General features: G+C 48.8%; 1 protein-coding gene across 1 annotated transcript; it reads right to left on the bottom strand.

Annotated features, from left to right (window-relative positions):
• Positions 1-53,681: 53,681 nt before the first annotated feature.
• Crabp1 (cellular retinoic acid binding protein 1) lies at positions 53,682-61,864 on the bottom strand. The gene is made up of 4 exons (XM_052729029.1): positions 61,665-61,864; positions 60,986-61,164; positions 58,368-58,481; positions 53,682-53,965 (listed from the first exon to the last, which is right to left on the bottom strand). Exons 1-4 carry the CDS (start codon positions 61,732-61,734, stop codon positions 53,915-53,917), a joined length of 414 nt encoding a protein of 137 aa, XP_052584989.1. The 5' UTR covers positions 61,735-61,864; the 3' UTR covers positions 53,682-53,914.
• Between the last annotated feature and the right edge of the window lie 9,347 nt (positions 61,865-71,211).

Below are 71,211 nucleotides of genomic sequence, written 5' to 3'. Positions count from 1 at the left end.
TGAGATTGTTATTGTAAGTTCATGGCCTTCTTAAAAGCTTGTCAGTGTTTTCAAAAACCCAATTCATTTACAGACTGGTTTGACACTCATGTTAAGAAGAGTTAAAATTTAATCAGATGAGGCAGTTTTGTCCCCATTGTGGTCAAATAATTTAATTAAAAAGTTAAATGACTCCCAGAAACAGAACTTATTTATTCACATATTTCTTGGTTTCCTATCTTGGGTGAGTATTATGAACTATAAAGAGGGGATGGAGGCAGAGCCAGGTGGATCTCTGTGAGTTCAAGGCCAGCCTGGGCTACCAAGTGAGTTCCAGGCAAAGGCGCAAAGCTACACAGAGAAACCCTGTCTCGAAAAACCAAAAAAAAAAAAAAAAAAAAAAAAAAAAAAAAAAAAAAAGAGGGGAGGGCTAGAGGAAGAGAGGACCATTTCTGGCTGGGGTGATGTTGGAAGCATCTCATAAGGGATGGCAGAGGACCGGACAAATCAAACACGGATATGGAGGTGTCTTTTTCTCCTGTGGGGAACCCTGCTGGATTCCCTGCTCTCTGTCCTGCCTCCTGCTCTGTCCCTAACCTTTCTCTAGATGCTGGCACAGCCCCCACCCTCACCTCTCCACATCTTGCTACTTTTTGTGAGCTTCTTATTTTTTCCAAACAAACCTTTAAAAAGTGTGTTGTTATTTGTGCGACTGGTACAGGCAATGTCTGAATCATCACCCCCTATACCATATGGGGTGGGAAAGTTCCAGAAGCTGGAATAAAAGGGGGAGAACACCAGAGGTTGAAGTTGAGTCTGACCATCCTGCAGAGCTGGGAGCAGGGAGCGACGTGAGGGACATCCAGAAGTCTAAGGAGGATCTACTGAACTCAGTGTACTAGGCATTTGGAGTCCGGACAAGGAAGGAGGGAGAGAAAGGAAGGAAAGAGGGAAAGAAAGGCACAGTGAGGGAAGATGTCTCCTGTCCTGGGTCCCTGTTGCCTGGTTTGTGTTTACATGTGGTAAGATGTATGTCGGTCCCAACTGAAAGGTGCTGGGGGAGAGGCAAAATGACGTGACAGAGTCTGATGGGGCCTGCATTCTAGTTCATAGACAGTGCCTTCTAATAGTGTTCTCAAGCAATCGAAGGGCTGCTCCGTACAAGGCAGCTCCTCCAGGGCTGTTGAGACCAGGCCCCGCCCTACTCCAAGCTACTCTGGTTTTCAGGCTATGCCTTGCTCTAGGAGACTCCATTTTACGGTCAGCTTTTGGCTCCATTTTGGAGGAAAAGAATGATTGTAGTCTTGGGGTGAACCCAGAAACTGCACTATCCATGGAGCACATAGACTTATTCCTGGGAATAGAAAGGGGACCACCCTACAAATGTATTGGGGTGAGTTGAAACTATAGGGGCACATGGGTACATGAGAACCATACCAAGGGATCCAGGCCTGGCCAAGGAAAGAATGAACTCACCCACTTGGGCCTCATAAAGTGATGGACACTAACACTGTGCTGGCATGGCACCATACCAACCAATCATCGGATACCTGTCGTGTGTGATCAAGGCCCATACCGCCACCCATCCTTGGAGCTTTGATTTCCCTGTTGATGCGGCCTCTCTGACTGTTTGCCAGTCTGTCTGTTCACCCATCTGGATCTGAGCCCCTGTCTCTCGCTCTGGACCCATTTCTTGCACTCAGGCCCTGGTTCCACCCAGGATGGGCCTTTGACTCACATCTGAAACAGTTTTGCTCTCAAACCCCGACCCCAGCAGCTCTCTCCAGGCACTGGTCTCATCGGTGGGCCTTATCAACTCCTCAAGCCTCTTTGTTCATTCTGTATCATGCATCCAGATATAGTTACTGTGTGCTGTGTGGTATGACTTAGTAGCAGTAATTAAGTTTTGAATGAAAAAAAAAAACAACCCTGGAGAGATGGCTTAGTGGTTCAGAGCTCTTGCTGAGGACCTGGGTTCAGTTCCCAGCACCCACGTGGTGACTCACAACCATCTTTATCTTTAGTTTCAGGAGATCCGTTGTCCTCTTCTGGCCTCTGTGTGCACCAGGAGCCTATGTAGTGCACATACACACATGTAGGAAAACACTCATACACATAAAGTCAAAATAAACACATCTTTTGAAAATCTGGAGTAAAATAACCTGTATTTGGCTCAGCTATGTTGCTAAGATAGGAGAGATTCTATGAAAAATGGATGTCATTGACTGATAAGCCTTGTGAATTTATTCTTACCCGGGAAATTCTGACATTGTGGAAGGACACAGATGTGTTCCTCTGTTTTGGGTAGCGTGCTCCCAATGGGCCTCTTGGATACGGGCACTGAGGTGATCTGCTGTGTGGTCTGACCACTTTCCCTGCTACGTGAAATGGTGATGTGTGTCAGTAAAAAGAATTTGCCAAGGGAATAAAAAGGGCAGAATTTGTTGAAACACACCTCAGAGAGGCAATTGGTGACTTCCCAGAGAGGAGGTCACTCAGTTGAGAGGGATGGGGGCTCTCTTTGTAAGAGTTGAGGAAGTTAGTTGGTTTTAGCTCACTGACCATTTGTTCTGGCCTCACAGATGGGTCGAGAGACAAGCACCTCACTGTCGTTTTAAGTAGTAACAAGAAGAGCTGACACCAATACCCCCCAAATTATCCCATAAAATAGCCCGGAATGGAACAGTACTAAACTCATTCTACAAAGTCAATATTATCCCAACACCAAAACCAGGTAAGGAAAAAAAAAAAAGAAAGAAAGAAAAAAAAAGAAAGAAAAAAGAAAAGAAGAAGAAAATTACAGACCAATTTCCTGAAGACTAGAGATTTTTTTTTTTTTCAACAAAAGTCTTGCAAACTAAACTCAAGGTCATGTGGAAAGGACCATGCACCACGGTCAGCTTAGTTGCAACCCAGGGATGCAAAGTTGGTCCAACACAACACAAATGAATAAGTGTAAGAGAACACTGAAATAGGCTTGAGGACAAAAATCACGTGATCATAACAACAGACAGAGCAAAGATTTTTGACAAAATTCGGTATCCCTTCCTCATCAAAGCCTTGAAGAAACCAGAAATTAAGAGTTGTAGGCTTTGGCCAGAAGTGTGGTTGGATAAAAATTGCTTAGGAGCTTCTATTATGATGAGCCAGGGATGGCTGGGCTTTGCAACCATCCATTCCTCCGGAGAGGCTGTGAGGCCCTGATATATAACTACAAATAATTTTTATTACATGAATGAGGGCATGTATAGCTGTGTACCCCATGCATGCAGTGCCTACAGAGGCCAGAAGAGGGCATCAGATCCCCAAGAACTGGAGTTACTGGTGCTTGTGAACTACCAAATGGGTTCTGGGAACCAAACCTGGGTTCTCTGGAAGAACAGTCAATGTTCTTAGTCACTCAGCCATCTCTTCAGCTCCAAGTTGCAATCTAAAGTCTGTTATTTTCCTGAGAGATAGACTGTGGATGCGGGAGAGTGGATGAGGAACTAAGGTACCCAAGAGCAGAAACAGTGGCCTGCTTAGCCTCGTCCTCCATGGTCGTTCCCCTGAGAAATATTGGGTTGTCTTTTTGATGGGCCTTGAAATGTATAATGGCTACCTTGGCTGGAAGCCAGATGGCTTCTGGTAGGGCCCAAATCTCAGACTCATATTTGTTTTACTTGTTTGTTTTGAGACAGGGTCTCACTGTGTAGTTTTGGCTGTCCTGGAACTCACTATGTAGATCAAACTGTCCTTGAACTCAGAGAACCACCTGCCTCTGCCTCCTGTGTGTGTGTGCCACTATGCCTGACTCAGGGTCATGTTTAATTGGGGGTATTATCACAGTGAGGAGCCCCTCCTCACCTGCATGGATGTGGCTCACTAACGAATTCTCCACAGGTGCCTACCCTGGGGAGATTTCTATCAGGGTCCAGAACAGAAGCTGCAAGCAGCCAGGATATTGATCTGAGGGCTATCAAATGAATGTAAGCACATTGAGTTCTTTAGTCCATTCACTTTATTCTTCTCAGTCAATTCTATCTGCACAGCTTCTTTTCTGTTCTCATACTCAGCTCCTCTCAGTCCCTCCTGCTGTTCTCTCATCTCTATCTAGTTCTTTCCATCTTCTCTCCTTCTTTGCCCCCCCACACACATGCACATTTATATCCATTCATTAACAGCTTGTTAGTAAAAACTACAAAGTAAACTCTCAGGGACAAGTATTCTGATAAGAGTCACATTTGGCAAAGACTTGGTCAGCTTAATTGGTGACTGACAACAGCTGTAGTTTGTAAAAAGTTCTGGCTATCTCTTAAAGGGATAGCTACATGGGTTACAAGGGAAGAAATTAAACCAATGAGAGATTTAAGGAAAAGACAAAGAATACGTGTACTATTTTATGTGATTAATAATATCCAGACATGGTTAGTCAGTTAACAGGCTTTTTCTGTTAATCACCTGAATCTCAGGACCTATACATAATTAGTCTACTGAGCCTAAAACTTTGCATTAAAAACTGGTGTAGAAATAAATACAAAGTGTTAATTATTTTTTGAATCAGAGTTGGGAGGTGCCGGTGGAGGAAGCTTAGGGCAACATAGATGCTATTGATCTCTTGGAGGACTAAGATATACCCAGGCCAGACACCTGCACTATCACTTCTAGTTCTCTATAATTCTTCTGAAGGGTTTTGATATAACAAGGTCAGACACCTGCAATTCCGCTCTGAAAGTTCTATGAGGACACTTTGGCCAATTTTGCCTTGTCAGTGACTAAGGATGGAGAACAGGACCTCTTAAGTGTCTACAGTCCACATGGAACAATAGACTTGGTTATGAAGCATATTTTAGTATGTTTCTAACCATAAAAATTGTACAGTTAAACAAGAAACCATCTTCTAGACTATCCACAAATATGTGTGCCCATAAGATTGAGATGCAATCTTGAGATTACATGTACACATAGCATGGAAATGCACAGTAAATGGGGAGGATCATAGCTGTTATTGCACAAGAAGTTTGCAACAAGAGACAGTCAGTTCATTCAAAAGGCAGTAATTCCATAGTGCCTTGCATGATGGTTTCCTCCAACAGAACCCTTGGTTCTGATAGGTTGACCTTCTGAACTCTAGTTGTCACTGCTGTGTACTCCCATGGTCTTTTGCTACCAGCAGCTCTCAATAGGTCATAAGGAAAGCATAGGCTGGCCCTGTATAAATGGTAAGTCTATTCCTGATCCTAAACTGGAGAACCCTGGTGTCTGTCATTAGTTTGACTTTTGGAGCTGAAATGGACTTCACTGGAAGAGACCTACATCCTATGATCTCTGTAAGACTAACTATTGCATACCCCACCCCAAATGTCCTAGTGCCATAAAGTTGCTGCATCTGCAAAGAAGGTAGCCTCAGGCTGGGGACTGTGGCGGATCTAGCACTGTAGGTAAGGTCAATTGTCTCCACACAAGAATGTTGTAAGGATTCAGATCTGGTAGTAAGGGTTTCAAGTCTGAAAAGGTCTTATAGGAAGTTCTACAGTTTGTAGGGAAAAGTGTGATATTTTTGGATTCTCTTATCTGAGTTCCAGTAGAAGGCCCTGGAGTTGAGAGTCTCAAGGACTTGGTGGGACACATAAGCTGTTAAACTGTGTCCCAGGGTTCATTGGGAGGTCAAGGAGAAGAGCCACAGTTGCCAGTTCCCCAAGCAGAGGGGCTAGCCCATGCCACCCGGTCTGATGGCTTGGAAAGGTAGGCAGTTGAGGGGAGGTTCTACGGTTTGCTTTACAATCTGCAGTGCTGTTTCTGTTTGCTGATGCTGTGCAAAGTTGGGTGCTGTTTTAGGACATTTAGGGCTGTGTTATCTCAAGGGTCTTATCTAATGATGGGTCTCATTTAGGCCTCATAGTGGAGGTTAGCTATGGTTACTTATAGTTAAGTTGGGGCCCTCAGATTTCTCAAAAACCATGTCATGCTCAGGAAGGCTGCGGTGTGATAGAATTCTCATAGTTAAGATGAGATCCTTAGGTAGGCATGGCGGCTCACACCTGTAATCACAGCACCAGGAGGCTGAAGCTAGGGATCATCATGGCTTCTAGGCCAACCTGGGCTACAGAGTGAGACCCTGTCTCAACATAAAAACAAACAAACAAATAAATAAAATTCTAGAAATGCTTGTTGTGCCCAGGGTTAGGATAAGCCTCAGGAGCTGGACCATTTTATAGGGAGATTTGGACTCTTGAAAGTGAAAAATTATAACATATAACATAAGGCCAGCTTTTGAAGATTTGGAGCAGTATTTTGATTTGAAGTGGGCTTGCCTGGGCTATAGATTAATAAATCACCTATGTACAGAAAGTCTGATCTCAGGGGGAAACATAAGAGAGACTAAGTCTTTGGTTATGGCCTACCTAAAGAAGCAGAGGCTATCCTGGAAGCCCTGAGGCAAGACTGCCCAGATGAGATACTGAGACATTTGGGTGGAAGGCTCCCTCCATTTGGAGACAAATAGGAACTGGGGGTCTGGGTGTGGAATGTAAAAGGAAGAAGAATCCTTAAAGATCTAAGATGCTGAACTAGGAGGTATTGGGTGAAATTTGTTGCAAATGGGTACAGAACTTCGGGGACTACAGGGTGGATACCCTGATTTATGGCTCTCAGGTCTTTTGCCTTCTGACATAGTAACAATGACTCCACAGATACGGTTTTCCCATGGTGTATGCATACGTGTAATGACTCAATGGAATTTAATGAGAGAGAACATGTAAGCCTCAGATTCAAGGTTTACGGAAGTTGGGTGTTGTGGAATATTATTTTAACTAGGCAAAGATGTGTTCCATTTGTTTATGCTGCAGAATATTACTTTAACTGTGTAAAGGTGTGTTACTTTTGTTTCTGCTGCATTTGTTTTATGACGTAAGGATGTGTTGCATCTGTTTCACCTTGCCTGCCGAAGGCACCTGATTGCTCTAATAAAAAGCTGAACAGGAAATAGCTGGTCAGAGAAAGGACAGGCAGGGCTGGCAGGAAGAGAGAATAAATAGGAGAAATCTGGGCTTGAAAGAAGGAAGAGGAACAAGAGGAAAGGAGGAGGAGAGGACGAGGGACCTGCCTGGGGCAGGAAGCCAGGCAGAGGCCAGCCAGACATGAGAAGCAGTGGAAGTAAAATATACAGAAGAAAGAAAAGTAAAAGGCCCCGAGGCAAAAGGTGGATAAAGAGAAACAGTCCAAGTTAAAAGAGCCAGCAACTGCCTAAGCTAGGCCCAGCACTCAAAACTAATAATAAGTCTGTGGGGGGAACTTGTCCAATGCAGGTATAGCTAATAGAGATCATAGGGAGGTCTTTTGTGGGGAGTGAGGGGCATCCGTAGTCCTAGGCCTTTGCAGGATGAGGGACTCCATGTTGGGAATGCCTCAAAGGCCTCTGGAGTCTCAAAATGTCATCAATGGGCTTGGAGTGTGGGTAATATGTCCCCACCCAGGAGGGAATTGGGATGTTGAAAGACCAGAAAGGAGCGAATGAGAATATGTCTCCCTCTCATAGAGGCTGGGAGGGGACCGAAAGCCATCAGTGCCAGGGAAGAGGCTCCAAGACTGGATGGTCAAAGCAGAAGGACAATCCAGAAAGGGCAGTCTGGCCAGGAAAAGTTGCTTCCTGTTGATGATAATCTTGGTCCCAGACACACACAGGGCCACCCAAGGCGCATGCATAGAGATAGACAATGCGTGAGCCTACCTAACCCCTGTACTCCATCAGTCATCAAAACACGAGGGATGCCGGGAGGAGGTGGTAGTGTGTGCCTTTAACCCCAGTGCTCGGGAGGCAGAGCCAGGTGAGTTTGAGGCCAGCCTGATCTACAGAGCAAGTTCCAAGACAGGCTCCAAAGCTACACAGAGAAACCCTGTCTCAACTCCCCCACCCCACCCCACCTCACCCCACCCTACCCCCTCCAAGAACAAAACAAAAAAACCCACTGGGGACTTCTTTCCTCATTGGGCTCTTTGTGGCCCAGGAACAAAGTTGGTGACATCTGTCCATCCTCAGGTTTGAACTGACAAGGGGAGCCTTGGCTAGTGGGTGGTTCATTCACAAGAAGTGAGGGATGATTCTGCTTCTAGTGGCTCTTCATTTCTCAGTTTGGACCTGGTCCTGGTGGAGGCTTGTAGACTGGTGTCTTTAGGCACTCCTGACTTAAATGTCCTGCTTGGCCATAAGAGTAGCCAGAGATTTTTCATCCTGAGGCCATTGTCTTATTTAGACTGAGAAAGGAAGCCTCTAGATGGAGCTCTAGTCTTTATCAAGATAGGCAGAGGCTGGGCAACTGTGGGCCTGATGGGCGTCCTTTTTGTCTGTTTTGGCTTACATCTTGATAATTAAAAAAGCCACATCTAATAAAGTGAGGGAAGGAGTTTGGGGATCCCTGCTCTGATTTTTGATGCTTTGTCTAACACCTGGAGAGGACTGGTTTAGAAAAGGTACAGCCAGCAGAGTTTGGCGCGCTCTATCTCAGAGTCCAGACTAGTCCATTTGTGCCTGGTTTTAGTAAGGCTGGACTGAAAGAGAGCAGGGTTTTCAGAAAGTCCTTTTCTGTCTCTCGTGACCTACAGTTAACTGGTTTGATAAGAGCCTTTTGCGTTGCTTCTAGGACGCAGGTATTCGTGTAGTCTCAGTGAGTCCCTTTCTCCTTGTCTCTTCCTCCATCATTGCATCTGGCCAGACCAGACCTTGAAAGGAAACGCACAAAACTGAACTCAGTGCACATCGGTGACGGGAGGAAGTGGGGAGAGGTTTGTCCTGGAGAAGAAAAGGCCTGATGATCCGTAAGTCCCCCTGATTAAAAACGCCAGCTGAGGAGGAGGGCAGCAGGCATGCAAATGCCCAGTACAAGGGCACTGGAGCCCCACGTACTGAGAGGGAAGAAGGCTTAGTCAGGTAGGTGCAGACCACACAGAATCTGCTTCTTCCTGGGGAGGTGGGGGGTTGGGGGTGGCGGGGAGGAGAAAGCCTCACAATGTGTGTGGTTTCACTCTGGATGAGCCTTGCATTGAGAGAGGATCCCCTGAATGAAGAATAGTTCCTGACAGTGATGGACAGGTCAAGATGTCCTCTCTCTGCTGCCTTCAGGTCTCACCAAGGAGTTGCCCTGGCCAGAGATGCTCAGGTGCAAATGGAAGGTAAGGATTTTCTGGCTGGACCACAGGAAAATGCTATCAACTCTACCTTGATGGGTGACTATGGTCTGTAGTCACAGTCAGGGGCCCTCGGGTCTCACTGGAGAGCAGCCCCAGCTAGAGATATTGTTACTCATGGGTAGCTGACCACAAGCACCAGAATGAAGGGAGGGCAAGAGAGACAAGGTCACCAAAATACCATGCAAACAGGTCCCTCATAGGAGGAGAATTGGGTAGCTGAAGGACAATAGACGGATGGGTGAAAAAGTGTCTGCATATAGGGAGTAAAAGAATTGACCACAGGCACGAGAGAAAACTTATTTATTGAAACAGACTTCAGGGAAGCAGAGGGTAAGTTCCCAGAGGGATCCTGCATTTAGAAGGGAGTGGGATTTGTTTTTATAAACGTTAAGCGGGGAGCTATATGATCTGATATCCAGGCATCTCACTATCTTTCCAGGTCACACACTTTACAGAACAATTGTCTGTCTTGAGATTGTTCCTTTGGGTAGGGCACCTGGGTCGTTAGAAGTGAAGCTCTCAACGTTTGTATAAGACATCACAAATCATGGGGTCAGGCAGGCGTCAAGGAGTCATGGCCTGATCATGTGGGCATTTTGCTCCTATTTTGGGCCTTTTTGTCTCCATGTGACCTCCTGCACAGCCACACAGTGTGAATTTTAGTGCTGTGCACCACAAGTTAGCAGAGCAGACAGGAAGAGCAAGAAACAGGTAAATGGCAGAAAAGAAACTGTGGCCGCTCATCAGCCACATCCAAGACACCAAGCCCAAGGCCACGTGTGGGCTTTGTTTAATTCTCACATCACCCTCCACGGTGGGTGGTAACGTCTTCAGATGGATCAGAGAAGTGAGCTTGAGTGACAGCTCCACAGTGAGGAGCACTGTCTGCCCTTCCAGAGGACCAGGGTTTGATTCCCAGAACCTGCACAGCAGCTCACAACCATCAGTAACTCCGGTTCTAGGGGATCCGATTCCCTCCTCTGGCCTCTGCAGACACCGGGCACACACATGGTGCACAGACATACACGCAGGCGAAAACACCCATGCTCATAAAGTAAAATGAAAATGAAAGAAGCCCAAAGAGGCAAACCGGCATCTTAGATGACACAGCTTCAGGAGGCAGAGGAGGTTTAACGTTAGTTCCCTGGCCACTGAACTCTGCTCCACACTCACTCTGACCCCATCCCTGTCTCCAGCTCCACTGGCGCACACCTTGTTAGATGGTTTCTGTAAACACCACCATGTTGCCTGGCCCACACTCCCAAACCTTTCTAGGTGAGGCTGCCTCTGCTCACACCCCCTTGGAGCAGGTATGACATACATATGTGACACACACATGGCACAGGACTCCTCCCTCCTGGCCAGGACTGGGTCCTAGGTCAAGGAATCAGCAGTTCTCAGCATAGAGCCTGTGAGGCTGGATGGCGCCCTCTGGACCGCACCCTTTGATTTCATCCACGTTCAACCTTTCTGATCTTGAGTGATTCCAAGTTAGTTCTTTCGAAACAGCTTTTTTTTTTTTTTTTTTTTTTTTTTTTTAGGTATTTACTTACTTGCTGGAATTTCAAGACAGGATCTCGTGTAGTTCAGCTTGTTACTCAGTTGAGGCCGGCCTTGAAGAACTCCTCATTCTGCCTAAGTGCTGGGATTACAGACAGGTGCCAGGGCAACCCCACAGGCCCTTTTTAAGATCGGATGAAGAAAACCTCAGTGCATCCCTGTTGTTATAGGTACCTGTCAGTGTAGCTCAAGCTGGCTGGCTGGAATTCACTGTGTACCTCAGGCTGGTCTGAAACATATGGCAATCCTCCTGCCTTGGCTATCTGAGATTATAGGAGTGAGCCACCACATGCAGGGAGGTATAGTTTGTGCGATCCAGGTAGTTTTGATTCCTATCTTGCTTGGTTCTTCCTTAGTGCAGGGCAGTAACATGCTCTCTCCATCCCCATCTAGACCCCTCTTGGGGTTTAAGCTCCAAACTGTGTGAGGTTTGTGGATATTGTTCTGTTCCCTGCACGTGCTAATTCTGTGTGATGATTATCATCTCCATCTTAAACATGCGGAGTTGAGGCACAGTGAGCAGCGGCCATGTCGGCTTTATATCAGGGCTGTTTCCAGGCTGCATCACAAAATCTTCTGAGCCCCTGACTCCTGTTGTTGGAGTCAGACCATCAGGGCTCAGATCCCAGCCCAGTCATCCATCGCTGGGGGACTTTGAGAAAATCTTTCCGTGTCTCGGTGCAGTGACTGATTGGAGGTGCGGACCCTCGGTGAACTGACTCGGGTGCTGGACAGGAAATAACCAGGATTCTCTAGACTCCAGTGTTTTCTGGGTTTACCAGTGAGTGAGCGGCAGAGCAGAGGGGACGCAAACAAAGAAAGTTACATCCTTTCAGTCCTGCCGCTGGGGCAGGGTGGGAGAGGGAGAGAGGTCCGGATTCCAGGCAGCTAGACGGGGCAAGGGGCAGGCTAGCCTCACTCTGAGGCTTCCCTCGTCCCAGGAACACAACGAACGACTCGGCAGTCAGCGGTGTTCCGTATTAAGAGAATAGGACCCAGGAACTTTCTCAAAAGCCCTGAAAGACGACGACAATAAAAACCCAGATGGCCTGGAGCTAAGACAGAGAGGAAACTAGGCTTCCCCGTTAAGTCTTAGGAACTGGGGGTGCAGATTTTACAGGAAGGGGGATGATGAGGCCTAGACAGTCAAATGACTTGTTTCAAGGTCATACAAAGCTTTAAATCTTGAACACAGGTCCCTTGATCCCCTAGCGATGCCCTCCCCCGCGCCCCCTCCCCCCAGCCAGTCAATCTGCTTTACCCCATAAGCCACATGGCAGAAGGGCCCTGGAAGCCCCGATGCTACCGAAGCCACAGTAGGTGGAATTAAAGTCTTGATGTCACTAATAGGATCCATCTGCTGGGCTTCCTAATTTAATTGGGCTTTTTATTATTTGCACATTGACTACTCAGTTGCATACTTTTACCTTGCCTGTTTGGTTAAACTGACTCTGTGTTTGTGCTCCACAGTTTTGTGGACTCTGCAGACAGAGAGCTTTGCTATGAAGGGGATCAATGGCTAATTCCAAAAGTGTGTTTCGTCCTGGGAACACTTCCCCCTTCCCTCAAAGTTTATAAAATAGACCTGTCCTTTTAAGTCCCTCTCAGATGTCAGGGCACATGAACTGGATTTCCTTAGGGAAGCTGGGAGGTCTCCTGCAGCTTCTCAGGTGCGGTGCTCAAAGTTGGTCCCGGTTCTGACAGCACACTACTCCTGGGCAGGGCAGATAAACGGTGGAGACAGTTCAGTGGTACCGAGAATCGGGAAGGCAGTGGTGGGAAAAGCCCACCCGCCACTGAGCACTGTCTCAGCTGCTCTTTGTCATTCCGTGCATGTCCTAGTTGTTCCCTCTTCCTGCTGAGAAAAAGATAAGGGCTGTGACTGTGGTTCTAAACCTGTACAAAAAGGTTAAACACCATAGCTTTGGGAGTCCCCATAAATTGGCTGAGTCTCAGCTCTGCTTATCAGTGGTTGCCTTTGGGCCAATTATCTTACCTCTCTGAGTCTCCGTTGGTTATTAGCAAAGTATGAATAATCATAATATGTAAATGATATGGCTGTTGAGAGAACTAAGTGAGATAATACATGGTGACTGATGAGATCATTATGAGGGCTCAGTGAATGGCAGTGGATAGGACTGTTACTGTGGCTTGTTAAATATGATGCTGTTGATTTTAAAAGGCACCGTTATGCCATGCACCATTAAAACAAAGAGGATGCACTGCCAACTGAGTCATGAGTGTTTCTTATTGTGTAGGATTTTTACCATGTACTTAAAAACAGAGCTCTTGTAGACTTAGACATCAGTGTTTTAGAATACGTCAAATAAAATAGATATAAATTACATAACATGGAAGATGAAAACAAAATACATTTCAGAAGGGGTGCAACTTCTGTGTTAGCTAACCAGTGCTGGGACAAAAAAATATGTGTGTGTGTGCACGCGTGTGTGTGTGTGCACTGCACACGTACTCCTGAATATCACAGTGCACAGGGGACATGTAGATGGCAGAGGATGCCTTTAAGGAGCCAGTTCTCTCCTCTACCGGGTGGATTCTGGGCATTGAACTCAGGTCCTCAGGCTTGAGAGACAAGTGGCTTTTTAACCTGCTGAGCAAGCTTGCCAGCCCTCAGCAGTATATTTTGAAGTCTATCTAGAAGGACACATTTGGGTTTTGGTGTTGGAGTCTGAATATGGCTTTCATGCTTGCTGAATCCAAGTGCCACCCTCAGGGCCACACATAGCTTTCATTCATTATGATTAGAACATGTTTTTCTTTATCATTTTCCATATGGATACCTGAGTCATTTCTAGTTTTGCATAATCACTAACATCCTTCAGGGACAAACATTTGAATGTGTTTGTTTTTGCACAGTGAGCTTTTCCTAAGCTTGTCCCAAAAGGTGGAATTTCAGGATTACAGGGAATATGGAAATGCAATGTTCTGTCAACCATGGTGGCTTCTGCCTGTAATTTCAGCACTTGGGAGATTGAAGCAGGAGGATTGCCAGTTGATGACCAGCCTAGGCTACAGGGTGAGACACTGCCTCCCCCAACCCCCAAATAAAGCCCCATTTCATCTGACGCTGTCATTGTTCTCCGTCGACTCTGTATCAGTTTACCCATTTATCCCCTCACCAGTAACACACAAAAGTTAGCTGCTGGATTTTCCCACACACTTACCAGTGTTATTGTTCTTTAAAATATTTGCCTGTCTGAGGGAACCTATACACTCGGGAGTGGGCCAAGCATGTGTGAATAAACATTGTCAGTCATGTATGCCTTAGAGGGAAAGGCTTGAGTCCGTGGTCTGTGAGAACAGACTGCTCCGACCGCAGGCATCACTCCTAGGTTGAAAAGTTGATGAATTGCTCAAGAATGCCTCCCGGTGATGCACCTTGGCTGGCGAAACACAACCCACTCTTAAAACAAAGCGGTCCTCAAGTTAACTGCTGTGATGAAAACACTTCCCCGTGGACTCCAGTGTGGTCTGTGGGCCTGTGCTCAGCAGTTCCTGTCCACACGGCTCACTCGCTACGTGACCTGGAGCTCTGGGACTTCCCCAGAGTCGGCTGGAGGGCTGGTGGTGGAGGAGGTGGGTGGAGGAGGTCTGCAGTCTGGGTGGCAGTTGGTGGGACTGACTCAGGAGACAAGCTCTGCGGTCCCCACCCCCTGTGTCTAAGTCTTTCGGACTTTTCTAAGCTGACCTCTTCCCTCAGAGCCGTACACACTGCCTGCCTGCCAGAGTTACACACTTCTCAGCATTGGAAAGCACTGCAGGGGGTCAGGGGATCCCTTCACTGGGGTTTCTGGGGGCTCAGGTGGGGCAGGCGTCTGGATTCAGAAGGCGTTTGGAAACTTTTAGTCACTTGTTGCTGTCTGTGACCAGTGTTTCTTTGGGCTCAGTTCAAGAAGGGATGCAGTCCATCACGGCAGGAACGGCACTGAACCCCAGGCGTGAAAGCTGGTCACACTGAATCTGGTCTAAGAAAGCAGAAAGTAGACAGGAAGTGGGTGTCAGGCTATAAAACCCGAAGACCCATCCCTTAGTGACCCACTTCCTGCAGCCAGGCTCCATCTCCTAGAGGTGTTCTACCTTTTCAAACAGCACCCCCAGCTGGGACCACGTGTTCACACACATGCGCCTGTGGATGTCGTTTCATATTTAAGCATTGAAAACATGATAGAAACTGTCAGGTGCCACTGGTAAGTAGGAAGCAGTGTGGTTCAGTGGAGGGGTTCCAGTCTGGTTGTCCAGTGGCCTAGCCACCACCACTTAACCGGCTGAGGCGCTTCTGCAAGTCAGCATCTCTCTCCAGCCTTCAGTTTACTCATCTGTTAAACCAGAGCGTTGGGTTTGATGACCGCTTGTAAAAGAATACTCCACAAACTCTCAAGGTAACCCATGGAAAAGACCCCCCCACCGGGAAAGACTGAATATACACTGGAGATCGGGTAAGGGCAGCGTTGGAAAGTTCTGAGCTGGGCTGGGGAGTTGGCTTAGTCCATAAAGTGCCAATCATGTCAACATGAGGCCTTAGGTTTGTAGTCCCTGCCACCATTGTGAAAGCCACATGCGGCAGTCCATGCCTGTAACTCCAGTGCTGGAGGCTGAGGAGGGGAAGATAGGCCACACTCCTGGAGTGCATTAGCTAGCCAGTCTAGCTGAACCAGTGAGAGACCTTGTCTCAAAAAATAAGATGGAGAGGACCTGATGTGGACCTCTGGTATAAGCACACAAGTCACACGAGTGCATAGCCACCCCCCCCCCCCCCACACACACACGTACATACATTGAGAGGGCTGGGATGGTGGTGTAGCATGTACCAGGCCTTGGTTTCCATCCCCAGTACCATAAATGTATGTATTGTTCTGAGATACCTTACAGGAAAGAAACTCAAACACCTTTGGCATTGGAACACCTATCCCTGTTGAGTGAATAAAACCAGATTAACATTCTTGAAATCAGAGATATGTCTCACTGGTTTGAATCATGGTGGCTTGAATGATAAATGCCCCTATAGGCTCATATGTTTGAATGCTTGGTCTTCAGTTGGTGAAACTGTTTAGGAAGGACCAGAAGGTGTGGCCTCTTTGGAGGAGGTGTGTCACTGGGCTGAGCCTACTCTGCTCCATTCCCCATCTGTATAGCCCACACTCCTCTGCCTTGTGCTTGTGGATCAGATATAAGCTCTCAGCTACTTTTCTAGTACCATGCCTGCTACCATGATGATTATTGATTCACTCTCTGAAACTACAAGCCCCCATTAAATGCTTTCTTCTGTAAGTAGCCTTGGTCATGGTGTGTTATCGCAGCAGTAGAAAAGTAATGAAGACATTGATAAATCAACTGTGCTGAGTGTCTATTAAATGTTGGTACTCTATTTAACTTAGTATTATATTCACTGTTTCCAGTCCTGGTACCAATGGTGGACAGTTACTCTCCGTTTGCAAATGAAGAAACCACCCAGGATCTCACCTTGATAAATGGCGATGATGTCACTTGCCATCCGGAGTATTCTTGATGTGGGATGACATTTCCTGAACTTCGGTATTAACAAATGCACGCTTTTCTGTTTCTCTCTCACATTCCTCTGAACTTGACGGCTTCCACTAGCGTCCTACCATCCTGTTTCCTAGGGGAAATCTGAAGCCCATTCCCACTGGTGTGCCCCCCATGTCCTTACACGAGGCCAGTGAGATCACTACTGGAGAAGGAGGCACTCAGGATCAGGTATGTCTTCCAGACCAGATCCTAGAAGATTCCTGCTAAACGTGTATAGTTGGGGCCAGTGAGATGGCTTGGCAAGTAAGGCACTTGCTGCCAAGCCTGTTAACAGAAGTTCAATCCCTGGGACTCACATGGTGGAAGGAGGGAACTGTCTCCTCCAAAGCGTCCTCTGGCTAACCCCTCACCAAATAAATAAGTAAATGTAATTTCTAAAAAAAAAATGTAGAGTCTGTAGCGTGGGAGTGGAGCTCAGTGACAAAATACTTGTCTAGCGTGATTGAAACCCTGGGTTTCATAGGAAGCAGTATGCACGCACGCACGTGCACACACACACGTGCACACACACAGAATCTGGTTTATTGAATCTGGGTGAAGCCTTACTATCTTGTATCAAAAGCTTCAAATGACACTGAATACACTGGTTTAACAACCACAGTTTAAGAAACAAAGGCATGGGTGTGGGAGAGCCCGGGCTCTGTAGTAACCCAGCTTCTCAGGATATCTGGGCTCTTCAGTTTCCCCTTTCAAGCCAGCTGACTTTTGAAAAGCGATTTAACTTTTCCTAGTCTGTTTCTCCATGTGTAGACTGATAAATGCTTGAAGGGACTCTGGCCAGCTTGAACATGGTGAGCACAGCTCTGGCAGGCTTGCCCTTCTCCCCCATTCCCTCTGCCTTGCTACAAATCATTCGATTACATTCCTCAAGGTAGCCACTTCCTCTTCCTTAGGCTGACCACCAATGTCCAGTAATCAAAAGCCCCCTGTGGGTCACCTAATTAACATGCCCAGTTAGAACTAAACACCTCATCCTAACACGGGGTTTCCCCTTTCCCTTTACAAACCGCCATTTTCCTATGTCTGTCTCCTCTCTATCCAGAGGCAGTCCTTTGTCCCTCCAGGACAAACATCCCTGTCCCCTATCTCCTTTTGCACCACATCCTAGCCCATCCTAACACAGACCTCCCCTTTCTCTCCTCTTAAAAATGACACCTACAAGGTCATTTGCTGCTGTTTTCTGCCTGAGTCAGAAAGCAGCCACTTTAACGTTTCTTCCCCGCTTAATAAAGGCTGTCTGTGGAAACGTGTTTGGGTGTGGTTTGTGCCTAATCTGTAATCCGGGAGGAAGCCCCTATTTGGGGATCTCCTTCAATGCTTATTGGCATTTAATAAACAATCCAATTGTTAATATCTATGAGAGTGAGACCTACCTCATAGACTTGTGAAAGGGTTAAATGAAAAAACTTATACACAAGGTGCTTAGCCGGAGCCTCGAGTGGAGCAAGGCATCACTTTGTTTTCTCAGGGGTTCTGATGAAATGGAATAAGACATCCAGTCTGAAAGAATTGCCTATCAGGAGGGTAAAAGCCATTCTTAGTCAGTCTTTGGGCTCCCGGAGGGAAGTCCTCCTGTCATTCATCAGTGAATTCATCAGCTCTCTCTCTGGACAGAGACCCAAGTTATACTGGACAGATGTGAGGAGAGGTCACAGGTCCATAGGTCCTGTCTCCTGTCTCAGCAGTTCTGTCTTCCCAGGAGGGTCTCCGCAGGTTTGACTTGCCGGCTGCCACCGCCAGCCACTTCCTAAATCATCCGGCATTGCAGAGCGCTGGGAGCCTGCTGCATCTCGGGGCTGCAGCTGTCTCCTGTGGAATAGGAACGGTGCCTGCCAGGCTGTTTGTCTCTTTTTGCCTTTGCAGTCTGCTTTCCGCAATCCATCCAGGTTGAGCATGCTGCAGGCTTGATGAGACCGTTATTTTTCTTGATGACGTTTTCTGGGAACAGTCTGGATTCATCAGTGCTGAGGGAAGCCCTTGCCTGTGTCTGGAACTGTGTGGCCCGCTTCCTCCTATCGTCTGTATCTATTTGTTACTGGCCCTCAGGGGGCCAGTCCTACCTCCACTCAAACCAAAGAATGCCAGGGCACGAGAGGTCAGGCATAACTCTTGTCAAACTGTAAGGTCCACCGAGCCCTCCAGGGACTTGGTGAACTTCAGACAGGAGTGGGGTGAGGCCTGAGATTCTTAATACACTTCCAGGTCATCTGATAGTTAATTGGTCTTAGGTCTAAAGTGGGGCTTAATAATCTGTGTGCATGTGTGTGTGGGTGCCATGTATGCACATGTGTGTGGAAGTCACAGGACAACTTTGGATGTCACTCCTCAGGAGGCACCATCCACCTTATTTTCTTAGGATCTTTCATTGGCCTAGAGGTCTCCCTAATAGGCTAGGCTGGCTGGCAGATAAGCCCCAGGGATCCACTGATCTCTGTCTCCCCAGAACTGAAATTACAAGCATGCAACATGATTTCGCACTTTTCTTCCCTGAATGGGTACTGAGGCTAACACTCATGTTCTCGTGCTTGCATGGCATATACTTCATAGATTGAACTATCTCCCCAGCCTTGATAATTTGCCTTTCTTTTTTTCCTTTCTTTCTTTCTTTCTCTCTCTCTTTCTCTTTCTCTCTCTCTCTCTTTCTCTCTCTCTCCTTCCTTCCTTCCTTCCTTCTCTCTCTCTCTCTCTCTCTCTCTCTCTCTCTCTCTCCTTCTTTCTCCCCACCCCCCTCTTTTTTTTTTCCCCCCGAGACAGGGTTTCTGTGTAGCCCTGGCTGTCCTGGAACTCACTCTGTAGACCAGGCTGGCCTAGAACTCAGAGATCCTCCTACCTCTGCCTCCTGAGAGCTGGGACTAAAAGCGTGCGCCACCACCGCCCAGCTGATAATCTACATTTTTTTTGTGGTGTGTGTGTGTTTTGTGTGTGCATGAACATTTGTGTGTGTGAATCAATTCTGTGCTTCCCATGACATATGTGTGTGGTTTAGAGGACAGGCTTGGGTATCAGCCCTCACCTCCCACTTCAAGATCAGGGTCGGGCTGGCAAGACAGTGTAGAAGATAGAGGCACTTGCCATGCAAACTCAACAGCCTGAGTTCAATCCCCAGACCCCATAGTGGAAGGAAAGAACCAACTCCTGAACGCTGTTCTGACCTTCACATGTGTGCAGCGACACACGTGCCTGCACTCACACATCACACTCCACACACACACAAAATAATTATAATAAAACAAACAAGCAGATCTGGCCTCTTTTCCTGTGGTTCACTGCTGTGTATTCCAGGCTAGCTGGCCCACAAGCTTCCAGGGACTCTCCTATCTCCTTGTCCATTCCACCACAGGAGCACTGGGATTACTAATTTGTGCCATCACTAGGCTTGGCTTTGGGGATCCAAACTCAGGTCTCACATGTGCGTGTCAAACTCTTTACTGTTCTGCTAATCTGAATTCCTAAGAAATGCCCTGGTGGGAGCAAAGCTGTTGAGCCAGGAACCACATTGAACCAAGCTATTGTGGTTTCCCAATCTCCTATCACATTCATTTAATATTGAGTCAGTTCTAGGACTTTCCTTGTGTCCTAATGCACGGGTACAACTCAGTCCCGCTGAGGGCCTTGACTGGGTCCTTCCCAGAGCTGACAACATCCCATGTTGGCTGATGACTCCCACGCACTGTCTGAACTGGTCCGGTCCCCTAGCCTCATCCCACAAACCGGCGAGGCTATTTCCTCACCTTCCTTTGGACCTGAGCCTAACACGGTCCTTCCAGTCTTGGTCCTTATATTTTCTCCGCGGGCCCAGACTACTCAACCTCGCTGCTCTGTACCAGTTTTCTCGTCACCCTAAACTGTACCCTAGAGCCTTTCTTTTCTTTGCCTGGCTTCTCTGGGGACAACAGGCAGCAACCAGAGGTGGGGCCTGGGAAGCCATGCCCAGGGGAAGCAGGAATCACAGAGTTAATTAAATCAACATGGACACAAGGCCCCGGAACTCAGGCGCCTGCCTTCTCCTGTTCCCTCCAACCAGAGACCCATAGAGGCTGGAATGAGTTAGCCTGACCTTCTGGGTTAATGCAATTAATGGGATGGTTGTGTAATGCTTTGTTTAACGGGACTGGTTTCCAGCCTAGCCCAAGGCTGAGCAGGACTCTGGCAGCTTCCACGGGCCAGTCCTGTCTGCCCCCTTGAGCCTCACCCTGGCCAGTGTCCCCAAGAGGTCTGGATCTGTACGTTGTTTCTGATTTCCCTGGGTCTCCCTGCCTCCTCTGAGGGATCCATGGACAATTCCCCCGACTGTCCCCTGCCATCTACATGGCTGGGAAACTCTCGCAAGCTGGCATTTCCTGTATGGAAATCCATGTTTACAGACAGAGTTGGAAAGAAGAAGCTTGAAGGCTCCACCTGTGGCAATTCAGTGATGATCTGAGGGCTCAGTAGCCACACTGCTCTGACTGACAGTCTTGAAAATGTGTCAATATTCATACATGCATATAATACATTTCGATCAAATCCACCCCTATTCCCTCTTCTCCAGTCCCTCCCCCTTTCCCTCACAACTTCACGGGCTCTCTCTCAGTCCCTCTTTTCTAAAATACCTACTGAGGGGAGACAGTTGTGTAGCTTGGTCTGTTTGAGGGACCCCTGGCAGTGGGATCAGGATCTATCCCTGGTGCATGACCTGGCGTTTTGAAGCCCACTACTTATGGTGGGATGCCTTGTTCAACCTTGAGTGGGGAGAAGACAGAAAGCTCCTGGGAAATCTTTCCCCTCTCTCCTTCCCTTGCTTTCGTTCATGACCAATGGATAGGATCATATCCGTTCCCTGGATGAGCCAGGAGAAAGAAAGATAGTAAGTGATAAATGGGATGAGTAGTCATAAATGCTTTGGAGAAGAATGGGGAGGGGTGAGAAAACCATCTAAAATAAGTCGGTCAGAGAAAGGTTGACTGATCAAATGGCAACTGACGAACTGTTTGAAGCTCTGTGGATATCTATACATCCTCTGAGCACAAGGAATATCATGTGCAAAGGCCCTGGGGTGAGGGCAAGACTCTAAGGTCCAGCAAGAAGGCAGTATGGCTAGAATGAAGTAAATCTCCGTGGAAACTGCTTCCAAAGGAGATCCCACTGTGTAATCTGAAATGACAGGAACCTCTCTTACTCCTGGCATTAGGGGCTGGCAGATTGCCTGGGGTGCCCAGTGCACCCAAAGGCCATGCTGGGCTGTGACACAGTGACTTCAAGTACTCGTGGCAGCTTCTCCTTTGACACACAGACCTTGCGGTTCTCTTTGAGCTTAACAGGGTACTTACTGCAAGGAGCTGGCCCACACTGCAGTCATTGGCCTCTGGTACTAACTGCCACCAACCAGCCTTGTGCAGAGTCCTCAGTGAGGGTGCAGTTCAGCATGAAGCATCTGGCACCTTAGCTCACTCTAACAATTCCACTGCCCTGGCCTGGGGGACCACGCTTCCCTGATCCTACCAGCCCAAAGACTAATGCCTTGCAACTTGAGGGGAGGAAGGATGCAGTAGAGCCCCGAGAACAGACAGCATTGTGGCTCTGGAGTCTTGGGTGCAAGGTCCTTACTGGCTGAGGGCTGAGGGTGAGTGGGGGTGGGACTCCCAGTTCCCCAGAGGGGAAAGGTCATGGTTGGGAGGTAGGAAAGGAGAAAGAAGGGGCTATGGACTCCAGGCCAGTGGCAGGAACTTATCCAAGCCTTATCCAAATTCCTTTGGTACAACTTGATAGTGCCATTTTTGGGTCCTATGTGATCAAAAATGACTTGGGTGTGGCCCCTGTGTCCTGGGGCTCCAGAAACACAAGCCACTGGTCTGGGGAAGAGAACTATGCTGCTGCTGGGCGGAAGAAATCATCTTTACAGTATATAACACTGCTTCTTGTGTCTGTGTGTGCGCCTGTGTGTGCATGTGTCGGTGGAGGCAGTGGAGGACATCAGGTGACCTGCTCTATCACTCTCCACTTATTCCCTTGAGACAGGGTCTCTCACTGAACCCAGAACTCGCTGATTAGTCTAGGTTGGCAGCCAGCAAGCCCCAGATGTCTTTCTGTCTCTGCCCCTTGTGGTGCTGGGGTTAGAGGCATGTGCAGCCATACTCTGTTTTTTTAGGGGATTTTGCTGGGGACGTGGGTCCTTGTGTTTGCATAGCAAGTGCTCTTATCCACAGAGTCATCTCCCAGGCCCGGGGAGAAGCATGGCTGGGTAAGCAGTCACCCCAGAACCTGATTTCTTCACAACCTCCCTGGAGTTCAGCACAACCCAGGGTAGAAGGACACCACCAGACTAGCCAAGATTAAATTCCTCCCACCTTCTACAATGGGGCTCCCCAGGGAAACTGAGTCCACTCAGGATTATGGAAGAGTGTGTGGACATAGATTCTCCCAACGTGATGATTGCTCAGTACTAAAGAATTATTGTCATTGTTCTGTTTCTAGTCCCTCCCCTGAGGTCACCAAGCTGCCCGTACCTAGACAGAACAAAGACATACAGGAATGGGCTGGGGGAGGGGGGAGATGTCCTCCTCCCTCAGCCTGAGGCTGGGCACTCCCCCCTGACCCCTCCAAGGCTCCTTGGATTGGCTGCCGATCAATCACCCCACTCCTCCGTCCGCTAGGCCTGCTGGTCTAGCCTCATCTGGAAAGAATAAAGGCAGAAAAGACAAGACCATGGTCCCCCTAATGCAAACCACTTGTGCAGTCAGAGGCAAATGGATGTGATTCACAGGGATGTGGCAGGAAAGAGGCAGCTTGGGTTGGTTCTCCCCTGGGCATCCTGAACCTCCCTGGAAGCCGGTTCTCGGCTGCTCTCAGTTCCTTGCAGCTGGGCTGTGTATACGTTGAGAGGTCGGTCGGTGGTTTGTAGGAATTCCAACTGGACAAGTTTGACACCGTCTTAATTTCTTATAGGCCATGGCCCAAGATGCAATAATAGACTTGACACACCCAAGAATATTAACAGGAAACTCAATAGTTATCCTGTTGGGGTGAATCATAAGCTCCTTGAGGCTGGAGGCATCTGTTGGTTTGGCCTTTACAACCCAGCACACAGTTTTAGCTCAATTCCTTTCTGCCTCTCTTCTTGCCACATGTCACCTGATTCCATCATCTAATCCCACTGATCCTCTTTCTAACTCGATGGGCGGCCGAATACTCTCTTACCACAGGGCCTTTGCACAACCTGTTTCTGAAGCCTAGACTGTTGCCCCTCTTATCTGCCTAGTAAACCCCCATCACTTCTGAGTTTTTAGCTCACTTGTGCTACGTTCAGGGAAGTCTGCCTCCCTAAGTTCCTCTGCTGCAGATTCTCATTCCGTTCTGTTGTTGAATCTGTCGTTGTCATTTTGCATATTCTCATGTGACTCACTGACTAGTATCTGTCTTCCTGTCTACACAGTTTACTCTGTGAGGACAGGAACTATGCCACCCTATGACCAGTGGCATCTAGTAAACATGGAAGGCTTACATCAACATTTATTGAGCACCAGGTACAGACAGGCAGACAGACACACACACACACACACACACACACACACACACACAGAGTGAGCAAGTGGAAGAGAGAGAGAGGGCATCTCTTCTATTACATAAAAGTAAACTGAGACCCAGTGAGGCCAGGAGTCTGGCTCAGAGTCACGAGCTCGTGAGACTTGGATTCCAGCTCCTCCGACTCCTATCTTCGTGTTCTTCCATCTGAGCTGCAGCTGTGGCTCCTCTGCTGGTTGGAGTCCATGCTGACCTAGCGTGAGGGACAGCGTCACCGCTGCTCGCCACAGGCTTGCCGTTCCCATGCGAATTAGCAGAGCCCTTGCCTGAGAAAGGCGCCTGTGTGCCTGGGGTCAGCACCGGTAACAACTTCGCTGTTTCGCCTGGAGCCCCCAGCAGCTCCCCACCTGACAGCGAACCCTCCTTGGGGCCCGTCCCTCCCTGCTGGGCCATAAACTGAAGAGTAAGGCTTGCCTGGGCCTGCCCTCCTGACTGTGGTCATGCCCCTGCCTCTCCGTTATGTGCTTTCTAAAGCTAGCCACATGCACAGCAACTGTGCTTTGGGAAATTGCCCCCAGGCCCTGGTTCACAGACTTGCCGGGAAAATGACAGCTCTGGGTCCACATGAAAGGCATTCTTGGAAAATGCCTCTCCCGCCTCCCTACTTCCCCAGCTGGCGGAAAGTTCGCTATGAGTTGTTGCAACAATTGCAGGGCCTCGGATCAGTTTAAGAGGAGGGAGCCGGGCCTCATTTCTTGATTGCTCCAATCTGTGCAGAGCTGACTTAGTTCTCGGGCAGTTTCCCGGCTCCCATCCCCCACTGGTGGGATGACACTGCTGTGGCAGTTACTCACCAAGCTGGCTGCTGATGGATATGAATGGATGTGAGTAAGGAGATGCTGATTAACTTTAGACTGAGCACTCCCCTGCACCTGATGCCATGTTGCACTGGCGTGTTACTATCGAGGGGAGTTTCGCCTGTTCTTATTTTTTTTATGGGGGAGGGGAGATTGAGACAAAGTCTCATGAAACCCAAGCTGACCTTGGAACTACCTTGAAGATGACCATGAACTCCTGACCCTCCTGCCTCCACTTTCTAAGCGCTGGGATTTACCAGCATGTGCCAGAATGCTGGGTTTGTAGGGTCCTGGGAATCAAACCCAGGACTTCCTGCATAGGCAAGCACTCTACCAACGGAACTACATTCTCATTCATGAGATTTGCCTGTTATGAGACACCCCCACCACCCCATGACATCACCTCAGGGCCTAGAGTCCCAGTAGCTTCCTTGCTCTGTGGAAACATTGGCCTCTCCACAAGCCGCTGAGGGCTGTGGAGCACTCAACATGTGGCTGGTACCAGTGAGGAACGAATTGCATTTTCAGTCTCCCCGAATTGTAGTAACATAGTTAGATGCAGCTGATGGCTGTCACATGGAGGCTGCACTTCTAACATGATGCTCCTCGGAGTGTGGTCCACGATCAGCCAGCATCCGCCAGCAGCTTGCTCCGACCGTGCCTCAGTCCAGCCTGTGGAGTCAGACTCATTTTAACAAGATCCCAAGGCGATCCTCAGGCATGCTCACATAGGAGGAGTTCCTGGAGCACAGCCAAGAACAAAGATGTGGGGAATTTTAAAAAGAGACAGCGAAGAAAAGAGAGGCCAGTGGCCAGGGGGAAGAGCCTTCGCGGTTTCCACACAGAATTCTCTCAGGGCTCATTTAGCGCATTCAACACCGACCTTGGCTTTGACTACAGGGTTTCTCTTTCCAACCTACAGCAAAGAGAAGCAGCTAGAAGGGCAGTGAGGACTATCCACACCACCTTTCTCTCTCTCTCTCTCTCTCTCTCTCTCTCTCTCTCTCTCTCTCTCTCTCTCACACACACACACACACACACACACACACACACACACGAACTCTCAAAGGCTTCTGACCACCACTGCCATATCCACGGGCCAGGGCTCGGACATCACCATTCCAAGACCACACTAGATCTCTGCAGGAATTCTGTAAGCCATTTCAGCCTTCCAGAATCTCATTTTCAGACACATGTTAGTGTCTGGTATAATGAGACACATGCTACACCATGATGAAACACAATGTTCAGACTGAATAATAAAATGCTTTATGGACAGGCAAATTTTATGTTTCCTGGTAGGGAGATAAGTTTAGTGTGGCAAGCTCTTCCCGTGGTGGGAGATTGGCAGGCGGTGAATGAATTCACCCTAGTCAGGCCAGAGAAGAGGAGGCTGAGTTTATTTTACGCTGCAGGGGTGTAGGGGGCAGAGGCAGTAACAGAAGTACAGACCACAGGAGTGGAGGGGCCATGGCGGCTTCTGGTGAACTATTCTCTTTCTGGTTAGGGTTCCCACCATGGAAATGAGGACCATCCTGATTCATTGATGTTGGGGTCTGGGTTGACAGGGTGACAGTTCTGTGATCCTGGGTCGTGTTTAATTTTGACTGGCTATGCTTAGTCATGCTATTCCTCCACTGTGGTTTGGCTAAAAAGGAGTTGTTGGGTTTTGCCGTCTTATCAGGGATGTTTCCTGGGCCAGACTTGTATTGTGTAAATTCCCTGAAATTGGTTCACTGTTGCTGGCCTCTGTTTTATACTCACTATTGACAAAGAAAAGAACTCAGTCTGAGAAGCTGGATGAAGGTTTCTTCTTCTGGCTGTTCTCTGAGGTGGGCAGGTGTGACTTGTGGGCCCTACGGTTTGTTTATCACTCTGGCAGGGCCTCCGTGGGGTGCCAAGAGAAGAGAGCCAAATTTAGGGAAGGTGTTGGTGGGTTCATTGCCTGGTCCAGGGGCTTCAGGGAACTGGAGCTTCGGATGGAGGAGCTGAAAGATTTGAGGAAGCGTCATGCAGGAACCTAGAAGACACGAACTTGACAAACAGATTAGAAGCAGACGGATGGCAGCAAGGAGTCCCAGAAAGGGACACAGCCAAGACAGTCTAAAATACCGCCAGTCTGCCCCTCTCTCAATCTCCGTTCCCCCAAGTCTCTGGCTTAAATGAAGATGCTTTTCAGATCGCGTTGTGTCTGTCCAGATCCGTTGACACAACAGCACCGTTTCTCCTTGAGAAGCAGCCAAGCAGCAAATCTGTGGTCTGGAGGTCTGGAAGTACTATTGCTACAAAAAAAAAAATTCAACTGACCCTGCACGATGGAAAGTTCTTGGGGTGGTGCATTTAGTTTGTTTGTGAGATCTAAGGATAATCTCCCAGCAGGAAACAGAGATCCCAAGATTTCTGTTCCCATAGCTATGGTGCGGGTGAAGTCACGAGCGGCAGACAGTGGAATAGGCTCTGTGCCTTTCGTCTGGGCAGGTGTGTCAGTAGGGACATGCAGTCCTGATGAACTGTGATCTGGGGAAGGCAGGATGCCAAGGTACATGTTCCTGTCTGCTAACGGATCAGAGGCAGAGATAGGCATGGGTCACATAACAAAAATACATAGCCCTCGGGGTCAGGTAGGTGATAAAGGAAGAATGAAGTATGGAGTGTTTCCAACTATTTCCCAGAACGGTGGAGGCCATGGCTGCCCTGTAAGGGACTTTAGGGACCATACAGAGGAAGGGGGTGTAGAAAGTATTTGAGCCTAAGTGATCGGAATCGAGCAGGGTCTCAGCCTAAATCTCTACTGAACACGTTTCTGACCATTTGAAGTAGAATCGGTTAGATTTGGGAATAAGTAACCCACTGAAGAGTCAGACTGAAAATGTGAGGTAGAATAAGGACTCTTATTGGATGGATGAGAGGGACCAGCTGTGCTTACATCTAGATGAGGGTTAGAAAAAGGGCCGTTGAGAAGACAGAACAAAGCGCAGACCTGGCCTGGAGAAAGTGCCTTACCCACCAGGCAAGGCAGCGGGAGGGCTGCCGTGCAGTGGGAGCAGAAAATGTCTGGTTTGGGGAAGGAGAGAATCAAGTTAGGAGACAGGTGTAGAGCTGGCCAGCGAGTAGGTATTGACTACCAAGGGGCGTCCTAGGGTCCTCCACGGTGTGAGGTCTGTAAGGACAGTTAAGGGGATGTTTTGAGGACTGCAGTAAAGCACAGGCAGTGTAGGTGGAGCCTGAGGGCAAGTGTGACGTACACGCGATGGAGATATCCTCTGGTAGTAATAGAAGAGACATTGAACAACAGAGATTTGGAGTTTTATTTACTCAGAGCCATATAGACTCATTTTCATGGAAGAAAACATTTTTTAAAAAAAGATTCATTTCTTTTATTTTATGTGCATATGTATATGCCTCAGTATATGTGTGTGTACCATGTGAGTGCAGGCGCCTGCAGAGGCCAGAAGAGGGCATCAGACCCCCCAGAACTAGAATTACAGGAGGCTGTGACCATGTGGGTGCTGGGAATGGAACCTAGGTCTTCTGCAAAAGCAGCGAGTGCTCTGAACTGCTGAGCCATCTCCCCAGGCTCAAAGGAGAGAATCTCAGGATTTTTATGGTAGTCATGCAAGGATTCCTCTGGTGGAACACAGATAAGGGTGGGTTTGAGCCTTATCAGGTCACTTCTCATGAGGAAGATTCCAAAACATGGGAGCTGACGGAGCTGCAGGAGCTCTGGGTCCTGGGCTCCTAGATTTACTTATTTGGAGTTGGCCTCTCCACTTTTGTTTTTTAACTTGGAGTCTCTTGTAGCCCAGGCTGGCGCTGAACTACACATTCTCCTGCCTCTGTTTCCCAAGAATAATGTGTGGACCACTATACACACATTCTATTTTCTAAAAGGAGTCTTAAAAAAAATCACTTTTAATATGCCGGGTGGTGGTGGCACATGCCTTTAATCCCAGCACTCAGGAGACAGAGGCAGGCGAATCTCTGTGAGTTGGAAGCCAGCCTGGGCTACCAAGTGAGTTCCAGGAAAGGCACAAAGCTACACAGAGAAACCCTGTCTCGAAAAACCAAAAAAAAAAAAAACAAAAAACAAAAAAAAAACCAAAAAAAAAGAAAAAAATCACTTTTAATACAGTATTTTAAAAAATTAGAGAATTATATACAGTGTGTTTTGATGATATTCACCCTCCACTTCTCCCCCGCCTCCTCCCAGATCCATGGTCCACCTCCTCCCTCCCTCTCAAACTGACAGACACATCTCTCACTTGAGGTTCCCTCTTCCTAGATGACCCCAGCTTGTGTCACAGTGACAACGAAGTCAGCAGCTCCTGGGCACGTGGGAGGGTGAGGACCTTGCTTTTTGCTGCGCATCCTCTGGAGCGCCTTCCCTACTGTGCATCAGGCACTTACTCAGAATACCAGTGGAACAGAGGTGCTGACAACGGATGTTCTCTGGGGACATCGTGCCAGGAAAAAGAAGGAGGAGAGGAGAGGAGGGTGGTGTAGGGTGGAGAATGGGTTTTTTGAAAGACAATCCTAGATGAGGATGGCCCTGCAGAGACAGGGTGTGAGCAGAGGAAACAGTAGTGACTGCAGGAGGGAGACTCTTCAAGAAGCCCAGATGAGCCGGGCGGTGGTGGCGCACGCCTTTAATCCCAGCACTCGGGAGGCAGAGGCAGGAGGATCTCTGTGAGTTCGAGGCCAGCCTGGACTACCAAGTGAGTTCCAGGAAAGGCGCAAAGCTACACAGAGAAACCCTGTCTCGAAAAACCAAAAAAAAAAAAAAGAAGCCCAGGTGAGGCTGACCTTCCCAGGAGCAAGGACAGACGGCCCATCTCCAATGACAGAAGGAAGGTGGAGTCTGTAGCATGGGTAGGTGGGAGTACTGTGGTCATTGGGCATCAGTTAGGGGTGTTTGGGGCGGGGTATTAGGTACTCAAGAAGAGCGTATGACATTTTTATTTCTGAGCACAGATTCCCGGGTCAGTGTGCTAGGTTTGCTGGGGAGTATCGAGTACCTATTGATGCTTGAGGTCATAAACTTGGATGGTAGTGCTTGCAGTGGGGGAGTCTCTGGGAGAAAGAAAGTTGGGATGTGTCGTCTCCAGTGGGTCCCTGGGCACTTAGAGGCTGCTTTGACTATTTATTCTCCCTCTGGGAGGGTCTGTCCAAAGAGGTCCTTTGGTGCCTTGGTGGTGGTAAGGAAAAACAGTGAACAGGAAAGAACTGAGGTTAGGCCTGGCTTAGCAGGGGGTCTCAACCTTCCTAGTGCTGCAATGAGGAGATGGAAATAGGGGGTTTTCCAAGTGTTTGCCTTTGGCTGTCATCCCCAGGTTAGTGATCATAGAACGTAATTGGTATCGGGCTGTGCGGTAGTTTAAATAAGAATAGCCTCCAAAGGCTCATATACTTGAAAGCTTAGTCACCAGGGAATGGAACTGTATGAAAGGATCAGAAGGATTAGGAGGTGTGGCCTTGTTAGAGGAAGTGTGTCACATCTGCACGAGAATTAGGTTTAAAAAGTTTGAAATTTAAACTTTACTATAACCTTGGGAACATATTAGAAGCATCTGTGGTGCTCACGAAGCACACTTAGGGACCCGGCACCTCCTTCAGTATTTGGATAAAGAGAGTCTGTCTGTGGTCATGTGCCTTTACTCCCAGCACTCGGGAGGCAGAGCCAGGAGGATCTCTGTGAGTTCGAGGCCAGCCTGGTCTACAGAACGAGATCCAGGCACCAAAACTACACAGAGAAACCCTGTCTGGATTCCCCCCCCACCCCCCGGAAAAAAAGGAAGGTCTGTGGCGAGGTTCTATGACTTTTCCCCCTCAGATAAGAGAATTCTTTTTATCTATTTGATTGTTTTGAGACAGAGTCTCAGGTAGCTCAGGCTGGCCTTGAACTTCAGATGCTCCTGTTCCTGCCTCCTGAGAGTTGGGGATTATAGGCATGGACAGTAATCTCTCTCTCTGTCTCTGTCTCTCTCTCTGTCTCTGTCTCTCTCTCTCTGTCTGTCTTTCTGTCTCTGTCTCTGTCTCTCTCTCTCTTCCTCTCCCTTCTCATTTCCCTCCCTCCCTCCCTCCCTCCCTCCCTCCCTCCCTCCCTCCCTCCCTCCCTCTATTTCTTAACAAATACTTGTAGTGATAGTGCGTGTTGTAATTTTTGAGACAGTCTCAGGCCAGGTTTGAACTCATTGCTTAGCCGAGGATGACCCTGAGCCCCTGATCTCCCTGACTCTGCCTCCCAAGCACCTGGATTGCAGGTGTGTGCCCCAACTCCTGGCTCACTTCTTTCTCTCCTTCCTCCCTTCCTTTTTTTCTTTTTCTTTGTCTTTTTGAGACAGGGTCTTGCTATATAGCCCTGGCTAACCTGAAACTTACAGTGTAGACAGGCTGGCCCTTTCCCACACATTCTGGGGACTAGGGTGTGGGAACTCTCCAGAGCCACCTTGACCTCTGCTAAAAAAAAAAAAAAAAAAAAAAAAGAAAGGCTACTTCCCTTACAGCCCACCTCTGTTGTACCTATGGGGCCTGACTGTGTCCTAACTACATGTTCTCAGAGAGGACAATGGGAAAATTTTAAAAAGCACAGCTTAGGTTTTGTGCTGTTCGGTCTCAAGGGTCTGGAGTGAGACCTGAAAGGCTGCCCTGGTAACTGGGCTGCCTGTGAGCGGCACACACAGCAAATAAGGACACGCGGCGAGGTCACCACAACCTCACGAGAGCCATCTTCCCCTGTCTGCTTTAGGTAATTACAGTCTAAGAGCCCAACAAAAGCCCACTAGAGAACACGCGGAGGGCCAGTTTTCCCCTCTTTGTGCGTGCGCACGTGGCCCGAGTCTGTAAGGGCAAGCAGGGACATGGAGAAGGCATGCCCGCCACAGCCCCACACCACAGGGATAGTTTGGCAGGTGGGGTACAAGCTACATGTCTGGTAAGCAGAATATGGAGGCCAGATTCCTTCAACAGGGAACAGACTGCACATCTGAACTCTGCAGCCCTGTGTATTCACAGCCTCCCTTCTACACGTGAATTCACAGCACAAGAGCTTGATGTTTTCCGAACCCCCAAAGCGATCGCCATGACTACCCAATCCTCCAAACAGCTCTGTGAGACTAGCCAAGGTGATATTATTGTTCCATTTTAAAGACGAGAAGACTGAGACTAAAAGACACAAATGATTTGCCAGTATCATCTGACAGGCCGGTGACGGGGCCCTTTCTTGGCATCATTAACTTTCTTAATATCACGCTAAAGTTGCCCTGGGTTGGGAGACCGAGGCACATTTTATTGGAAAAATTTCTATATTGTCAGCAGGCCAAACTTTAGGAAACTCCTCTTATGTTTTGTTTTGTTTTTAAGATCTCATTATTTAGTCCAGGCTGGGCCTCAAACTTGCTATGTAGCAGAGGCTGGCCTGGAACTGATGATCTTGTTTCAGCCTCTTGAATACTAGCATTATAGGTTTATGCCACCAAGACTGCTGAGGAAGCCCCACTTTAAATCTTTTTATTTTTTTTAGTTGTGGGTGTGCACGTGTGCACATGCATACACGCCACAGCATGCATGGTGAGGTCTGAGGACAACTTCCAGGACTCAGTCATCACTTCCTACCTTGTTCTGAGACAGAGTCTCTATTGCCTCTGCTGTGCTCCATGTCCAGGCTTACCGGCCCTGGAGCTGCGGGGCGAGCCTTTTTCCATTTCCACCTTCCACCCTGCCACAGGAGACCTGGGATTGCAGGACCCAGATGGTCAGCCTCGCCCGAGTACGGCTGTTACCCACTGAGCTGTCTCCCAGTCCCCCTCACCCTCCTCTTTAAGGAAGATTTCCTCTCCTCACACTTGTCCTTGTCCTCAGGATTCTTGCTTCTTTCTTGTCTCATTTTGCCTCTAAGACAACCAGGAGGTGGCCAGTGCTCTCGGGATAATCTCATCTGCTTGGATGCTCAGGGTTGGGAAAGATTATCACTTCTTCAAGTGGGATGGACACACTGTAGGTGAGACCGAGGGTGTCCCACGGTGGGTAGGAGGCTGCCTTTTACTGAGCATCAGGAGTCTAGAGCAAACAAGCCTTGGTCTCCACTCTGGGAAGGACAAGTAGCTGCACTGGGGGACTTGCAAAACATTTGTCAGGTTTTTTTTTTTTTTTTTTTTTTAGGCAGGGTCTCATGTGGCCCAGGCTAGCCTGGAATTCACCAATATCAGAGGATGACCTTGAATTTCTAATCTTCCTGCTCTCCCAGGATGTTGTTGTATGATAAGATTTTTCCTGGGGAGATGCTACCCACACGTCTACTCACTCCAGAGAGGGAGCTCACAACAGACAAAAGTAAGGATACCACCGAAGTCCAGCTTGGTGAACCACCGAAGTCCAGCTTGGTGAACCACCAAAGTCAAGCTTGGTGAACCACTGAAGTCCAGCTTGGTGAACCACCGAAGTCCAGCTTGGTGAACCACTGAAGTCCAGCTTGGTGAACCACCGAAGTCCAGCTTGGTGAACCACCGAAGTCAAGCTTGGTGAACCACCGAAGTCCAGCTTGGTGAACCAATGCATTTTATTTGGGTTACTTACAGGAACATGGGTGAGGGATCACTTACAGGAGTAGAAATGACTCAAAGACAACCCCAGCATGGGTGACAGCTCACAAAAGCAGGGAACCTGAGCACACCTTACAGCCTGCAGGCAGCTCAGCAGGTTGGAGGGTACCCTTTCCGAGTGACTCAGTTGGTTTAAACCTCTTCCAAGCCGCTCAGCTGGTCTCTGGTTCTTTCAGGTCTGGTCTCAGAGCCTTCTTTGTGTCTTAGCTCTCCTGAGAGCGACCCTCAGTTGTCTTTATTGCTTACTCTGGGAGGGAGGAGCCTAGTGGGTCTGGTCAGTTTCAGGGTCTTCCTGAAGCTATTTTGAGTGCTTACCTTCTGGCTTAAGGTGCTTTCCTGCGGGATGGAATGTTTCAGTCTGGGAGGAAACTGCTTCACAGTAGATACCCACCATTTAAAACCTCCTGCCCCAGGCTGGCAATAGACTCTACAGGGCGAGCCTCCTTACCCAAGGGACCTGATGTAGAAAGTGCCCCCCCTCATCCCGTACTGGGACAAGGGCTCCCGGGAAGATTTCAAGGGGTCTGTGGACTGGGACAGGACACAATAAGAAAGGGACATCTGGTCAGTGAAACAGCTCAGCAGGTGAAGTCACTTGCCGCAAAGCCTGAAGACGTGAGTTCCTTCCCTTGGAACCCATGCTAAGGTGGAAGAGAGCACTGATTGTGTAAAGTTGTCCCTCTGACCCCCTCATGTGCATGTGCGTCTGTGCGTGTCACAGTGCACGTGCACAGACGCACATGCACAATACTAATAAGTAAACCTTTTTTAAAGGGCGTCTTTATTTTCCCAATCTCTAATTGAAATCCAGCATTGCCTTCCGTCATAAAGACAGACGACGGACACAGCACTATCAGCAGCTTGAGATTCTGTACTAACAGCAACCACCAGTGTTGTTAGGTACGGTGGCACACGCTTGTAGTCCTAGCACTGGGGAAATAGAGGCAGGAGGATCAAGTACTCAAGGTCATCCCTAGCCAAGCAGTGGTGGCGCACGCCTTTAATTCCAACACTGGGGAGGCAGAGGTAGGTGGATCTCTGAGTTGGAGGCCAGCCTGGTCTACAGAGTCAGTTCCAGGACAGTCAGGGCTGCACAGAGAAACCCTGTCTCAAAAAACCAAAACCAAATCAAACAAAAACAGCAACAACAAAAAACGTAAAAACAAAATCAAGGTCATCCTCAGATACAGAGTAAGCTTGAGGCCAGCCTGGGCTACTAGAGACCCTGCCTGAAAAAAGAAAACAAAAACAACAAAAAATCTGCAAACAAACAAAAAGAAATCACCGATATTTCACCTATTACACCTATCTTGAGACGTGGATTATGCACCCTCAGGGCCTCAAAATTATGGTAGTTATTATGTGTGCTAAGGGATCTTGATTGATAGGTTAATAAAAACAGAATACTTACTATTTCACAGCTCAAAACACATTTTAATAACCATATCTCAATATAATTGGCTTCCCTTGTAATCCTATATATTTTATTATATGTGTTTAAAGATATTCTCAGAAAATAATATCCAAGTGAAAATGCCAACCACTCATGTGCCCCGAGCCACCTTCACAGAGGTCGATGTCACCTTGAAGACAGAGACTCTGGTCTGCTGTCCCAGACCAGTCCCCGCGGGCAGAGGTGAAGGAAGCAGGATTGGGCAGAGGGAGACAATGCGGACCCCACTGTGGGCCGTCATCACCACTCACCGGGAAAGGAATCAGGCCTGGAAGGAGGCTGCTCTCTCCAGCACAGAGGCCCTGGTCCTCAGAGAAATGCAACTAGGAGGCTCATGGCAGTGGCTCCCCTGTTCTTGAGGGACTTCTGGGTGCAGGCCCAAGAGTCCACCATGCTCTCCCACACCAGATCCTTTGCAACTGGACACTGAGTAGATTTCTGCATCTATCTATCTTTTTATTTTTATTTTTTGAGACAGAGTCTGCGTTACCCAGGCTGGACTTGAACTCACTATGTAGTCTAAGCTGACCTTGAATATTTGATTCTCCTGCCTCAGCCTTCTGAGTGCTAGGGTTACATGTGTGCACCATTATGCCTGGCAGCATCTGTCATTTTTAAAGCTCTCTTACGGTTTTGGATGCTCTGCACAGCTTGAAAACCCTTGAGCCCAGGCTGGCAGAGCTGGAGAGGCCACCAGATCGAGTTTGTCTTAGTCAGGGTATCTATTGCTGTGACGAAACACCATGGCCAAAAAGAAAGCTGGGGAGGAAAGGGTTTATGTGACTTCCACTTCACATTGTAGTCCATCACTGAAGGAAGCCAGGACAGGAACTCAAGCAGGGCAGGAACCTGGAGGCAGGAGCTGATGCAGAGGTCACAGAGGGGTGCTGCTTGCTGGCTTGTTCCCCTTGGCCCACTTAGCCTGCTGTTTTATAGAACCCAGGACCACCAGCCGGGGGGGGGGGGGGGGATGGCACCACCCACAGTGGGCTGGGCCCTCCCCCATCAATCACTAATTAGGAAAATGTCTTATAGCCAGATCTTACCATGCATCTTCTCAGCTGATGTTCCCTCCTTTCAGATAATTCTCGTTTGTGTGTCAGGTTGACATGAGACTAGACAAACTTATTCAAGTGTTTCATGTGTGTACATGTGTGTGTGTTAAGGGGACGATGAACATATGCACATGTGAGTGTGGAGAACAGAGGCTGACATCAGGTGTCGTGTTTCACTCTCTACCTTATTTTTCATTTATGAATGTGTGCACCCGTGTGTGTGTGTTTGCACAAGCACGGGGTGTGTGGTATGGTGCACACACATGTATGTGAAGGTGCATGTGCCCTGTGCCCACTTATGTAGCTCAGAACAAGACGCTGGGTGTCTTCCATTATTACTCTCAGCCTTATTGCCTTGAGAAAGGGTCTCTCAGCTAACCAGAAGTTTGCCATATCAGCTAGGCTGGCTAGGCAGGGCTCTGCCTGCTTCCATCTCCCAATGCTGGGGATACAGGTATAAGCAGCCATAGTCAACATTTTACAGGGATGCTGAAGATTTAAACTCAGGCTCTCAGGCTTGCAGAGAACACTCTTCCCACTGAACCGCTTCCCCACTCCCTCTCTCTACCTTATGTTTTGAGACAGTGTCTCTCTCTCAGTCTGCTAGACTGGCTGACCAGCAACCCTCCCCAAACCCCCACCCCACCCCACCCCCGCCGGCACATTCACCCTGGCTTTTGTCTCTTTCCAGGTAACTCCAAGAGCTGATCTTAGCCTGAGATGGATAATTCAAAGCCTCCGGAAGCCTTGTCATATAAAATGGGCCTCCTGAGATACAGAGAAAAGGGGGTGGGGAGGCAGTGAGGAGGGTGTTGTAGGCATGATGGTGTCTCATAACAAGTGCCTGTTCATAAAATGCAAAGTAACTCTCAGGAGCCATGTAAGAAATATTAATGGTAGCTGTAGGAGCAGCAGCCTGGGAAGGAGACATACTTTATCCCAGGAACTTCCCCCCACTTCTTTTTAAAAAGTTGAGGTCTTATGTTGTCCACACTGGCCTGGGACTGCTTGGGTATTCGAGCCTGACCTTGAACCTCTGACCCTCCTGCCTCTCACATGCTGGGGTTGCAGGTGTGCTCCACCAAGTCAGGGCTATATCATGCTGGGACTCAAACCCAGGGCTCCATGCATACCAGGCAAATGTTCTAGCAACTGAGTTACCTCCCCAGCCCACCTTTCGACACTTCACATATTTGTACCCTGAGCACATATTGCCTATCTGATACAAGATTCTTGCTCGCTATTCATAGTCAGGACACTGATGGGAGCACTGCTTTTATCTGATCTCACTAGCAAACATCCTCTTGGGGGAAACAAATGCCAGCAGAATCTCCCCAGCAGCCCCTGTAATTACACACCCAACGGCAGCGTGGCATGTGTTTGTGAGTGTGGCTTTCCTAAGTGCCCTCTTCACGCCTCCTTTGCCCGCCCTGCACCAGAGAAGAGGAAGCACAGGCCAAGAGCAGGCTCAGGCTGCCCATGTGAGCTGGGGCAGGATGCTTACCCCTCAGCAGCAGCTGGCCTGCTGGATCATCTCATGCCACATCTGCAGCCACTTAGAGACTGTGGGCCGGAAGTCCTCAGCTCGCATCCCCAAGCCTCGGCTGCTTGCCAGGGTACCAGCTTGCTGCCTCCCTGACAGGACTGTGGCTGCACCATGAGCTGCCCAACTCTCTGGTCCTCAGGAAATAGCTTATACACTGGCCACCGCCCCAGAGGTCCCCAAGGAAGGAAGCTTTAGGTCTCCTGGCTCTGTCAGCCGCCACAAGTTCTCTAAGTCCATGAAGAGGGTAGATGATGGAGGAATTTGGGGGCCACCTCTCCGCACTACAAGCCAACCCTGTTGAGTTCTAAGAAGCGAGGGGTAGAGTGTGGGAAGTCTAACCAGTTTTCCCAAAGTCACACTGCTGGTAACAGGTGGGACTCAACCCCGGGTAGGACCGTGAGTCCAGCCTGTCATTGCATCGTGGAGGATCTCCCAGGCAGCAGCCCATGGGGTCCTGCCTTCCATCTTGCACCCCTTCCCCCAGGCAGGCTGCTAGAGGCTCCGCTTTCTTGGCTGTGAGGTGGGACTTCCCCACTCTCTAGAAGGCTCTTATGAAGCTTGAGGCTGTCGGGACAGTAAAGCGTGTGGTACAATAAATGTGACTTTCATTCTTTGTTCTCTGGAATCGCCGCCTCTGTCCTGGATACTCAAAGGGTCACCTGAGGCTGCAAATGCCGGGGAGCCAGGCTCCGGTTCCAGGGCTCCTTCTGGCCTGACATTCCTGTATCCATTCACATCCTCTCTGATTCAAGCTGGCTCACTGGTCCCTGCTATTAACATTTCCATGAATGCTTTCCCAGCGATTTCCAAGTTCTGAACAATTTTCCTAAGCAAAGAGATGAAACGCCCTCCTGGGAAGCCTCTTGCTCCTCAGAGTCTCCTGTTCCTCTGGCAGGTAAACTTCTGGTGCATATCAGGGGCTCTGCTCGGCCCCTGACACCCATGTCCCCAGAATGGAGCTCTCCATAAGCAGCTGCCCCACCGCCCTCCGAGTCTGCCTGTTCCTTTGTTTCCAAGATTAATCTCCCAGGCAAGTGTCCCAGGCCTGGCCTGAGCCTTAGAGCCCTCTTCTCTGAAGAGTGAAGGCTATGTGACCCTTTTTGCTTACACGATGCCACCCATGGTTGGTACTGAAGGTCTCATTGACCTCAGCGACTTAATTTTGGATCGTTTTTGCTAAGGGGGTGCCTTGTGACCTCTCGTGCAGCATATCCCCTCTGACTGTGCCACCTCCTGCAAGGTCCTGTGGTTGGCTGATTTCTCGTTGTGTGGGGGCTAGGCAAAGGCCTCCTCAAGACTCTCCTCCTCACCTACTAATTCTGCCATATGCCAGCTCCATGTTGGAAATAAATAGACAAAGGCACACAACTCTTGTCCCCTTATCTCTAGGATCTCAAGACAGGACATGGGCTACTCAAGTGTGTTGTTCCAGTTAATCATTGCTCCGATTGTTTGGTGACATGAAACAGCCACGTGTGTTTGAAAGGCCTATGACTAAGCACTTTGGTCAAGGCGCTGGAGTCTACGTCTTCCCTTCTCTCTGACCCCTGGGGTCTCAGCTGAGTGATCCCAATGGCTGGCAGGGACTGGAAGGGTTGGGTGTCTGGGTTGGGCTGGCTGGAGAATAGGCTCAGCTCGGACTATCACCGAAACCCCTGCCTGTGGCCTGTCATGCATGGTAGACTCAGCATAGCTGGGCTTTTTGCAAGATGCCTTGGAGAGCAGGGGTGGCCCAAGAGTTCTGTCCCTTGTGAGTGAGGCAGGAGCCACAGAGCCTTGCACCTCCAACATGCCCCATCGCTCATAAGGCAAACCAGATCCAGGGACCACAGACTTGACTTCTTGTTGGGAGAAGAACAAAATGAACCAGGAGCAAGGCTTTGCAGCCATGTCTCTTAGCTGCTGTGGGAGGGTGCCCAGGAACGCTTACCTTTAGCTGGGTTTTGAAGACAGTAGGATGGAGGACAGGCTGAGGGCAGGAGTGTCCTTGGCAGAGGGATCCACACACAAAGGCTTGGGAAGTAAGAGTGGATTGTATCGCATCAATCAGCACACCTGACTTTCCAGGAGCTCAGCGGAGGCCTCCTTGCTGCCCCCTCACTGGCCTTCCATCCTGGCCAGGCCTCTCTCTAGAGTGTCCAGGTCTTGCTATGGCTTTGGCTTTGGTGGCCATTTCCTCCACGGAACACAATCTGGGTAGAGGCTGAGCAGCAGATTCACACACCAGTGGCCCTGGCCGGCCCTACCTGGCTTCCAGTACTCTGGGGGCTCAGAGAGAGAGAGGCTGCTCATGAATTAGACTGAGCAGAGAGTGTGACCCCATTTTCTCTCCAGCTCTGGATTTAGAACCCCAGAGTATGCTCAAAGTCTTGGTTTGGTTTTTCAAAGCACCAAGATCTCCCTGGCAGTTGGCTTGAATCCCAGCCATTTTTCCCATAAAGGCTAGTTCTTTTGATTATAGACATAAAAATTCGGAGTAAGTTAAACAAAGGGGGGAAATTACAGGTTCTTGTAACCGGGCTGTTCCAGGAGTAAGTCCTAGCGTCTAAGCAGGATGGACTCTCTTTCTCACCATTTTTGTTTGTCAGTTGTTCTGCGCTGGCTTCATTTGCAGCCTGAGTCTCCTCAGTCACAGTGACAGCCTCGCCGCTCTGGCCCTATCCTTATAACTAGTGCCCAGTGCAGCAGCCAAAGCGGGCACCCGAACCCTTTCTAGAACCATGACCCTGACCGTGGAGCTTAGTACGCTGCTAAGCTGTGACGGTATCAACTGTTAATGTCTATTACAAGAGTTCCCTATCAAGAAGGGGGAAAAAAGGTGGCAAATCGGACAAATTCTGGCTGCCAGAGCCCCGGGACAGCCAACGTGGCTGCAGTCTGTGCTCTGTACACAAGGAGGGTAGGGTGCCTTTCATACCCAGGCAGACAGAGGGACCAATGCCGAGCCCCGCAAAATCGGCCACTTTCCTTCCTCTAGCACTCTAGCATGTCAGAAATGTCTGGAGACATCCCCCCCCCCCCGTGTGTGTGTGTGTGTGTGTGTGTGTGTGTGTGTGTGTGTGTGTGTGTGTGTGTGCAAGTCCTACTTTAGGTAACTGTTGCTGCTCCGTGAAGTGGCTGGGGTGAATTGTGAGTTGCCGTGCACCCATAGAACCCTGACTCCTTCCTCTGCCATGGCTGTCCAGCTGCCCATGCTGAGTCTTTCTCTGTCCCCTTGTCTGGCTTTGGACCCTTTCATGAGCCTGAAGAGTATGTCAAACTGTCCTCACAGGCCCGGCAGAGGAGACATGTAGGTTGGCTGGATTCCACAGGCGGGGAGTGAATAGATCAGCTCTTCTGCGGTCCTCAGGGTCACTCCCCATAGCATTCCCACAGTGATTACAGAGGGACGGGAGCTCTGTCCATCTGCAGTGAGCTAGTCTGTTCAGTTCCTGCCTGCCTCGATTTGCCTCATCCAGTTCTGGAGACATCTCAAAGGAAGAGACCTTACATGGAATGAACGCCCTTAGTGCTACCACTCAAAAGCTGGCTCTGGAGATCAGGAGCCTTCTCCAGGAAGCCTGGGCATGAAAAGATGCCAGGCTCCACTTAGGCCTCCCCGAGGCTGCCAGGCAGCTGCTTGAGAGCTCAGTAAAAGGGCCTGATGAAAACCAGACCCCAGAGCTCGGGACTCTGGGTGAAACTGGATACCTGTCAACATCAGCAAAAGAACTATATTGTGGAAGGGAGGCTGAGCGACGGCTTGGCAGTGCTGGGCCGGGCTGTACGGCTGACTTTTCCTTCCAAAGGTCCCCAGGAGCCTTGCCATGCTGGGTGATGACAGTTCTCAGGATCAGCAGCCCTGAGGAGACCAGAGGGGCACATCCACCTCTCTACCACTTCCTTCCCCTCTCGGCTTCTTTTCTGCGGATCCAAGGCCTGAATTCAATCCCAATAGCAACTTTTATTCATGTGTCATAAATTATTTAACCATTCTGACCCTCAGTTTTATCATCTGTAAAATGGGCCTGAAAATAGAACCTACTCCGTTAGACCAGACTGGCCTTGAACGTACAGAGATCTGCCTACCTCTGCTACTCGAGTAAGGTCGCTTACTGGTGTGTTATTTGATGTCACTAAACCATCAATATGGTCCTTGACAGTCGCGCCTAAGGAACTATTTCATGACCTGTGTAGCTGTGGAGGTCAGGACCTTTGTTCTGTGGGGTCAAATTCCAACTGCTGTCCATAAATTGAGAGATTTCCTCTGGGAGCCCCAGCGTCTCCTCTGTACAGCGGGAACAGGGACAACGTTGGTGATGCCAGGACTGCTGTGCACGTCACATGGGCCATGTGTCCGGGCACTGGGGACTGTGGAGAGAGCCTCCGTGACCCTTCTCCATGCTTCCCCATGTACATTCTTTCTCCTGTCTGGGCCCTCTCTCTTTTCAGAGCGGTGAGTCAAACACACCCGCGGGTTCATACAGAGCTGGAACCTTCCTGTTCTCCGGCGTAGTTGTTCCGTTAGGATCCCTGGGGACGGGCGCAGACACCCCAGGTCCCAGGCCACCCCAAACTCCATCAGAATCTTGGAGTTCTTGTTCCTTTCTTTGGTTTTAAGTCTATTTTTCAATTTTATTTATTTATTTATTATTATATGTCACGTGTATGTACAAGGTGTGTGTGTGTGTGTGTGTGTGTGTGTGTGTGTGTGTGTGTGTTGGGGGGGCACACACGCCACAGTGCACATGTGGGGGGTCAGAGGACAGCTTTCTGGAGCTGGTTTTCTACCTCCACTGTGGATCAAACTCAGGTTGTCAGGATTGCACATAAGCACTTTTTTTTTTTTTTAAGATTTATTTATTATGTATACAGTGTTCTATCTGCACATATGCTTATAGGCCAGAAGAGGGCATCAGATCTCATTATAGATGGCTGTGAGCCACCATGTGGTTGCTGGGAATTGAACTCAGGACCTCTGGGAGAGCAGTCGTTGCTCTTAACCGCTGAGCCATTTCTAAGCACTTTTACGCACCTAGCTCCCTTGCCATCCCTGGTTGTGTGTGTGGTTTTTTGGTTTTTTTTTTTTTTGGTTTTTTGAGACAGGGTTTCTCTGTGTAGCCCTGGCTGTCCTGGAACTCACTCTGTAGCCCAGGCCGGCCTCGAACTCACAGAGATCTGCCTGCCTCTGCCTCCCGAGTGCTGGGATTAAAGGCATGGGCCACCACCGCCCGGCCCCTGGTTGTGTTTTAAAGACAGGATCTTGCTGTGTAGCCCACGATGGCCTCAAACACAAGGCAACGTTCTACTCCTGCCTCCCAAGTGCGGGTATGTGTACCACATCTAGCTGGGATCTTTCAGTACTTACTTTATTTATTGGTACTGGAATTGAACTCAGAGTCTCAAGGGTGCTTAAGCAAGTGCTCTCCCACTGGGCCACCCTCCATCCCAGAATCTTTTGCTTTTTAATTGAAAATTGTTCTTAAATTGTGAAAGCAACATATGCTCATGACGAGTGAGTCCGGCAATGTGAACACAGTAAAATGGGCTCTCCTCAGAGGTAAGTGCTATGAATGGTTTGACGTGTGGCTTCTAGGGCTGGGGAGCTTTATGGTTCTGGAAGGAACTGAGCAGATCTTTTTTATTTTTGCACTAAACTAGATCATCATACTATTAAAAAAAACTTAATATAGCTTGGACGTCTTCCCATATCAGTCTACATGTGCCCACCTCACTCTGTCTGCAGAGAACTCCAGAGTGTAGCTTTGGTGGGAAACGGAGCCGTTTTCCTGTTAGTGCACTTGGTGGTCCCTAGTGGTCACACGCGGCCAGCCCAGCTTGGCAACCTTCCTCTAGCACAGATGTGAAGCTGGAGGCTCGGGGAGGCCTGGGGCAGCCAGAGCTCTCTGAACTGACCCACACCACCACGTCCATTAAAGAAATAGATAAATAAACAGTGGGGCCTACTCACATTTTCTGACCCTATTCCTGCCCTCAATTTCATCTCACGAACTCTGAAATTTTCATCCCCTGCCCACTTTCCCAGGGTTTTCACTTTTCATTATGGTTTTTTACTAGGAGTCCATGACTCAATGGGTTTTTTGTGTCTTTTTAAAAAAAAAAAAAAAAACCACTTTTAAAAAGAAAAGAAAAAAAAAAAAAGGCTAGAATCTCCAACTCCCGCTTCCCTTAAACACAACTGTTCTGGAACCCTGGTCAAATTCCACTTTACAAACCCCACCTCCCTTCACTCGGCATTACTGATGAGTTTTCCTCCCTTATGGAAACACATGGTAGTACAAAACTGTAACTGTCACCTACTTTTGACTAAGTAAATTCTTTCAAGGCTGGTAGGTGACTTTCCCAGCTAGACAAATTGCCTAATCATCACAAATACAGCATATGATATTTCCAGAAACTTCCTTAAGATTTGTTCTTCATCTACAGAGATACTACTGTGTTCACACCCGCCTCTCATCTGATCTCAGGACCTGAGCAGGGTCGGGCCTGGTCAACTCTTGGATGGTAAAATTTTGTTCAGAATTTATACTTTATTTTCCTACCATAGATGGGAGCCTTAGTCCCACCACCCATGAGGTACCAGAGGTCGGAGAGGAGGTGAGCACTGCCCATCAAGTCACATCTTCTTCTGAGGCAGTTGCCCTCAGAGGTCAGTGTTAAGGTGCACACAAATGTTTCCATGTCTATTACCCGCCTTGCCTTCCCATACTCCATCCTCTGCCACAAAGGGATTGGCCAAAAACTGCCCAGGTTTTGGAAGAGATGTCGGTGTGGGACAGCGGAAAATGGTGTTGGCAACAATGGGGTGTTGCTTAGCTTCATCATGGGTAGAAGAGAAAGGAAAATGGAAGTACAAAGCCACTCTGCTTTCTGTAAACTGCTTCTTGGGTCCTAATACTTCGACTTCTTTTTTAAACTCAAAAGCAGGTACCTTGGGGCAATGGTAGCACTCGCCTTTAATCCCAGCACTCTGGAGGCAAAAGCAGGCAGATCTCAGTGAGTTTGAGGCTAGCCTGGTCTACAGATTGAGTTCCTTGACAGCCAGAGAAACCCTGTCTCAAAAACCAAAACCAACCAAACAAAACAAAGTAGGTACCTTTCAGGAGCTAGGGGCATCACTCAGTTGGCAGAGTACATACATAGAATATATGAAGTTTCTAAAAATTTGTTATTATTATTTTTACCTCGTGCCTATAATCCCAGCACTGGAGAAGTGAAGGCAGGGTGATTAGAAGTTAAAAGTCATTTTTGGCTTAGAGTTATTTAGAGGCTAGCCTGGGATACATAAGACACTGTCTCAAACAAACAGCAAATAAAGAGGCTAGATGCCTATAGTGCTGGCTGTTCCAGTCATTTGGGAGGTGAGATGAGGTAGCCTAGGAGTCCAGAGCTAGTCTGTGCAACACAGCAGGGCCACCTGGATCACTTTTTTTTTTAACAAAAAAAAAAAAAAAAAGAAGAAGAATGAAGACACCCCCCCACCCCAACAACAACAAACTGAGACTCCTCTCCTAGTTCCTAGATTGTGGCTCCTTTTCTATTTGTTTAAAAAAAATTGTTCAAGACAGAGTCTCTCTGCATAGCCCTGGCTGTCCTGGAACTAACAATATAACCAGGCTGGCCTCAAACTCACAGAGATCCACCTGCCTCTGTCCTCTGAGTGCTGGGATTAAAGGTGTGTGCCACCACACTGGGCTTGCTTGCTTTATTAATGAATGAATGAATGAATGAATGAATGAATGAATGAATGAATGAATTTCAGAGACAAGATCTTACCTTTATAGTCCAGGCTGACCTCAAACTCACAGCAATCCTCCTGTCTCAGCCTCCTGAGAGCTGGGATAACAGGTGTGGCCACCATACTAAGCTTTTATTGTTATTTCTAAATATCACTATATCTTTGGGTTGTTTTTTTTTTTTTTTTTACCAAAAAATTAACCCAGAATCTGACTGAGCTTCTAGATGTAAATACCAATTTACAATTTGTGTGTGTGTGTGTGTGTGTGTGTGTGTGTGTGTGTGTGTGTGTTGCTAAGGATTGAACCTGGGACCTTGTGCTTGGCAGGCAAGCACTCTACCTTTGAGCTCTGTCTCTAGCCCACAATGTACCAATTATTTTAAATAATACTGAAGTATTATTTAAACTTACTTAAAAGCATTATTTAAACTGAAGTGTTATTTAAACACTAAATCCAGACTGTGAAAGTGCTACGCACAATCAACCAGTGTCTCCAAAGAACAGAATAAGATGGAGCAGAGGGAGGAAGGAGATTGAGACCAGTGGGACATAGCAGATCATGGGGTGTGCTTATTTCTATCTCAAGTTGAACAAATAGGTAAAAACAAACCATAAGATAATCAAGCAAATGAAAATATTGCTAAGATATTTGAAGACAATAGGACTTGCTATTATTAGTAACTTTTAAGGTACCATGGTAATGTAGCTGTCTATTGTCAAGGGAACTGGTAACTTTTAGAGATAGGTACTAGAAGATTATAAGTGAAATCTTAAAATGTCTACAATTTGCTTTAAAATAACCTGGAAAAGGAGAGAGTAGATAAAGTAAGATTGGCCGTGATAATGTAGCAGCTGGGTGTGGGCACATGGGGAATTATATGGCTGGTCTCTACTTTCGTGTATGCTTGAAGTTTTTAATACAGAGTTAGAAGAAATTCCCTTGGCCTTAACAAGTGCCGTAAGTGAGGACCAAGGACCACTCACTTCTCCTGGGTCCCATCTGCTCACAGTTGGAGAGGCTTAGAAGAGGAGAGGTTCTGAGGGTCCAAGGCAAACACAACTGCCCATGCAACTGAAGTCTTTGCAGACACAGGTGATTTCAGATCCGTTCTGATTTTTATTTTATCTAGCCCTTTGAGAACTTTATGAATATTAATTTTCACCCACCGACATCCGGCATTTCTTTTATCTTAGAGCGCAATTTTCTAGACATTGCATAGATGCAAGCGATTTTTTTTTTTGACAAGATCTGAGAACTTCCCTGACACTAATGGGTAGTTGCAGTTAAGTGTGGAGAAGGAAGGGAAAAATCCCTGGGGGTACTCCCAGAGGACAGGCACCTCTGAAAGGAGTGGGTGGGGACCAGCGTGGGGGGAATGAAGGCGGCATCTGTAGTCTTTCCTCCGGCAGCATCCTGACTGTATGCTATGAAATATTAGCTACCATGGTGATAAAAGGAACTGAAGAGGAGGAGCTTTTGAAGGAGGTTAGAATACATATGAATAGGGCTGTAACATCTATAAAATATCTCAACATTACTTTTCCCTCTGCCTAGGATGTCTGTCCTAGTTAGCTTCAGCTGTCAGCTTGACACGGCCCAGTTATCTGAGGGAGTCTCAACTAGGGCATTGCCCTGATCATATCTTGTAGCTGTACGCAAGGAATTGTCCTGATTGTTGATTGATGTGGGAGGGCCCAGAGCACTGTGGGCCATGCCAAGCCTGGACGGGTGGGCCTGGGATGCATAAAAAAAAGCTTGCTGAGCATGAGTGAACCAGTAAGCAGCATCTTCATGGTTTCTGCTCCAGGTCCCTTCCCCGACTTCCCTCAGTGATGGACTATGACCTGGAAGTATAAGCTGAAACAAACCCTTTCCTCCCGAGTTACTTTGGTTTGGTGTTTTATTACGGAGATGGTCTAATTGCATGGTGCCAGCAGTCATCATGAAGAAAAGATTCTTGGATATTTTTGAGACAGAGTTTGGCCATGTAGACCAGACTGGCCTGAATTTATGATCCTCAGTAGTGCTGGGGTTATGGGAGTGTGATGCCACACCTGCCAATGTTATGATACCGAGGTCTCTCAGTCAGTCACGAATGCCTTCAGCTGTAACTACTGCAGTTGGGATATCCGAATAATTGGTTTAAAGGACAGGAGTCATCATCTTCTTTTTCAATTACATGGTTATGCATTTAAAGAGAAGCAGGGGCTGCCACATTCGTGGCTCTTGTCTGGCACCTCTGGGAGTCTTGTGGCCATCTCTAAGATGGCTACACCAGCTCTCAGCATCACAGCCTTATGGGAGTAAACAATTTCAGGGACAATAAACAACTTAGCTTTTCAGGCTTTCCTCTCTCAGAAAGGAAAGTCTTTCCCCGAAGCTACTTAGTGGACTTCTCCTGGGGTTTCAGTGGGCAGAACTGGGTCACATGGTCAATAGAGTCACAATGCAGGCTGGGAAAACAAGCCGTATTTCCAAGTCTCTGCTGTGGAATTTGAGCACAAGACACTCAGACTGAGAAAGACATTGGGTTATGTGGTCCATCAGTTTGGCGTTTCTAAGTCTTCCTGCTCCTGAACAGAGTTTCTTATACAGCCCACACTTTTCAGTAGGGCTGGGACTCGGCCTGATGCTGTGTCTGCCTGGGGGATGACTCCTGAATCTGGAATTGCTGCTTGCTTCCCAGCCTCAGTTTCCTTGAGCACATCCATTCACAAAGGCTTGAATCTCAGAAAATGTCAATAACCTGGGAATTTTTAGCCAACCTAGAGGTGCCATCCGACTGTCAGATGAACAGGTAGCCCCTTTTCCCAGCCCCACAGGGTGCAGGGATGTATAAGCTGCCATTCCTAGGTGCAGGAACTGCACAGTCTATTAACAGACACCTAGGGACGTGGAAGGACGACATAGGACCACACCAGAAAACCCATGCATAAGGCAGGCTATGATCATGAGTCCAATGTGGAGACCAACAGCAGAAGCTTCCACTTCAGGGGACACAGACAGAATGCCCTAAGGCATGTAAAGTCCTAGGGAGCTTTAGAGATTTGTACATAAAGCCAAAAGGACTGAAACCCTGAAACTTACTTCATAAGTTCAAGGCCCATATCCACTTGCCAACCACGCCAGGTACCAATGTTCTTACTTATAATTATTTTGTTGCTGTTGAGACAGAGTTTCTCTATGTAGCCCTGACTGTTCAGGAACTCTCTCTGTAGAACCAGGCTAGCCGTGAACTCAGAGATCCTGCCTGCCTCTGCCTCCCAAATGCTGGGATTAAAGGTCTGTTCTACCACCGCTTGGCTCATATTCTTTTTAAAGATTTATTTTTATTTTATGTGTATGAGTGTTTGCCTGTATGTATGTGTATGTATGACAAGCATACTTGGTGCCCACGGAGGCCAGAAGAGGGCCTTGGATCCCCTGCAACTGGAGTTACAGATTATTGGAGCTGCCGTGTGGGTGCTGGGAGCTGAGCTTCGATCCTCTACAAGAGCGGCCAGTGATCTGAACTGCTCAGCCATTTCTCCTGCCTATCATTGTTCTTTTACAGAAAGCAAGAAATCAAGGCTCAAAGTGGTTAAATAATTTACCCAGGGATTTATAGCCAACCTAGTGGTGCCAACCACAGTTCATACCCACTCACTTCCCTTCCCCCTTCTATCCTTTACCATAATCTGGTTAGAGATAAAGTCACGTGACTAACATCTGGCCAACTGTTGTACCCTATTTACTCATTAGTTGTGATTAGCACAAGGGTATTCACATGACCTAGACCAGCTGCTTAAGGAAGTCAAGTAGGTGGATCATGTGGATTGACAGAGGAGTTTCAGGGGACCGTGAGCTTGGCTTGTTAAAAGCCCCATCCATTCTTACGGCTCTTGTTTCTTTGCAGAGAGTTTCTGCATTGTTCACGAGCTGAGAAGTCAGTGCATTCCTTTAGAAAAACCCAACAACTGTATGGACTATAGTTCACATAGTGTGCAATCACTCATTCAGAACAGGCGTGTTCAGGGTGGTATGGCCGTAGCCCAATCACTCATTTAAAGTGTACAGTTCAGTGGTTTTTAGTGTATAGAATTACGCGACCATTACCACATTGGTTTTAAAACATGTTTATCATTCCCAAGAAGAAGCTAGACCCATCACTCCCCTTCCCCACCCCCAACAGCTCTAGTCTTAGGCAACCACCATGTACTTTGCGCCTCCATGGATCTGCCCAATTTAGACACTTCAGTTTAAATGGAATCCTATAATCCTGGTCCTTTGTGAGCCGCTCCTTACACTCAGTGTACTATGTTCTTTGTTCATTCATGTCATAAGCAGAGCAGCTTCTTTTTACTGGCACTGGCTGTGGCTGGGTTTCTAGCACTTGTCAATTGAAAGTGTGCCCAGAATTTAAAGTCAAATCTCATAGACCTGTTCCTCTATTTTATCTGGTGAAGCCATATCATGAAGGGCTTTGGATGCCACACCAAAGAGTCTGACCTTCCTGCTAGAGACCCTGGAGATTGCTGAGCAAGAGAGAGGCAAGTTTGGAGTGAGTTTAGAACGACAAGTTTAGGGAGATTATTCTCACAACAATATTTTGACTTAGATTAAAATATCTCGTGGGCGGGCTCAGTGGGTGAAGCTGTGCAAGCCTGGAGACCTGGGTTCAACCCACGGAACCCTGGTAAGGGTGGAAGGAGAGAACCAGATCCTGAAAGTTGTCCTCTTCAGACCTCTACATGGCATTCACGCTCCCCCCAACAATAATAAAGATTTAATCTTGTGTCTTGTAGTGGTTTGAATGCGAATGGCCACCACAGGCTTGTACGTTTGCATATTTGGTCTTTAGTGGGTGGAACTATTTAGGAAGGATTAGGAGGTGTGTTGTTTTTCTGTTGGCTTATTGGCTACACCTAAATCTACTGATATTTTAACTACTGTCTGTGCTCCATGCCTTGAAGTCAACACCCTGGCCACTCAGACTATGACCTAGCAGGGATTTCCAGTCCCACATGCACCAGCTTGGCCACGGCCTCCAAATGTAGGTTTTAACTAAGTTTCTATTGTTCTAGTTACCAATGAAGACTGGGGAGTCAGATGTTGGGGTGAAAACCTGCTAGATCAGACACTGAAAAGCAACCAGCTGACCTTCCTTTTTGGCTGGAGACCCAGAAGAGAAGCATCTCTCCACTTGTTTCAAACCAAAAAAACTGCGAATCTCTAAGTCCCTCCCTACTCCTTCCTGTGTCTCTCTATCCATACTCCTGGCTCCTCCATCCTCTCTATGGCTAATTCCTGTCAGCTAGTCTCTGGCTCTGCCCCCTGATCCAAGGTTAATTTTATCAACACAGTCTCAGAGTTTCTCAGTGCCATCAAATATCCTGAAACGGAGGTGTGTCACTGGGGGTGGGTTTTGAGATTTCAAAAGCTCATGCCATTCCCTGACTGCCTCTTGGCCTCCTATCTGCCGTTTGAGATGTGAGCTCTCAGCTGTTCCTGCCATCATGCCTTTGCTCTACCATCATGGACTCTGACCCTCTGAAAACATAAGCCCAATTAAATGCTTCATTTTATAAGTTGCCTTGGTCATGATGTTTTATCATAACAATAGAAAATACACATAAATATTATATATCATATGCAGTGCATTTATACCATCTGTCACAGTCTCAAAAAAGAAAAAGAGCCGGGTGGTGGTGGCGGCGGCGGTGGCGCACACCTTTAATCCCAGCACTCGGGAGGCAGAGGCAGGCAGATCTCTGTGAGTTCGAGGCCAGCCTGGTCTACAGAGCAAGATCCAGGACAGGCACCAAAGCTACACAGAAAAACCCTGTCTCAAAAAACCAAAAAAAAGAAAAAAAAGAAAAAGAAAAACAAGAGAAGAAAAAGAAATCCGGGTTCCTGTTTCTTTAAGAGTGGAGACTGGGGAAATATGACACCCCTGAGCCTACGTCCCTAGAGGACACACCTAATGAGAGCTGTTCCATAAGGGAATGAGAAACATTGTACCTTTGTCTGGAAAATGTGAAACCAATTATATGGTAAAACCAATACTATTCAAGAGACTCAGTCTATGGCAGGTGCTCTGTGTGATCTACTTGGTGCTATTACCTCATCTTGTCATTCAAATGTCCCTACCTATGCCTGGTGACTGTCAAGCCAGTGAGGGCTACAATCTCCTTCACTCTGCTTTATTCTTCGTCTCCACCCCCCCCACCCCACCCCCCGAAGGTTAATCTGAAGGAAGCACAGGCTCCATGTGACATGTCACACTTGTAAAGGATTATAATGGAAATAGCCTGATTCCCAGAGTGAGGAATAGGTGGCCCTTTCCAACCTTTCTGCAGCCAGTTCAGCCCTTATGGAGCAAATCCAGATGTATCGAAGACAGCGCAGAAGCGGGAGCCAGGAAGAGGAAGAGACCAGTGTCTGAGACCAGGCTCAGCCCCTCCATGTTGGCCACGAGCAGCTAGCACCCAGTGGGTAGAATCCTCAAAGGATTCAGGCACACGAGTCTCAGTGTGTCTTGTGTGGCCAGCTCATCCCCATTCAGGAGAGCATGCTTCCTATCCATTGCATATCAGTCTGGGACCTCTCCATCTTCAAGGGTCTCCCCATCTCGCCCCCAAGAAGTCCCAGCGCAGTCCCCCGCATCACTCTACTCCATGCTTTGGGGCACTGAGTATGGACTTGGACAGGGCCGGAGAGACAGGTTAGCAGAGTGGAGGTGACGGCATGTCGCCTGTACTCTCTGGTCCCAGGTGCAATGGAGGAGAGCAGGAAGGGAAGTCGTTTGTGTTAGGGACTTTCGGAGGTTCTGAAAACAAGCATAGTCACTTCAGGGCCCCAGAGACGAAATGCAGCCCAGTGTCAGGCTTCCTCCTGACCCGGAACCCAGCCCCACTTGCCACAACGCCTGATGGCATTGAGGCCGTATGGAACGGTGTTTTAGGGAAAGCCAGGGATGGGCTCAGGATGGGCACATGGTTTGTGGAGAAGCAGTCTTCTAGGACAAAGCAGGGCTCTGGGCTGGGGAGGCGTGAGGGTTCCTGTAAATGTGTCCCCACTCACACTTAGATGGTCCTCCCATGGGCCTTAGGTGTCTGCCCCAGCACAGTGTGAACTCCTGGTCTTTTCCAGGCCCCAACACTCTGACCCAGCCTTGCTGAGAGCCCGTGGGCTTTGGATGGGAAGAGAAGCATGCTGGGTAAATGAGCATCGAGACAAGGTCTCGGGGAGGCAGAGGGTACAAGCAAAGCTGCCGCCGAGCCAGCCACTGTGCCAAAGAGATGCAGGCCCGGGGATGCCAGGTTTCTCCAGCCTTCTCTCTTAAGAAAACAGAAACCCGGATTTCCCTTTTCTTCTCTTGTCTCCCTTTTTTTTTAAAAAAAGACTGTCTTATGTATCTGTCTCAGGCTGGCCTCCAAACCTGCTGCGTAGCTGAGGGTGACCTTTAACTTTTGATCTTCTTTGTCCCACCCTCTCCGTACTGGCATTACAGGCATTTCCCACTGTGCCCAGTTTATACCACACTGGGTATTAAACCCAGGGCTTCACACATGCTAGGCAAGTACTCTACCAACTGAGCTGCTTGCCCAGTCCCCAAGTCCAGGCTTTTAAGGTGAAATTTACTGATTTTCAAATGTAAACATTGGCAAGTGTCCAAGTTATCGTCTGTATTTGCCTGCTGAGGCCACTGTCTGCTTGGCTGTGGCCCGGGAAGGAGTATCTCTAAACGGGATCCTTTCCCCGGCCCTGATCACTGATCCAGTCGCATTGGGCAATGGACAAAATGAATAGGCCGGGGCAAAGAGAAGTCAGAATTCTTTTTTTTTTTTTTTTTTTTTTAAAGATTTATTTATTTATTATGTATACAGTGTTCTGCCTACATGTATCCCTGCAGGCCAGAAGAGGGCACCAGATCTCATTACAGATGGTTGTGAGCCACCATGTGGTTGCTGGGAACTGAACTCAAGACCTTTGGAAGAGCAGCCAGTGCTCTTAACCTCTGAGCCATCTCTCCAGACCCGAGAAGTCAGAATTCTTAGTCCACGTTCAAAGCCAAGTCTTCTACTGCCCCAGCGTCTGACTATGTAGCCCTGGCCGTCCTGGAACCACTATGTAGCCCAAACTGGCCTTAAACTCACAGACATCCTCCTGCCTCTGTTCTCAGAGTGCTGAGATTACAGGTGTGTGCCATCACCACACCCGGCTTTTGCTCGTGTTTGTTTTTTTTTTTTTTGACAGTAGCCATGTTCTCTGTAACCCCACTGCTCCTGCAGAAACCCTCCCTCAGGCTGCAGAGCTCTCTAGGGTGTGTTGACCTCTCTTCCCTCCGACTTGAGGCTTAAGAGTAGTGACTCTCCCTCCATCATTAGTATCTGAGGGTCTCGTCTTCCGTTGCTCGATCTCCTCATCCTGGCCCTATCACTACCCATGTAATCAGTCCCTTCCTTATGGCTCTCCTCAATAAAGCCATGGATTGGGCCTAGTTTCCTATGAGGAACCACCATTCATGACTAGTTTAGCTGTACCTGCTGATGGATGCTACAGTGCACTCTCACCAGGCCAGCAGGCCAAAGCCGGAAACACGACACAGGTCAGCACAGTGCGGCTTTAACTCCCAGGCTGAAACAGAAGCAGAGTCCCCTCAAAGAAAAGAGCCTTGAGATGCGTCCAACCACTTTAATGACTGGCACAACCATGCAAATGCCAAACCAGGGATGCAGAGGGAACAGGGGCTGGAGGGAAGGGCGCTACAGCACTATCACAGGGGAAATGGGGTTGCCTAATGTTTACGGGGAGGGTGTGTGGGAGGAAAGACCCACTGGCTGTGCAGGCCGATGTTGTACTCCTCAGGGGAACTTGCATCCTGTCATGAAAGCAGGAACAAGCCGGCCACCTTTACTCCCGGACATAAATTCTTGTGCATACCACATCATCGGCGCCAAATGTCTGCCCGGAGAAGAAAAGGAAAACCAATCAGTACAGAGGCCTGTGTGAAAATGTTTAAAGCATATCACCGAGATGGCGGGCTGCCCCGTTTACAACTCTTCACATCAGACTTCAAGCTCCCTGAGCTGTGTGCTCAAGCTAAACGCTCAGGACATGGAGCAGACATTCTCCCCTAAGTAAGCTCTTGCTCAGCAAAGAAGCAATACGGCACAGAACTGTTAATACAGGTCTCCTTTGCTTCCAGAACCTGTGAATGCTGACATAAGATATGCACACTTCCTGGCTTTAGTTTTTGGGACTGAAAGGAGATGAATGTCATGTCAGGTATTTTTGAAGGGCTTCTGTGTCCTTTCAAGTGATTGCAAGAGAGTGAGGGGTTTAGGCAGCTCGAGCCAGATGGAACTGCAGTTGGGAGATAAGTTAGAAATGCCTTCTGGGAGGCAGCCATCTAGCCCAGGAAACAACAGTCTAATGTAAGGACAGCCAGCCTCTGTATATATGGATTCTACACCTTCACAGTCAACCAAGAACAGGTTAATAATATTCACTTAAAATCTGCATACATCCTAAACATACACAGCTTTTTTTCACATGCTTTTATCCCCTAGACAATACAGTACGACACATTTGCATGGCATTCATATAGTATCAGGAATTGTAAGTGGAATGATTGTAAACTAGGAATTATGCAGGAGGCTGTATGTAGGCCAAATGCTACACCATTTTATACAGGGAACTTGAGCATTTGAAAATTTCGGTGTCCGCAGGGGTCCTGTAACAAATCTCCTATGGATGTGGAGGGATAGCTAGAATACATCACCTCTAAACTAAAACATTCATCTCAGAGGCAAGAACATAGCATTGGCCTTCTGACCCAGCTCTTTGACCCATAGCTGGGCAAGGCTCTCCCTCTCTTGGCCTGCTCGGGGTGGGCGAGGGGTGGTGTTGAGGGGGAGGGTGACTTTAAACAAGGTGATTCTGAAGGTTCTTTCCAGCTAAGATTCTATGAGTCTTTGTTGGCTAGAGGGAGGCTATAAATCCTCCCACAGATGGGAAGGGACATTTTTCTTCTGGTCCCTGAAATGGCAGCATCTGTAGAAGTAAGCTGTCTCAAATCTCCCCAAACTGCCAATTACTCACAGGCCTGCTCTCCTGGGACTCTCACAGTCACAACAGGGAAAGCAAAAGGTGCAGAAAAACACATGGACAAAAGGGCTGCAAAGATGGCTCAGCAGTTTAGAGCACTGGCTACTCTTTCAGACCAGGGTTTGATTCCCAGCACCCATATGGCAGCTCACAAGGGTCTGTAACTCCATTTCCAGGGGATCCAACACCCTCCTCTGGCATCCATGGGTACCAGCACACATGAGGTACCAAGAAATATATTCAGGCAAAACACCCAGACACATAAAATAAAAATTAAGACAAACAAACCAAAAACAAAGATACGCCGGGCAGTGGTGGCGCACGCCTTTAATCTCAGCACTCGGGAGGCAGAGGCAGACGGATCTCTGTGAGTTCAAGGCCAGCCTGGGCTACAAAGCGAGTTCCAGGAAAGGCGCAAAACTACACAGAGAAAGCCTGTCTTGAAAAACCAAAAACAACAACAACAAAAAAACACAAAGATACTGCCCCGCCCCCAGTTGGCAGCCTTGATGAGGATGTATGTGCATGCTTATCTGTCACAGGTCCTGACGTTTCAGAGTCCCCAAATGACTGGCAATTCAAGAGAAGCTGAAACTGTTGTGCTAAGAGTTTAATTATCTCAAGATCTTTTGATTCTTTTTTTTTTTTTAAATCTATTCATTTCTCTTGCCATGTTGGGGATAGAATCCATGGTCTTACCCACACTAGGCAAGTGCTCTACCATTGTTTGATTTTAATCAATGTAAGAATGGGATGTATTTCAGATTCTTACCCTTGGAGCCCTTAGTGACCAGATGTCCTTGGGATATTTGCTAAGGCATCGCCTGCTTCCAAGAAACAGTTTCTTGCATATAATGAGTATTAAGGAGATCCTGACAAGGTGGGCAGTCTAAGGGCTTTGTGCCTTCCCATTAGTGAGGAATGCAGATGATTCTATGCTCTTGGGCATGTGTCAGGAATTGGGATGGGAATAGAGCTCCCATTATAAATCTACTTTTTTGATGTTGCACCCCAAGAACCATGCTGATTTCCCAGAATTCCTTGAGCTCCATAGCCACATCTGTCTTTGGAGCTCACCCAGGTGAAAAAAAATAGCTTCATGACATGGAAAGAAATCCCCACATTTCTAACTCCAATTGAAAGCCCATTTCCAGCCTCTCATTGCATACATTTATGCTTAGAGGTTCCAGAAAGAAACTCTATAGAATACTCCAGAGCAGTGTGGGGGAGGATACTTAGTTTTCAAAGGAAGTCAATTTACAGCCCATGGCAATTTACTGTTGGCTCTGGGGACACTTATTTCAACTAAACTAAAGTTACTTACCTCTCGTTACATGAAGATTACATCTCCCAACGTTTTAGATTTATTAACGATAATAACCCTTGAAACAAAAGCCCACATTTCACATCCCAAATGCCAAGAATTAATGCTCCCTTTGAGGCTTGTATATATGTTTTCCAAGCCAGGGAAGGATGCCTGGGAGGAACTGCAGTGTGGGGGTGGTAAGGGGCGAAATGTGGCGGAGTCCTTCACGGACATTTAGCCTGTGACTCTGGCTGCTTAGTATTACAGAGGTTACCAAAATCCCACTTTTTCAGGGTAAACTGATCAATCCCACTTAATCCTCAGAAAGATTCAAGAACTCTAACATCATCTCTCCTTGCTGCCTCTGGTCTCTATAAAGCTACATGTGCCAGTCTCCCTGGATTTCCAAGTCTCAGCTTCAGATTGCTCTCTGAGTCCACGAAGTAGCCCTCTGCTGGAGACATTAGCTAGGTTGCAAATTAAACCAGCCCTTTGTCCACGCAAAGAGAAGAGCTAGTTAAATCATCCTAGTAAAGGCCAAAAGGCCAAGAAGAGAGGGAGGGGAGATCAAACGGTCTCAAAGGAACCGGCGGCTCAATTTAGGGTCTTCTTACAGGCTAAACATGTAATTTTAGGGCTGAAAGGAATCTCAGGGGCTGCAGCTCAATCTCTCATTTTACAGCCGGAAGATGGAGGTTGGAAAGGACAGGGAAGGTCCAAGTCACGGTCACATGGGGCATCTTTCCCCACTAAACTTTTCAGGCTTCAGTGTCTAGGTAATGGATCAGGAAGTCTAACAGTGGTGATGCTAACAGAGTGTCTAATGGAGAACAAAAGGTATAAGTTCCTGGTCACCCACAAGGGCTTTTCTTTTTTCTAGCCTAGGGTAGGAGATACTAGTTCTGAAACACGGAGGGAAAGTAAGTGGGGGTTGTCTGTCCTCTCAGCCCCTTTTCTCTGCATAAAACTGGGATAGGTGTGAATAAGTTAAACCATTTGTTTTTCTTGTAGAGATAGGGTCTTGTTCTATAGCCCCCATTGGCTTGGAACTCATGATCCTCCAGCCTCAGTCTTCAGAATGTTACATTACAGGAGTGGGTTAGATAAAAACTTGACCTGGACAGGTAAGTTGTGCTTGGCTGTGGATATTTAAAATGCTTAAATGCACAGCATGATGGTGTACACCTTTAATCCCAGCACTCAGGAGGCAGAGTCAGGAGGATCTCTCTGAGTTGCAGGACAGCCTGGTCCATAGAGCGAGTTCCAGGACAGCCAGGGTTACCCAGAGAAACCCTATCTCAAAAATAACAAAACAAATAAAAAAAAACCAAAACCAAACAAACAAAAAAAGTTTTCCATCTACACACTTTTAAACAGTGCTCGCCTTCTTTAGCCCTAAAGAGTCCACTTTTCCACATCAGTGCATTCAGATATTTCCAAATTAGCATTCCTTGCTTGGCTCCTGGGGCCATTGGAGTTTGTAAGTCTGGACTAAAAAATATTCTCTATGGTTCTGAATGCTGATGTGATAAAAATTGGTGAAACTTTTCTCTAATAGCAAGATGAGTCATGAGAAGGGCAGGGTGGGGTGGACCTCATTTTGTATAAGCTGAAGGATCGCACAGAGCCTCAGCATTCCAAACCAAGCCAGAGGGAGATTGGGCATCACTCGCCACTGGGGTTGGCATAGAACAGTTTGGACCAAGGTCTGGCATTCCAGCTGGTCTCAGATACGATCCTTCCCTCTCGGTCCCCCACCCCCACCCCTCCGCAACCCTTTAACAATGATCTCCTCTGATCTAAACTGTCAGCCCAAGCTTTCTGCTCAAATTAACCTGTGGCAAGTGACTTTCTCAAAATGTGAGCATGGGGACAGCACACTTGTATGGCCCACCTCCGGGGACCACCTGGGGAACCCTGGGGTTGTCTCAAGAGTCCAAGGGCCCTTACCAGGATCAGCTCATCGTTGGCCAGCTCTCGGGTCCAGTAGGTTTTGGGGCCATCCCCCTCCAGAAGGGTTTGTGTGCAGTGAATCTTATTCTCATTCTCCCAAGTGGGTAAACTCTGCAGGCAGGAAAACCATTAGTGATATTAATTATGGTCTCGGCAGCGGGCTGGGAAGAACACAAAGAACACCGGAGAATAATTGCTAGGCAGAAAAGCAATGCATGGTCCTTGTCAGCGGGGCACAGCGTCTTCTCTGCTGAGCCCCATAAAGTGAAACTCAGAGTGCTGGTCACGGGTTTCACGGAGTACAAATATACCTTATATCACACATACATGGATCCACTGGAGCAGCAAAGCCTTAGGCACGCTTTGCATCTCTAGAAATAAAATTCAGAGCACACCAGGATTCACTTACATCAACACAGAGGGCCTCTCCAAACAATTGGAACTTTAAAGTACCTTCATGTGAGAATCACAAACGGTTATAACTGTTGAGACATCGTGTTTGCAGCCGAGCGGGTGGCGGGCAGATGAGGAGGAGGGTCTGCGCCCAGATTCTGGACTAAGACCTTCCTTTCTCGGCATCCCTCAGCAGACACAGCACACAGCCTGCGCTAATGAACCTGTGTCTGTCTCTGGGGATAAAAACAGTTTCCATTTCCCAGCTTACATCCTTCTAGAAACATTTTAAAAACCAAGCCAATGTGAAGGCTCTTCATGGGGTTGGAGGCGGACAGGCAAAAGGGGGAGTCCCTGTGGTTTCCCCAGTGTCTATATCCAGCGAAGTGAGGTACAGCTGGGCTGGGTGGTGCTGAATGTGCACATAATCACTTTTGAACTAACACATGGGACTCCTTCATTAGGCGGGGGTGGGGGAGGGACAGGGACTTTGTAAGCCCAGCTCTCTCCAGGGTGTTACACGATTCTTTTGTTGTTCTGAAATCAGATTGCCCCCTCTGGCAGTGGCCAGAGTTAGGTGTCTCCAAACTGAGCCCTACTCATGGCCAAGCCAACTTCTCCACTAGATGCCCATTCCTCCTTCTGAGCACTCTGTTTTTTCCTCCTGTGATGCTGAGGACGGAACCCAGGGCCTACCACATGCTGGGCACATGCTCTACCACGGCTATATTCCCAGTCATGCATGCCCCCCCCCGGGGGGGGGCTTTTTTTTTCCCCCAAACAATGTGGTGACTTGAACCTCAGGTCAAGCAGATATCAATTCTGATGGGCAAAGACTGTCTCCTGAGTGAGCCTGCTACTGGGGGCTGTGTCTCTCTGTCCTTCCAAACATGGTGACCAGAGTCACAATTGGGACAGGTACGGATTCGGGAGAGAGGGAAGAAATAACTTCCCGTTCTTTAGAATGTTGTCACAACACAAAAACAATTTTCTCACTAGGTAGGCCTGCCTAGCCTTGAGCTCACAAGAGATCTGCCTGCCTCTGCCTTTTGAGTACTGGGATTAGGGGCATGGGCCACAACACTTGGCCTCATCTGCACATTTTTTTTTAGAACATTGGAAAAGCTGGATACAAAGGTTTACTTGGTGATCCCAGCACTTGGTAGAAACAGGATCCATGCAGTTGGACCCAACTTGGGCTATAGCATGAGATCCTGTCTCAAACACCCAAACAAGAAAACCAAGTACACAAAACAGCAACCACCAAACCCACAGTGGAGAAAAGGGGACCTCCTTTTTAAATGAGATAGCAAGGCTGGCTTTCTCATCGGTGCAAGTTTGGCACAGAAAGAAACACAGCAGTGTGAAGTCATTCACTCCAGACCACTCACCCATCCTTTGCCTCGTGTTTCAGAAATGCAAAAAAACCTCTCTTGACTGTTGGATATGGTGGTGGACACCTGTAATCCCATCACTCCATGGGGTGAGGCTGAATCTTGAGTTCGAGGTCACCAGGTTTACACTGAGAGTTCCAGGCTAGCCTAGTCGGGGCTACATAGCAAGCCCTGTCTTCTCATAAATCAATCTTAATCTCTCCCCAGTCTCTCTCCCTTCCTCACTTCCCTTCTCCCCCTACCCACCTCCTTCTGTCTCTCGCCCCTGAGGACTTTAAAAAAAAAGGTCATTTAGTACATTTTCTCAGCTAGAACCTGCTGAGTTGCTTTTGCTTTCAGAAGAATTTCACCAATCCCTGCAAGAACTCGGTTGAACACAGATAGGCAGGAAGGGGTGGCAGGCGATTCGGACTGTGCAACTGGATCCAAAGCGTCCCCCCCGCCACGGTCCAGGGACCCAGGGGGAGGGACCCTGGATCAGCCACCCTACCTAGGACAGGTAACTCGGCAGCTGCGCAGAACAGAAGGCAGCAGCGGCCCCAGGAACCTCTACCCACGCCACCAGAGCTAGCGCTGAAGGCGCGGCTAGCAAGGCACTAACCACAGCAGGGATCATACAGCCACCCAGAGCGCGCGCTTTAGGCGCGCCGATTTGCGCCCGGGGGATGGTATAGGGAGGGAACAAGAGGTAGGGCTTTCTCCTGAGCCCAGGACCAGCAGGGCACACAAATCTCTCGTGACACACTCAGCAACGAAAGCGCGCCCGCTTCGGCGGGCCAAGGGTTGGAAGGGGTACCCGGGAAGGAGGTGCGGTCTCTGCGGCCTCACCCTGCACTTGCGTCCGTCCACTGTCTCCTCCTCGAAGCCCTCTCCGACCTTGAAGTTGATCTCCGTGGTGCGCACGGTGGTGGATGTCTTGATATAGAACTGATCCCCGTCCTGGCGGATCTCCACGTGCGGCTTGGACGCAGCCGCCACGGCCACCTTCCTCAGCATGGCGTTCACACCTGCACGAGGAAGCACGGGCTCGGGTCTCAGGTCCTTCCTCCCTGGTCCCCCAGACCTGCTTGACCCTTCCCAAATCCTCTGACTTTGGGCAGGGCTCTTAAATTAGTTCCACTTGTCTCTGTCCTCGCCTGGGCTTTTGAGAAGAGAAACTGAGGCTCGGGAGATGGCAAGTGGCTTTTCCGAGCTACCCAGTGCTTTCATGGCAAGATCTGGTCTCAAACAGTCCCCAGTTTGAAGTTCCTGCTCCTTCCTCACTGTGGTCTAGCACGAGATAAAGATGGAACCGTCGAGAAAGGCGCCAAATGTCCAGCAAACGTTAGCTGAACCGGTTGGTTCCGGAGCTAACTCTCCTGTGCGATCGGGGGACGCACGGGAAACAGAGAGATTTATCACTCCACAGACTCCCTCCTGCCTGAACCTCCCCGGGCCACCCTCTCTGGGTCAGGGGCACCTCGCAGCGGCTCCTGGCAGACCCGGCACGCCCTCCGCACCAGCTTACCCAGCGCCTTGAGGAGCTCGTCGAAATTCTCGCTGCTGCGCATCTTCCAGGTACCGGCGAAGTTGGGCATGGCGGCGGCGGCGGCGGTGGCGGCAGCGGCGGCGCGAAGGCAGCGGCGGGCACCGACCTCTGCTGCGGAGCGGTAGCACACGGCGCTTCGGGGAGAGACTGGCGTTCTGCGCCCAGCCGCACGCGCCTTGAGTCACTAGGGTAGCGCCCCCCACGCCCGCCCTTCTGGGGCCCCGCCCTCAGGTCCCGCCCCTGCCCTGCGCGCGGGAGCCGGAGGTGGGGTGTGGGGGGGGAGGGCCCACGAGCGGGAGCGGGGGCGGGGGCGGGGGTGGCCCATGAGGGGTGAGCCCAACTCCCCGCCCTACGGTGTCCCTCGTCCATTCCCCATCTTCCCAGCCGCCAGGGATGCAGTTTGGAACCCGCTCTCCCCCGTGCCTCCTCCGCCACGCCGCCCACGTCCTGTTTTAAAATGGGTGGTGGGAGAGGGTTTAATGAAGCCAGGTCGGACTGGAGGAGATGTGTGGACTGGAGGAGATGTGTGAAGCTAGCTAGGTAGCGGGGATTCAGGGATCATGACCTCATTTCTCTACTTTGGGCTATGTTTGAAAATTGTCCTTTCTGTAAGGATGCAGTGAATAGTTAAGGCCATCAGGATGGGAACCACTCTCTTCCCACCTAGCCGTACTTTCTGATTGCCACTAGCCGGTCGTGGGGTCCCCTCTGCTCTGGCTTTTGAGTTAGCAACATACTCTGAGGACCAATTAGAACCAGTGGCGGGAAAGGCCCAACCCCCACCCCGGCCAGTCATGGACGCACGAAACTCAGGCTAGCAACCAAGGCTCCCGGGTCTTCTGCTTAAGTTAGAAGGGAGCCCCGGCCATCACGGTCCCTTTGTTGTTGGCTTAAGACAGGGTAGCTGTCGAAGGGATTGAACAAGCAAAACGCAGGGAAATGCAGCAGTTCGCTTTGCCTAAAATTGCGGGTTTGCTCGCTGCAGGCCAACTGGGAAGGCTTAGTGGGGAAGCCTCGCTCTGCCCCTGCCTTTGCTTTGACAGGGGCCGAGCCGAAAAGCAATGCCTCTCGCCAGAGTCTCCATAAGGAGGAACACACGTTTCATCGTGCACTTCCAGCTTTTCCTTCATACCTCAAAATTTCATTGCCACCTCTTTCCACAGTTTCACCATCGAGACACCTCAGCCAATTTGTCCAGTTCAGGATCCTAGAACTTGCTGCACATGGCCCCATCTCAGCCTTTGACCATGCTGTGCTCTCTCCCTGAAGTTCATTTTCTCTCCTTACGTTGGGAAAAGGAAAAAAAAAAATCTCTCTTATTCTTCAAAGTGCTGTCGGCATGACGTATGTGTTATAAAGTTCTGTTTCCTAACCAGATTACATTCTCTGAACACACAGGGTCCTTCTGGGGCCTGCTCTTATTATTCCCATCTTAACTACTGAGCATTGACCATTTAGAGTATGGTGATCAACGTTGATCAATGCATCCTCATTGCCTCGGGCTCAGCCAGGTGGGGCTCCTATGTGGATCAATTTTCAGAAGATGCAAATGCCCCTCCGCCTAGAGGTGCTGTGGGGCAAGCTTTCCCCAAAGACCTGGAAGTGATTTGTGCTGAGTGCTAACTGAAGAGGAGCCCTGCCCTGGAAGGGACCGAGATTGGTCTGCCCAGGGGCCCTGAGAAGCCAGCTGAGGACAGGAGAGTGAAGAGGGGCCATCACTGGCTGAAAAGGGGCATGGGTGGGGACAGCTTGATCCATGTGCCATCTGTACCATTGTAGGGGGTCATGTGCTTAAAAGGACTTGGTAACTGGATTGGAAAATGGAAAGCAGCTCTGGCATTGACATCTTGAAATATTTTATTTCTATGTCTTTATGTGTGTGGTGTGTGCACGCGCAGGTATGTGTACAGGTCAAAAGTGAACATCAGGGGTCATCCTCTATCACTCTTCACCTTATTCTTTGCGACAGGGTCTCACTGAATCAGGAGCTCACCAGTTCGGCAAGACGAGCTGGCCAGCATGCCCAGATGCTGGCCCTAGTGATCCCATCTCCGCCTCCCCAGCACCGGGATCCCATTGCACGCCATGATGCCTGGATCTTCATGTGGATGCATGGCATCAGAACTCAGACCTTCATGTTTGTGTGACAACGCTTTACCATGTGAGCCAGTTCCTCAGCCCTCCATCTTGAAATTCTTATTCTTTGAACAGGGGGCTCTGCATTTATCCTGTCCTGGGTATGCAAACAGAGGATGTCATGAAGCTAATGTAGGCCCCCACCTCTGTTCAACCCTTCTGGCCACAAGGCATTACCTATTAAAGACAGGGATGGAGCTAGAGGCTACAGGAGCGGAAGCTGGAGCCAGTGCCATAGTTTATAGCCCTGGAAAAGCCGGTAAAGACAGCGCTGTGGATGAGGCAGAGCAGCCATGGGCAGGTTTTGCAGCAGAGATACTGCATCGACTAAAGGGAAAGGAAAGAAAGAGAAAGCAGAAGGACTCGTGGTCAAGAGATGGGCAGGGTGGTGGCTTTGTGGGTAAAGTGCTTGGTGAGCAAGCACAAGGACCTGAGTTCAGATCCCCGGCACCCATGTAAAAATCCAGGCGTGGTGGGCATACCTGTAATACTACTGGTGCTGCAGAGGTGGATTCCTGGTGCTTACTGGCCAGTCCGTCTAGCTGTGTTGGTTATCTCCAAGTTCAAGTTGCCATAAAATAAAATGGAGAGCCATTGAAGAGGATACTTAACATCAGTCTCTAGCTTTCATGTGCATGTGCACACATGTGCAAGTATACATGAACATATACATATACCACACACACACACACCAAAAACAGGAAAGGAGAAGTAAGATGGGTCATAAGGAGTTAAGAGGGGTCTGTCCCCAGGTTGACTTTGTCAGAGCAGGAGGACAGTGGTGCTATTGTCCAGGCATAAAGCAAGGACAGGGTCCAGGAAGGAAGCAGGCTGCCATCGCTACTCTGACTACTGGGGAACACCAAAACCAAGAGAGCGACAAAGACACTCCACCGTGGGTCATCTGTGGACCCAGACTCAGGATCCAGAGAAAGATCCCCGCTGGGTAGATGAGACCCAGCTCTTGGCCCGAGCCTAAAAGCAAACAGGCAGAGTTCCCTAAACCCTCTGAGCTTGCCTCCTGTCTCTGTTGCTTCTGCTTCTTGACCTTTTTGCTTATGAACCTTTGCCCAGGTCTCTGAAACAGCATCTGGGTGCAGCTCCCGGGACAGTGATCAGTCAGGATCTGGGGCCTGTGCTGCGGGCTCCTTTTCCACTGCAGAGAACCTGGAAAGTGTGCTTACCATGTGGGTTCACAGTGCCCGATGGCAGGCGTGTGGTCCAGCCAGGGTGAGTGTGAAGAGCAGGTCTGAAGGCAGTGAGGGTGCAAGTGGTGTGATCATGTAAACCAGAACTGTGTGTTTTCCTGTACGGCTAGTCTACAGAACCAGAAAGGGGTGAGGCACGAGACCTAAGAAGAAAGACCTAAGACCTAAGAAGTCTTACACCAAGGATGAAAGGCCACAAATGCGGTAGAGAGTTCTGTCTATGTCTTCTCCTTTCCCCAAAGGACATGATGGGTGTTTCTGTAAAGAACGAGGGATAGGTTGCAAGATGGGGCACTCCTTGACAAAGCTTCAGAAGGAGCTTCTGTGAATACTATAAGTAACTGTATATGGAGAAGTCACACAGGTTACCAGGCAGGCTGCAGGGAAACCAAAGAGCAGAACTGGGGCTGGCTGCAGCTTACCCAAGAGGATGTTCATCTCTAGCATCTTTGGGACACTAACCCTTAGGAACAGCATGGTGGATGTGCTGCCTGAGGCCTAAAGACAGAAAAGTAGGAAAGTATGAGGTGGCTGACGATAAGTTGTCTTTTGACCTCCACCAGCAATACACTCCAACGTACCAAATAAATGAATTAATTAAATCTTTTTTTTTTTTTTTCAAAAGAGAAAGTATGGAGTTGGAGGGCCAGGAGGCCTGGAGAGAAGATGGAGGGAAGTGAAGGTCAGATGGAGCTTGGGGCCTGGAGAGAAGATGGAGGGAGTGAAGGTCAGATGGACTTGGGGCCTGGACAGAGGCGGAACGGCTCATAGATATATGTGCGCTTTGAGGTTGAAGGCCTCTCTCTGTTGGGGCAGGTGGGCAGTCAGAGCCAGAGATGCTGGGGTCTGTGGTTGGTAATGAACCATCTGCAGGATGCTGATGTACCTACGAGCCGTGAAGCAGAGCAGACAGTGTATGGCATTCTCTAAACTTATCAATCCTGTTATCCTGCAGGACTGAGGTTTCAGCGAACCACTTCAGTAGGCCACTCAAAAACAGTGGGGGCCGGGGGAAGACTTAAGGGGAAAGGTGGCCTGCAGTTGTGTGTGTGTGTGTGTGTGTGTGTGTGTGTGTGTGTGTGTGTGTGTGTATGTATGTGTGGGCACATGTGTGCATGTTGTGGGGGACCAAACTGAGTCTGGGCTCTGAAGGCAGGGGGACAAAGAAAGTCATTCTGGGCCACAGAGGTAAGGGACTGGAGCAGGTGACCATCCTTGAGGACCTAGGACTCCAGTTGTTCTGCTCATGCCTCACACAAGAGGTCTCCCCAGCACTGGGGCGCCTGTGGAGGTGTTCTCTCAGGGGCTGGAGCTCAGGCCTGCATCTTCTCTCCAAGACTTCTTTGTTCCTCGGCTGGCCCCTTAGCTGATTCCTGTCGCCAACCTCTCCCAGGCCACTGACCTGCATCTCTGCGGGGACATTTCTGTTGAGCTTTGCTATTCTTACTTGGAGGCATGCCAGGCCCCCTGGAACCCCCCTCACTTCCCTATTCCCTGCCCACACCCCACCCCCACCGCTGTCCTGGCCCCTGCCTTCAGGCAGACCCAATTCATGCTGAAAGAATGGGGGTCAGAGTTCAGTCCCCGAAAGCTGGGGGCTCTGGAGCGGCCCCAGGAGGAATCTTCGAGGCAGCTCTCCATAGTGGGGGCTGGGGCTGCTGTGCTCTGCCCAGGACGGTCTGGGAGTCAGCAAAAGAGGACAAAGAGCCGGTTTCGAGAAAGTGGCATGTGGGCTGCACACTCTGCTTGGGTTAGGGGAATGCAAGCAGCCCTGGGCTAGGAGTCACAGCAAAAGTTTCACATGTCCTCACTCATTTGTCCAATGAGACGTGCAGGCGAGGAAACCAAGGCTTTAACAGTGATGTGCCCGAGACCCCTCAGCAAAGGGACAGAGCTGGAAAGGAAACTGGAGGGTGGCAGGGAGCTGGCCCCAGATTCACGCTAGTTTACTGCACAGATGGGGTCCTGAAGCCCAGGTGCCTATTCCTAGGCCACACAGTGAAGCAGGGCCCAGCCTTCATCCCTTCCCTGTCACCCATGATCTTGGAATCATGAGAGATTTCTGGCCAGCTGAATGCTAATGAGAACATCTCTACTTAGGGTCAGAAGAGAGTGTGGAACGTCTCTTTCCAGCCGAGCCTGCTTCTGGAGCTGGCATGAATTAGTAAATGTGATCCACACTGCTCTCCTCATTCTTGGCCTGTCCACCAGTGGAGATGGGAGCCAGGAATTCTTCTTCGAGTTATTTCATTGATTCATCAAACATTTTTCTTCTGGATACACTCTGATCCAAGCCTACGATCCTCAGGAGTTTTGACATCCATTTTATACATGAAGAAACTGAGGGCTGAGGGGAAATTGACCCACTCAAGACCACAGAGGAATGTTTGAATCTATGGCAGTCTCAATGCAGGGTTCATAGGTGAGGCTCGCTCCAGCATCCACCATGACGGGAATAGAGAGGGAGAAGGAAGGCAGAGCAGCAAGCAACAGAACACAGTAGGGGCAGTGTGGAAGGAGAGCTAGAAGACAAGCCGTAGGGATGAGCCTGGGGAAGCCAAGATGCCTGCGGGAGGGTGCTGCCTCTCATTGCAAAGCATGGCCACCTCAGGGAGAACACAGCACCTGAGTACAGACATAACCTTGCAGGGACATTGCCTGATGTCCACATTGCATGTTGTCCACACAGTGTTGCCCTAAAATAGCAGACACTGTTCATATCAAGATGTTAGATTTCAGGGGCTGGGAGTATAGCTCACAGGTAGAGTGCCTGTCTTTCATGCACAGGTCCTGGGTTCAATCTTTAACAATGCAAAATTAGTCCTATTTCAATCAGGCTTCCAACTTCTCTTGGAAATGATCTGGTGACCCAGGACTGGTCTCCCAGCTAATAACCTCTGATAGACTGGATTCTGCCTTGGATGCATATGTTGATGTCCAAAGGCCCTAGTCTACAGAATGTAAGCTTAACTTAAAGACAGGCTCTTTACAGAGGTAATCAAAATCAGATGAGGGTCTTCACCATGGGCGCTAATGGTGTACTGTTGCTGTCCTTATGAGATGGGAAAATTGGGGTCTAGGAAGATGGCCCAGTTGACAAAGTGCTTCCATGCAAGTGTGAGACCTGAGTTTGGATCCCCAGCACCCACATTAAAACAATGAAAGCAAAAACTGTACTTGGTGCCACACGCTTGTGATTCCAGTGCTTGGGAGTTGAAGACAGGTCGATTCTTGGAGCTTATTTGCTGGCCAGCCTAGTAGAATAGGTGAGATCCAAGTTCACTGAGAGATCCCGTCTCAAAAAAAAAATAAGGTAGAGAGAAATTGACAAAGTGATCCTAACAGACACACACACACACACACACACACACACACACACACACACACACACACACGGGAAATTTGAACCCAGAGACACACAGCAAGGGAGGATGATAACAGGCAGGGAGAAGACAGCCATCCACAAGCCGGAGAGAGAGCCCAGTAACAGGTCCAGCTTAGGAGCCAGCCCTGCCACTACCTGATCTCAGGCTCAGCCTCCAGAACCAAGTGCAAGCCACTCAGGTCGTGGTATTTCCTTACACAGCCCTAGCCAATCAATACACAACCCTTAGCAAGCCAAGTCTGGATGCCAGTCAAGGGAGTCCTCTAGATCTCCCCCCACCCCTCCGAGCTCTCATTGTCCCTCCCCAGCGGCTGCCTTGCCAAGCAGTGGAGACAGAGACTGCCTCTTCACCCAGTCTAACTGCCCCCCTGTGAGGCAGGAATTCTGAGGGCATGCTCCACCAAACCTGGTTCACCTGGAGCTGCCGAAGGGGTGGGAAGAATTCAAGTCCCCTTGGTTGATGGGCTGGCAGCAGGCCCGCCATGTTGGTGAGGTTTGAACTGACCACCATGCAAAGAGAAGCAAATGTTCTTCAGTCTGAACTGGGAAGGATTCCTGATGGCTTGCACCCTGTGATCTATAGACAGATAGCATCAACATCACCTGAGACCGTGTTAGAAACAGAACCCCAGTCCCAGCCTGAGCTGCTATGTGAGAATGCACATGTACCATACTCCCCAGGATACCTGGATCATGTTCAAGAGATCACATGGCTATACTATAGAATTCCATGGGGCTAGCAATACCTAGACGCCTCCCCAGAAACTCTACTGAAATTATTCCAGGGTTTGACTTAGACATCGGATTTTGAAATACTTTTCAATGGTTGTGATGCCCAGCCACATCTGAGAGCTTGCTCTGCTGCAGGCATTTACACCAGCTCCCCTTCCTATCACAAAAGCTTTGTAGCTAGTACCAAAGGGAGAGCGGTAGTCCCAAGAAAAACCTTCTCTCCACCCCCATTGACACAGGCTGTCTGGGACAGAGACCCATGCACAAGAGCCCGGACTAGCAAAAGGCATTGTCACAGCCCCGTCTGGCTGGGTTGAGAAAAGTTCTGGTGCCTGAACCATATAGCACACAAGTGCTGAGATGAGGGAGCTTGAAAAGTGAGTGAAGCCCCAAGACACCGACTTGCCCAAGATCCCATGACTATTCTTGGCAGAGATGGGACACACAGGTTGGGGGCTTGGATGCCCTGTTCCTGCTCAAAGTTTATTCTGTCTCTTAGAGTCTAGAAAATGCTTCATGGGAGGATTTGTCCTGAAAGCATTGAGCTGACTTCAGTCCCTCTTGTGAAAACCACAATGTGGTTCTGAGGAAGTTGGAAAGGCAACGAGGGCTGCTGCTGGTTCTAATGAAAGGTGAAGGGAAAACATTCCATCCTGGAAACCAGCCAGGGACCCCAGGAAGATGCGGGGGGGGGGGGGGCCCTGTTCCCATCTGTGGGTCTTCTTCTCTACTGTGGCCATCAGTCAGTGATCCTTAACTGGGACTTTCAGGACTTTCACATAATGTCTACCCACGTTTTCCAGTGACTGGAAAGGTAGAGGATAAGAAAGTGTAGGGGAAAGGACCTGAAGCCTGGAGTTCTGGGACCCCAGACTTGAGACTCTGCTCCTCACTAACTGACTATGTGAACTTTGGCCTAGGTATAAAACCCCTCTGAGTCTGGGCTCCATGCCTGTGGATTGGAGCTGATAGCCACAGATGCACAGATGTGGGCCAGTCACAAGAAAGAGTGTATGGGGAAGTATACCAGGGACATTGCCCCCACTGGAGAGATGTTCCTGCTCTGTATACTGGTTAAGGGCAGAACCTGTGTGATACACTCCACACACACACATGTAACCATACAGTACTGGCCTGTAAAGGCAAGTATGTTTGCACATGTCCATGTCTCCCCACTCAAGTCCCTCAGGGTCAGGTGTGCCTCAGAAATCTAAGTTTGCAGATTCTCCGAGACGGTATGCTATCCCATAGTCAAACACTCTAATATCATAGTAGAAAACCATGTGAACAGTCACATGAGATTGGGCACAGAATGGTTCCATGTCAGTTCTGGTCTGATTTCATCTTCAGAAAACTCGGGACTTCAGAGTTTTAGAAAAGGGACTGTATGCATACCTGTAACCACAATACTTGGGGGGCTGAGGCAGGAAGATCGATGTTCAAGGCCAATCTGGTCTGCACAGCAAGACTCTGACTCAAAAATAAATAAATAAATAAATAAATAAAATAAAATAAATAAATAAATAAATAAATAAATAAATAAATAAATAAATAAATAAATGAAGGGCTGGCACGATGGCTCACCATAAAGGTGCTTACTGCCAAATCTGGGGATCTGATTTCAGGCCCCAGAACCTCCCTGATAGAAGAGTTGCCCTCTGACCTTCACATGAGTGCTATGACATGAGCGTGCACATGCACACACACGTACACACAATAAGTAAGTCTTAGAGTAACGTTAAGGGTCTGGGGAGATGGCTCAGTTGGTACAGTGCTTGCCATGCATGAGGACTGAGTTCCACACTTGGCGTCCACTCTGAACCCTGCTTCAGCCTCCCAAGTGCTGGAATACAGACTTGTACCATCATTCCTGGCCCACGTGTGACTTTATATGTGTTTGGGTGCTGAGTTAGAGTGCCCAACTACCTCAGTATGCCTGGGACTGAGGACATTGTAAGGACATGGGATTCCAGTGGTAACACGAGAAAGTCTTGGGTGAAGTGGGGCAAGGAGTAGTCCTGTTTGTACCGTCAGCGCAACGGTACTGGGTGTGTGCTGTGATTCT

Source organism: Peromyscus californicus, unplaced genomic scaffold (genome assembly GCF_007827085.1).
Source record: "Peromyscus californicus insignis strain IS unplaced genomic scaffold, ASM782708v3 Scaffold_11__1_contigs__length_118956290, whole genome shotgun sequence".
NCBI classification, from domain to species: Eukaryota; Metazoa; Chordata; class Mammalia; order Rodentia; family Cricetidae; genus Peromyscus; species Peromyscus californicus.
Note: the sequence above shows the minus strand (reverse complement) of the source record. Positions and strands in the feature narration are given on the sequence as shown.

What these genes read in the sequence shown, in the direction of transcription:
- Crabp1 (XM_052729029.1), bottom strand. Translation starts at nt 61,734, where the DNA reads ATGCCCAACTTCGCCGGTACCTGGAAGATGCGCAGCAGCGAGAATTTC. An exon ending in TGGACGGACGCAAGTGCAGG is followed by an intron (nt 58,482 to 60,985) that starts GTGAGGCCGCAG and finishes TCCTGCCTGCAG; the next exon opens with AGTTTACCCACTTGGGAGAA. An exon ending in CCAACGATGAGCTGATCCTG is followed by an intron (nt 53,966 to 58,367) that starts GTAAGGGCCCTT and finishes TTCTCCGGGCAG; the next exon opens with ACATTTGGCGCCGATGATGT.